Source organism: Balearica regulorum, chromosome 17 (genome assembly GCF_011004875.1).
Source record: "Balearica regulorum gibbericeps isolate bBalReg1 chromosome 17, bBalReg1.pri, whole genome shotgun sequence".
NCBI classification, from domain to species: Eukaryota; Metazoa; Chordata; class Aves; order Gruiformes; family Gruidae; genus Balearica; species Balearica regulorum.
The window spans coordinates 16,323,134-16,386,342 of record NC_046200.1 but is presented as its reverse complement, the minus strand read 5'-3'; the positions used below and the strand labels follow the sequence as shown (position 1 = coordinate 16,386,342).

At 61.7% G+C, this 63,209-nt stretch overlaps 4 protein-coding genes across 5 annotated transcripts in view; all 4 read right to left on the bottom strand.

Annotated features, from left to right (window-relative positions):
- Positions 1-2,985: 2,985 nt before the first annotated feature.
- SLC7A4 (solute carrier family 7 member 4) lies at positions 2,986-9,329 on the bottom strand. Of its 2 annotated transcripts, XM_075769548.1 has the most exons (6): positions 9,273-9,329; positions 9,184-9,242; positions 6,861-7,911; positions 6,085-6,761; positions 5,187-5,295; positions 2,986-4,709 (listed from the first exon to the last, which is right to left on the bottom strand). In XM_075769548.1, the coding sequence occupies exons 3-6, from the start codon at positions 7,840-7,842 to the stop codon at positions 4,516-4,518; spliced, it is 1,962 nt and encodes a 653-aa protein (XP_075625663.1). In that variant the 5' UTR covers positions 7,843-7,911; positions 9,184-9,242; positions 9,273-9,329; the 3' UTR covers positions 2,986-4,515. The 2 variants fall into 2 exon arrangements, with proteins under 2 accessions (XP_075625663.1, XP_075625662.1); XM_075769547.1 differs by lacking the exon at positions 9,273-9,329 and having other exon boundaries at positions 9,184-9,236.
- Positions 9,330-12,807: 3,478 nt separating this feature from the next.
- On the bottom strand, positions 12,808-19,869 carry LOC142604223 (protein DGCR6). Its single transcript, XM_075769430.1, has 5 exons — positions 19,699-19,869; positions 19,453-19,613; positions 19,023-19,123; positions 15,546-15,686; positions 12,808-13,715 (listed from the first exon to the last, which is right to left on the bottom strand). Exons 1-5 carry the CDS (start codon positions 19,827-19,829, stop codon positions 13,632-13,634), a joined length of 618 nt encoding a protein of 205 aa, XP_075625545.1. The 5' UTR covers positions 19,830-19,869; the 3' UTR covers positions 12,808-13,631.
- An 11,761-nt stretch (positions 19,870-31,630) lies between these two features.
- Positions 31,631-53,014, bottom strand: SCARF2 (scavenger receptor class F member 2). The gene is made up of 11 exons (XM_075769275.1): positions 52,804-53,014; positions 46,425-46,483; positions 44,451-44,552; positions 43,620-44,139; positions 43,286-43,504; positions 42,740-42,868; positions 40,224-40,327; positions 39,970-40,087; positions 38,353-38,474; positions 34,018-34,170; positions 31,631-33,629 (listed from the first exon to the last, which is right to left on the bottom strand). Exons 1-11 carry the CDS (start codon positions 52,992-52,994, stop codon positions 32,425-32,427), a joined length of 2,922 nt encoding a protein of 973 aa, XP_075625390.1. The 5' UTR covers positions 52,995-53,014; the 3' UTR covers positions 31,631-32,424.
- A 5,396-nt stretch (positions 53,015-58,410) lies between these two features.
- The window catches only part of PRODH (proline dehydrogenase 1), an 11,846-nt gene continuing 7,047 nt past the window's right edge, over positions 58,411-63,209 (bottom strand). Inside the window, exons 6-14 of the mRNA XM_075769742.1 lie at positions 62,848-62,964; positions 62,634-62,713; positions 62,274-62,355; positions 61,922-62,014; positions 61,656-61,802; positions 61,304-61,479; positions 61,114-61,212; positions 60,630-60,718; positions 58,411-59,459 (exon numbers count right to left, since the gene is read on the bottom strand). Of these exons, the coding sequence (XP_075625857.1) occupies positions 59,272-59,459; positions 60,630-60,718; positions 61,114-61,212; positions 61,304-61,479; positions 61,656-61,802; positions 61,922-62,014; positions 62,274-62,355; positions 62,634-62,713; positions 62,848-62,964 (1,071 nt within the window). The 3' untranslated portion in view covers positions 58,411-59,271. The remainder of the gene's footprint in view (positions 59,460-60,629; positions 60,719-61,113; positions 61,213-61,303; positions 61,480-61,655; positions 61,803-61,921; positions 62,015-62,273; positions 62,356-62,633; positions 62,714-62,847; positions 62,965-63,209) is intronic.

Below are 63,209 nucleotides of genomic sequence, written 5' to 3'. Positions count from 1 at the left end.
GGGATGGGACCACATCGTTCATGCTTATACAACTCGTTAGGAAATATCCGCGCTGCGTGGTGAGATGGGGAAGAGCCGTGGCCCGAAGCAGGGACTGCTGAGACACGGGCTGTGGAAGCCAAGCAGGGGCTCTCCTGTAACGCTTCGGGTACCCCTGCGCCTGGCACGCCAGCTGGTGCTTCGCGGAGGGACGAGGGGACGACAGAACGCAGGGTCTGTGCCGCTTTTTCACGCCCTGCCATTCCCCGGCCGGTGGAAGGAGCAGATACGCTGCTGCTGGCATCTCAGGGATGAAGTGTGGTGCTTACCTCATCCTCTGGCTGTGTCTGCGGCAGGAGGAGGGGAGGATGGCGGGGGATAACGAGAGGATTACTTACAGCCAGCGCCCTGCAGCTTGTCTGTGCTGCTTTCAGAGCTGGGGGGGAGGGCGGGAAGGGGTAATTTAGGCAGTGATTTAATTAGGACATTGAACTGCTCTCTCCTGGGCAATCCACCACCCTCTTCCAGTGCTGGGGGCTCCCTTTTTCCTCCCTCAAACATGGACAGGGCTTAAGTACGTAACTGGGTCAGTGCGTGCTTATTTTGACATAGCATCTGTGACCGAACTGCGCTGGAACAGCGTTGGGAGGCACCTGCGCCTCCCACCCCTGCGCTTCGCCCTGCAAGAGCTCCCGCAGCTCGTGGGGCTGCGCGGGCAGCGGCGAGCCTGGCTCCTGGGGCCTCCGAGCCCATTGCCAGCCGAGTCCCGTTTGGGCATCGCTGGAGCCGGGCTGGGGGCACCCCCCTCCCCGAGCTGCATCTCGGGGCTGGGGCAGGAGGGACGCAGGCTGACCCGGGGTCTCTACTGTCTGAAGGATGGTGGGTTGCAGCCCCAGCGTCGATTTTCTCCCTGGTACAAATCCTGCGTTATCCCCCCTCTGAGTTTGGGGTTCTCCTCGTCCCCTCGCACCCGCTTTGTGGGAACTCTCCTCCCAGGACACAGCAAACCAGCACTGCCCTGGTAGCTCCTCCACCAGTCCTCCCAGCCCAGCAGCGTCCCTGGTGAGGCTCGGCCCACTCCCACGCTGTAAGTGGGGGATTACCATCCAAGGATCACGGTAACCCTCTTAGCCCAGCCCGGCAGCGCGTGTGCTGGAGCTGCTCGTGGCCCCTAAAGCCCTTCCAGGTTCCCCGAGCCCCAGCACCGTCCGTTGCACGGCTGACCTACATACTTCACCGGTGCGTTGGAATTAGATCGGTTGCCATCCAGTCCAGCGAGGCTGATTAGACCATTTCCACAAGTGTCAGAATATAGGTTTTATTTATTTTTTTTTTTAAACTAATTTGGAGAAAGATACTCGTATGGCGAACGGGTGTAACGTCAGCAGCAGGGTGACAGCGAGCTGCTGTCTCCTCGTGCTCTGTGGAACGGGATTTTGTGAGCTGCGCACGGGGGTGGTTTGTTTTTAAATCTGGCAGGATCACGCGTACGAGGGTACAGATGGAGGAACTGGTGCTTTTTCTCCTAGAATTACAGGCTGCCATCTTAAAGCATCGCTGACAGTGTTCGGTTCGGGTTTCTTTTTTTTTTCCTGCTGATAGAGTTTTCAGGAACAAATCATTGAGGAGGGCTCCCTTGGTGGCAATGGCTGCTGACAAGCCCCTTTTTTTGTGTGTGCCTTGACGGGCAGACAATTTAAAAGCAATTAATACACATTCTGCGCCTGCGTAGGGCACGTTACTGCAATGGGATGGTGTATGGCACAGATGACCTGACCAATTTTGTAATCCTATTTAAAAAAAAAAAAAAAAAGTCACAAATGTGCTCGAGAGGCATGCTCGCTTCCCAGGCTGCCGTTAATTACGTTTCAATCCTTTAATTCCCTGCCAGCCACATCCCCATCTCTCCCAGGCCGGTGCTGGGGGTCCCCTGTATCCACGCTTGCTTTTTATGGTGCAGCCTAGCAGTAATTTCTCTACATTTTTACAACTGAACATTTTAAAATAGATTAAATATCAATGGTTATGAGGCTCATTTAACAACTCTTAGCTCTTTCCCAGTTTACAAGGCCGACAGCCCACGCTGGGTGAGCCTAACCCTGGTGACAGCCGAGAGTATTTTGCGATGCGACTTCTATTGGTTTTCCTCCAAAAGAGACCAGAAAAGCGTTTTGAACCTCAGCTCTGTTAAGGATTTTACTTGCCCCTCCCCAGCCCTGCACTGGGCTCCCTGGCTCCCGATACATTGCTGCAGCTCTTGCTACTCGCCTTTACCCTGCTGACAGTGGATTTGTAGCGGAGATGAAAAGCCGCCAGTTGATAAGGCGAGTTAAGTCTATCTATCTGCCTCCCCAGATACCTGTTGAATAGTTTTTTTAATAAAAAATGGCTTGATTATCAGGGGAAGGAAGCTTCCCTACCGAAGGACAGCGGTGAGGACGGGGGTGTCTGTGGGTTCTCTCAAGTGACTCACTTGTTAAGTCGCGTTATTTGCCCTGGTTCACAAGTCTGCCCGTCCATTCAGCCCGTAACCATTGGCAGCTCAGCGAACCTGCCCCGGCGCCGCTCAGCAGCCACCTCGCTGTTGGCAAAGGGGTTCAGGCCCGTCTGGGTGGGTAGTTTTGTGTCTGCAAAGCTGGAGGCCCAGGCTGCCTTCGCACGGCTGCCCCAGCCCCCCGGGGGTCCGGCCGGAGCCCGTCCTCGTGAACGAATCACCTGTGCCAGAGGAGCAAGGCTGCTCTCGGCGGTGCCGGCTCCAGGCGTCACGCAGCTCCCGCATGCCAGCCTGGCTCCAGCAGCACGCGCGGCCGGCTCGCGGCACGGTGACTGGCTGTGCCCGGCTCCTGCCCCGCGGCGCTCGAGAGGAACGTGGCTGCAGGGTGGCAGCGGGTGGCATGACTCCCCCTTTCCCCGAGCTTTCAGGGGGCTCTCCTGAGCAAGGGCTGGGCGAGCAGCTTCCCCACGTGGACTCCTGGGGGACACACACAGCGCACACAAGCAGAGCCATCACAGAACCAGTATTTATGAGGGTGACCGAGTCAGCCCGGTGCTCACAAGCCACTACACAGAGGTGCCAAGCGGGGCCACAGCATGGCAGGGATGTGCCGCTCCGTCGGCAGCAGCAGCAGCGCGGGGGCGAGGCGGGATGTGGAGCAGCGCTGGCAGACAGAGGGGTTCACCAGGGAGCTGGCGCATCATACAGAGACCCCCCCCCACGGCCCCTCGATTCCCCCCCTCCCCCAGGGACTGGCCAGCGAGAAGCAATGGGACCTGCTTGCCCGTGGTCCCCGGCTCCTCGCAGGACGCAGATTCGTTGCACGGCTGCAGGGAGCAGGGTGTCCACGCTGCAAGGCCTGGCAGTTCGGCAACCTCATGCTCGACTGATTGTTTCCTCCATGTCTGTCTTCCAAAACGTGCTAAACTCCCTTCCCTTCCACTTTAGGCTGCCCATGGGCAAAGCAGCCAGGGGTGGCTGTGGCAGTGCTGCTGGGGACCCCCCCCAGGACACCACGGCAGCCAGGGTGAGCCCCGGAGCACGGGGATGCTTGCTGGGGAAGGGACAACACCAAAAAGACCCCCCAGGGCCCATCCTGAGCCACTAAGAGCCCAGGAGGGGCATCACGGGGGGCTGAGTCCCCCATGCCGGGGGGGCGGCAGTGCAGGCTGTGCCCCTGGGGTGCAGGGGAAGAGGGGCCCGCTCCAGGCAGCCCAGCCCAGGGAGGCTACTGGGACGTCCGAGGACAAGGCAACAAATCTGGGGTCCTGAGCGCCTGCACCCAGCACGGGGCTGGGGCAAGCACTGGGCCCTGGCAGGAGCACGGCAGGACCTTCCAGCGCGGCCCCCCAGCCCACCCTGAAGTTGGGCTCCTGCCGTGCCAGCCTGCGCTGGCTTTCCTGGGGTCCCTGCCCAGTTGGGTGACCCCTGGGCCACGTCCTTTCTCCATCTCATGTCCCCAGCTGCTCCTCACCCCCACCTCAGCCCCAGCCTTGTAGGGGAGCGGCCCTGGGGATGGGGATGCCGGTGGGGAAGCACATTTGGCCCCTGCCTCCTCCCGCAGGCGGGCTCAGCAGGAGACGGGGGGCTCCGCAGGGCTGCAGCCAGGATGAGGCCCAGGACGGGCAGTGCTGGGCTGCCTGCCCCGCTCCCTGGGGACCCTCTGCACCCCTCTGCATCCCCGGCTGCGCGGACGGGCCAGCAGAAAGGAGATTTGCTGCGAGGCGCCTGGGTGTGCTCAGGGGAAGGTGGCGAGGACACGGCTCCTCGTGGGCAGGGCAGGCACGGGGCTGGGGGGCTGAGACCCGCTTCCTGAGGGCTGGGGATGGGGACGGAGGGAGCCAGCCCCCCCCACACCCACTCTACGGGGAGCTGGTGGGGAAGGGTGAGCACCCTCGACATCTCCGGATGGAGCCGCAAGCCCCAGGCAGCCCCAGCGGCTCCGCTGCCGAAGGGACCGGGAGGAGGAGAGGGGGTCTCTGGCCTCGCCGTGGGGAGAGATCAGGTGCTCCCATCGCCAGGTGCCCCTGTCCCCCGCAGTGTCATCTCTTGCAGTCTTCGGTGTCGGTGTCCGGCAGGCCGGCAGCGGGCTGGGAGCTGGGCTGGACCGCCTGCACCCTCTCCTCCAGGCTGCCGCTGGGGAACACCACGTAGCGGGCACTGACGCGCTGCGGCCTGGGCTCCCGCAGGTTCTCCTTGCTGTGCCAGATGCCGTAACCGAAGTACACGAGCAGGCCTGCAGCGGGGGGCAGGCAGAGCAGCAGCTTCAGCAGAGGCCGGCGGCTGGCACGGACGCGGCCAGCATCCCGGTGGCACAGCACAAGCCGCGGCACCGGGGCGGGGGCTCAGACCAGCTGGTTGCAGGTGAAAAAGGATCCTGCAGTGGGTGAGGGCAAGGGGGGCCACCCCAGCCCTGGGGAGGGGAAGCCCTCGCTGGGAAGGCTCCCCGGGGAGCCGCCTGGGGAGCAGGGGGTGGGTCTGGCCCAGAGCTTGAAGGGGGATCCAAACCTCAACAGGAACAAACCGTAACGCTCTGGGAACCAGCAAGGTGGGAGACCTCGGCATGCATCTCCGAAGAGGAACCGGAGGCGGAAAGGGGCCCAGTGTGCTTTATAACCCCGTCACTGGGGTAAAAGAGCTGCCGAAGCACCGGCCGGTACCGAGACAAGCCCAGTTCCCCTCTCCCCCGAAACGCCACCACGGGAGCACTCACCTAAGAGCAGCCAGACGGCGAAGCGAAGCCACGTCATGTAGCTGAGCTTCAGCATCAGATAGATATTGAGGACGATACTCAGTGCTGGGGAGAGGGGTACCAGGGGTATCTGCGGGAGAAATGGAGCCGGAGGTGGGGGGGGGTTGTCAGACCATCCTTAAAACCACAGAGACAAAAGCCAGCACTACTAAACACAGGGGACAAAGTGATTTTCCCCCTGGGCTTTCTGAAGATGACTTGGTTTTTCACGGAAAAAGGCAGCCAGAAGGAACAAGGGCCAAGCAGGGAGCCAGGAGCTGGGAGCCAGGCTGCACGCCGGGCTGGGGTGGGCACGGGCTCTGGAACAGCCCCGCGGCTCCGTCACAAGGACCAAACCAGCCCCCAGCGCGATCCAGAGGCGACACGGTCCTCGCTGGAGAAGCTGGGGCAGGGGCACAGCAGGGAGGTGGTGTTACTGTCCACGTGGCTGCACCGCACCGGGGCCACGGATGGGCTGGAAAACGGAGCAGGGGAAGCATGAGAGGAACAGAAGTGATTTGGAGGCTGAAGAAAAGAGCTCCGCCACGTAGCTCAAGGGCAGGCCCAAGGCAGAAGGAGTTGGGACGGGCAGGAGGGGAGTGGGGGGCTGTGGGGATGTGGAGGAGGGAGCTCAGGCCGGGCAGGAGTGATCCCACGGGATGGACACGGAGCTGCTGGGGATGCCCCTTCCCAGAGACCGGTGACTGTGCAGGCATGAACCCCTGCCCACACCCGGCGCTTGCTGACACCCTCTTCCTCCTTCTCCTTCAGCAGCTGCGGTGCTTTCACCAGACCAGGGTGACGGGTGGGTCCATCGGAGCTGCTCCCACCCCGCCGACCCCGGCAGAGGGACTAATCCCGCCTGGGCCCCCCGGCGTACCTGGAAGGTCTGTGTGCCGCGCTGCTGCTCGTGCGCCCAGATGAGGAGGAGGCTGAGCAGGAAGCCCAGGCTGAAGAGGACCAGCAGCAGGGAGTAGCTCCAGGTGGGCAGGTGGAGGTGGGTGCTGCCGAACACCAAGATGGAACAGAGGCAGATGGCGGACACCATCAGGGTCACCACGGCCACCGTGACCACCTCGCCCGGGTAGAAGTCGCTGAGGAACTCCAGGTAGGGCTCGAAAGCTGCCTTCAGCTGCCCCGGCTCCCGGTGCTCTTTGCTCTTGTCCCTGTCCACCAGCTGGAGCTTGTCAGAGAAGGACTCGTACTCCTTCAGCTCGCCGGCGGATGGACCCTCACGGGGCTCAGGGCTGGGCCGGCCACCAGCCGCTGGCGCAGGGGCATCCACCTTCTGCTGCTGGAAGCGCAGGACGATGATGCTCGCGGCCACGAAGGTGTAGGCCAGCAGCGTGCCAATGGACAGGAACTGTACCAGGGCCTCCAGGTCGAAGACGAGGGCCAACAGGGCCATGAGCAGCCCGAAGACCACGATGCCAACGACAGGCACCTGCGTGCGGGGGTGCACTCGGGAGAAGACCTGGAAGAAGAGCCCGTCCTCGGCCATGGCGTAGACGATGCGCGGCAGGGAGAAGAGGTTGCTCAGCAGGACCGTGTTCATCGCTGAGAAGAAAGAGGAGCACGTCAGACCCAAACTGCCCCTGTTCCCCGCCCCCATCACGAGCAGGGCGGGCAGCTCCCACCGCCGCTGCCTGTACTCACCACAGATGGAGCCAGCGGCCACCAGGAACCCTGCCCAGGCATAGCCCCTCCTGTAAAATGCATCTGCCAGGGCGGAGTCGGGGTCCAGCGTGTGCCAGGGCACCATCAGCGTCAGCACCACTGACACCAGGATGTAGGCCCCGGTAGCCAGCCCCAAGGAGAAAGCGATGGCCCTGGGGACAGCCCGCTGCGGGTTCCTGGCCTCTTCGCTGGAGGCCGCGATGACGTCGAAGCCCACGAAGGCGTAGAAGCAGGTGGCCGTGCCGGCCATGATGCCTGACAGCCCGTACGGGGCGAAGCCACCCTCCTGGGCACTCCAGTTCTTGGGCTGCGCGAGGACGAAGCCCATGATGAGAATGAAGAGGATGACACCCATGCTGATGGCCGAGAAGACGTGGTTGAGCCAGGAGGACACTTTGGCCCCGAAGGAGATGAAGGCAGTGGCTACCAGCAGGATGGCAGCTGCCAGAAAGTCAGGGTAGCGGGCCAGGAATGGCACCTGCCAGGTGCCCACATGGGTCTCGGTGAAGTTCTTTATCTTGTGGTTGAAGATGGAGTCCAGGTAGCCGCTCCAGGCCCTGGCCACCGCGGCTCCCCCGATCATGTACTCCAGCAGCACGTTCCAGCCGATGAGGAAAGCCCAGATCTCACCCACGGACACGTAGGTGAACATGTAGGCAGAGCCCGTCTTGGGGACCCGGGCTCCGAACTCGGCATAGCAGAGGGCAGCCAGGAGTGAGGCAAAGCCAGCAATGATGAAGGAGACGATGACAGCGGGGCCGGCGATCTCCTTGGCCACGGTGCCCGTGAGGACGTACAGCCCGGAGCCCACCATGCCCCCGATGCCCAGCAGCGTCAAGTCGATGGTGGAAAGGCATCTGTTGAAGGACGTCTCCATCATGTCGTCCTCCAGGGTCTTCACCCGGTTGAGTTTCTGGCAGAAGCGGGTCAGGTCGGCAGAGCGAGGCAGCCATCTCGCCATCCTGGAGGCAGCGGGCCCTGCCCTCCGGCAGCGTGAGGGGTGCACAGCGGCGAGACCCTGCCCGGAGACCTGGCAGAGGAGCAGGGAGGTGTGAGTATCCCTCGTGGTGGGGATGGAGTGGAAAAGCCACCGGGGCACATTCAAGGTGTCCCTCGCGCCTCAGCCAGCGTGGGGCCCGGCACCAGAGCGTGTCCTCCTCCAGGGTGGTGGCACAGGACAGCCAGCCGCCCTGCACAGGGACCCAAGCTGGTGCGCAGGTGGGAGGGAAACCACAGCACCCCCAGGGCAGCATCTCCCAGGCTTTTCTTTTTGAACCAGAGCTGCGTTAATGCCCAGACCAGGCTGCTCCAGCCCCGCTGAAGGTTTCTTTGCTGCTTCCCCTCCACCCTATTCAACATCTACCTGACCTCCCTGGTGTGCTGGGAGCCCACCGAGGGGGCACGCAGCCTCTCCCCGCTCCCAGCATCTCCCCGCTTCCCCAGGGAAAGCCCAGGCGTGGCGTGGAGGCAGGCAGCAGGAAGTCCAGAGCAGCTCCGGCAAGGACGTGGGTGTCCGCAGCCAGACCAGGAAACACATCCAGCGCCTGGGGACCAGCCCCGGCTGGCAGCTGCCGCCGGAAGAGCGGGAGGACGCAGCTCAGGGGACCTTCAGGTGCCGCTTCATGGCTGCTGCGCAGGGCGGTCTTGGGAATTCGGGGATGCTCTCCCCTCCCAGCCGCCCGGCTCCCTGTGCCAGGATACGTGTCTCCCCGCATCCCCAAACCACGGGTCCTGCTCAGAGGGCTCGTGCCGCTCAGTGCAGCCCTGCTCCCTGCGCCATCTGTCTTGGAGGCCAAAAGGTCCCAGAAAGGCCACCGTGAGCTGTGGGGATGACGCCGGCCCGTGGGGACGACAGGCCTGTCGGCACCGACCGTGCTGGCTGGGACCCCCCCAGCCCCGCTCGCCGCCTGTGCCCGAGCCCCTGCGAACGGAGGGGCTGCGGCGTTGGGGTGCCCGACCCCAAGGCACCCAACGACCGTAGCCGGGCAGGACGTGGAGCTCGACGCCCGCTGGCAAGCGAGCATCCCTCCCCGGCTGGGGGGTGGCCGCGGGGGGGGGACGACCCCGGGACGGGGAGCTGGGGGGGGGGGCGGGGGGGGGGGGGGGGGGGGGTTCAGCCTCCGGATCCAGCCCCGGGCCGGAGAGGGGAAAGTTCCGCCCCTGCTCAGCCCCCCCGCGGTGCCGACCCTGGGGCAGCGCCCAGCCCCGGCCCCGCTCCCCGGAGCCGCAGCGCCCGCGGGCCGCCCCCCACGCCCCGCCGCGGCCCCGGCCCCGGCCCCGGCCCCGCTCGGGTCCCGCTCACCTGCGCGGGCGCGGCCGGGGGCACCGCGCGGCTCCGCCAGCGGCCCCAGCCCCGGCCCCGGCCCCGGCCCCGGCCCCGGCCCCGGCCCCCACCTGCTCCGCGCCGCCGCCGCCCGCCCCGGCTCCGCCTCCCCGGCCCGGCGGAAGGGCGGGGGCCGGCGCGGCGGCTGCGGGGAGCCCCCCGGGGGCGGGGGGGGGGGGGGGGAGCGGCCGCCGGGGCAGGAGTCTGCGGGGATGCTGCAGGGCGGCCCCGGCCCAGGGGTGTCCCCAGCCGAGGCGGGGGGGTACCGGAGAGGGGGGCACCCCCGAGCCCCACGGGCAGGCCGACACGTTGCTGGCGGCGCACCGAGCGCATCGCGTTGGGTGCCCGCGGCCTTACCGCACTGTGGGGTGCGTGTGCCGGCGTGAGCGTCTGCGGCCTGAGCCACGGGCGGAGGGGACGGCGGAGTCAGCCCCATCCCCGCCACTGGACGCGGTTCTGGATGGAGCGAAGGGCCGAGACCCTGCTCCTCTCCTCCTTGGCTGCTCCAAGGAGGAATCTGCCTCTACCCCCCCTTTGGTCTCTCTGGAGCCGCTGCCCGGAGGACGGGGACCTGCTCGGCGCTCAGGTATTTGTCGTGAAGCAGCAGAGGCGTAGGGGGGAGCGGCCGGAGGGGCAGCAGGGCAAGGTGAGCTCTTGAACTGGCCCGGGAGTTCAGAAAGCCGGTGCCTGGGCAAGAACACAAAACCTGAGCAAAAGTGTGTGGTGCTTCCACCTGGCTCCAAGTATCTGCAGCTCACAGAAGGGGAGTCACCTCTCTCCATCTCTAAATCAAAATGCGTTGCTTTTCTAGAAGTGCCTCACCTTCCCAAGCAGTCACCTGCTCCACGTGCTCCTGCCTTCTGCAGGCTCCATCTAACACCCCAGCTCTTGTACTTGAGGAGCAAAGTCCCTCTCCACGTCACCTGCAGGTTTTATCTCTACTGTGTCCCCTCTTGGGCACCCCCTTTTCAGACAGAGGAGTCCAGCCTGGCTGGTGGGTGGTCCAGACCTCTGGTGCCCCCAGGGCCTTTCGCCTGGTCCAGGTCTCCTGCACCCTTCTTGGGATGAAGGGACCTGTGTTTGGGTGCTGGTGCACCAGCAACTTCACAGCACCAAAATGTTTTTCAGTATCCTTTCTGCTCACTTCCCAGTATCTTATTTGGTTTTCTGATGGCTACTGAGCACTAAAACTGATGTTTCCATGGACCTGTCAGTCATCACCCTAAATGTCACTCCTGAGTGGCAGTGGTCACCTTGGAGCCCACCGTGCCTCACTAAGGGCTCCCACGTGCAGAAATTCACCCTCATCCACGCTGAAGTGACCTCCTTCGGTGGAGGGGACCTCGCCATCCTCCTCATCAGCCCAAAGTATAGGAAATGGAAGCAGGAAACAGGACTCGTCCCTTTCTCCTACCCATCATTCACCTTCCTCCAGCTGATGTTAGAAAGAAATTCTTTACTGTTAGAGTGCTGAGGCCCTGGCACAGGTTGCCCAGAGAAGCTGTGGCTGCCCCTGGCTCCCTGGCAGTGTTCAAGGCCAGGTTGGATGGGGCTTTGGGCAATGTGGTCTAGTGGAGGGTGTCCCTGCCCATGGCAGGGGTGGGACTGGGTGATCTTTGAGGTCCCTTCCAACCCAAACCATTCTGTGATTCTGTGATGGGTGACCATGGGGCTGGAACAGAGCCATAGCTCTGCTGCCGGTCACCTCGCACCAGAACGGGCACCTTGATCCCCTCGGGCATCCCCTCTCCACACGTCTTCTGGTGCACAAGGAGCCTTGGGCAGGAACTTGAGGTCCAGCTCCGTGGGTGGCTGAAGCCACCTGAGCTGCCACCAAAGGGCTCCCCAACCATGTGGTCCCCGAGAGCTCAGGGGCTGCATGGGTGGTTGAACCAATGACCGAAATCCAGCAGTCCTTCCAGCACTTCCAGCTCCTTGGATCGCTCTCACCAGGTCCGACCCCAGCTGGCACCGGCAGTAACAACCGCAGTAGCTCGGGCACAGCCGGGCTGCAGGAAGGCGTCACCCTCCAGTGACACAAAGGCACTTGCTTGGACAAATATCTGTGTATCCTTGGTGTCGTACCGCCCAGCAATGCTTCGGGGGGGGCTGAGCAAGCTTTCCTCCACTAAAATGGTGCTGACCAAACACGCCCCGATCATGAGCTATCCCAGGCGCTTTACTCCCTTCAGATAACCTTTTCCACCAATTAACCGCGACTGGCCGCCCTCCATCTCGCACGGAAAGCCTTTCCGAACCACAACCTGACTGCAGGCATGGAAAATTTCAGCTTGGATCGGCTGCCTGGCAGAGCCATCCGCAACCAGATGGTGGGAGCGGGAAGCCCGAGAGCTGCCGTTGTCATGGCAGTGCCGGAGCAGCCCGCCGCGGTCCCCGGCACCAGCCGCCCCCGGGAGAAACGGCAGCGGAGACGGCAGCGACCAGCTCTCCTGGCCAGAGGTGGGCTCCGCTCTGCAGCTGAACCCTTGGCAGCAACCCTGAGCTCGGCGTTAGCCGCCCGCGGGGTCCTGGGCTCCTCCAGCGGGGTCCTGGGCTCCTCCAGCCACGCCGTGGGCTCTGCTGCTGCTCCAACACGAGAGCGCTCGTGTGCAAGAAGGGGGCTCCTTCTGGGAGGGAGCACTACCCCCTGGCATCCAGGCAGTCTCCTTTCCTGGAGGAGGGCCCATCGTTCATCCCTGCCTTCCTCATCCTCGCCTCGGGAAACAATCTCCTCGGCTCTGGCAACACGCAGAGGGACGTGGATCCTTTCTCCACGTGGTCAGCACAGACCGGGGTGCCTGCACGCGTCCCCACAGGCAGGTGTGGGTGTCTCCAGAGGGGAACGTCGCCCACTCCTTGCCATTTTTTAGCAGTCGGGTGCAGGACTCCCAGCTGAGCATCAAGTGGCAGCACGACTCGAGGTGGTTTGTGGGGGTCCTGCAGTGGTGCGGGGTCCTCATCAGCCCACTTCCCAGCTGGGGAGTTTCCTGCAGGAGGTGGAGACCCCAAAGGCTGCTGAACCACAGCAGCACGTTCCCATGGGGAGGAAAACCCACCCGCGTTGGAAATGGGGGGTGTCTCAGCCCTCAATTTGCAAAAGCCTCGTCGGTCCTTGTAGCTGCTGATCTTCAGTGTTTGTGTATGGCAGTGGGCAACTCCACCCCACCTCTCCCTACCACCCACAAGCTCTTCTACCACCGTTGCAGGTTCCCGTACTTCAGCTGGTTCCCCAGCTGGCCCTCGCTCTAGCTTCAGTGACAGCTTTCGTGTAAACTTCAGTGTTCACAATACCTTGGGCAATGGGTCCCAGCCCACTTTCAGCCTACTGAACCTTCTCACGCTGCCTTCTGCTGACCAGAGATTGCGGCAGGAAAAGCAGAGGGTGCAGGTGAGAGCAAACCGTAACCCTTAAAAACAGAAAACCCTTAAAGAGCGACCTGGGCATAACCGAAGCCCTTCAACACACGATGGCCTGAGTCTCTGAGCCACCCCCAACAGCTTCTCTTGAACTTCATTCCTTCAGCGCACCCCAAACCCCACACTCAGCGAGCAGGGGTTGGACAAACGTTATCGCAATCTTGACGTTTAGAAAGCTGCAGACCCGGGAGGCAGGACAGAGTATTTTATTTCTTTCCATTTGGAAACTGGTTTAACGTAACAAAGCAAAAGCTCTCAAGCCTTCTCCGCTATCCGAGTTGGGTGGGAACCCTGCGAACGTCACAGTCAGTACCGCCAGGCAGACGTCTGAAATCCTCCTTCCGTAAAGCCGATGCTGGTGTCTGCCCAGAGGTCTCTCTGGGAAGGGCCTGTCGGTTTAAGAGGCTGTTTCTGCCTCAACACACACAGAAGCATCTTGTAGATAAACTTTGGACTTTCTTCCCCAGCTGCCAACCATCTGCCATGGCGAGGCGGCACCGAGTCCACTCTGCTTCCCTGTCCCATACGGCAGCTACTCACCTCCCCCACTCCCCACCAGAGACACCTGCTCCTCCTCCTTGAATCCAAAGAGGAAATTGCAATTTGGAGATCACATTGCTCACCCGTTCAGCGTGATTCACCTCAACGCAGGGGTCACCCACATACAGCCAGGCTAGGTTTGCTGCCTCGGTCTCCCTCGGCTTAGCGAGCGGCCTCCGGGACGCCGCAGGCTGCACGTGGCAGATCGACGCCCTCCAGCATCTCTCGTCTTAGCGAGACGTGCAGCAGTGAGACATGCAGCACACGTCTTGCTCCGAGAACCGGAGGGGCAGCCTGATGCTCCCCGACCAGCCAGACCCGGCTCTAAGGCTATCTAAGGGCCTTGGCTATTTCTTCTACAGCCAGTAGCCTCTTCCTGACAGAATATAAAGCAAATGCATTATTAACAGTCTATTCTTTAGAGGGAAGTCAGAAGAAAACTCTGGAAAGTAAACAGTGGATTTGCTCGTTCAGGAAAAAGCCTTCTCAGACTCGGATTCCTTCTGCTGTAACTTCCGAATCAGCTCCAGTAAATTCATCTGTAAAGTCAGCTCCTGCAAAGCGAGAGAGATGCTTTTGCAAGAAGAAGATGATCCCATTCCCTGCTGAGGAAGCAGAAAGGACTAGCTTGTGCCACCCACTCAAAAACTACGCATCTTCAGGGAACAAAAGAAAAACCACGCAAATACAAAAGAAAGCCTTTCACCTGTTTAAGCATTTCTATAACATACAGGGCAGTAATATCTTAAGAGATCTGCTGCAAACTTCAGCTGTCTTAGGAATCCCAGGGCTTTACGATTCATTAAGGATTCAGAAAGGTTCTTTCTTCTCGACCATGATGTAGTGATAAATGCAGCGAGGACCGACCAGTTCTGCAGGTTTCCCCTCCTGGAGCAGCCACGTCCCCCTGCACACGCAGAGCCGCGCTCCACCCGGGTTGGCACAGCCCTCCCCTCATCCTTCAGCAGCATCTTCAACGATCCTTTTCCAGCCCAGAAGGGCAGGAAGCAGGAGGGATCGCTTTGGGTACTCTCCAAGTGGAGTTTAAGTCACGTGCAACACACTGCTGTGCCGGTGCATCAAATTCCCTCAAGGTATTTCATTCCCCTTCCAAAACTCCCTTTTCCATGACCGTAATCAAGTGGGGACCACTGTCTCCTGTAGTTACCAACATCACCTTATGGTCTCCTTGCCATCTGCTTGTTCTTTAGTTACATTTAGCTCACAAGCCACTAGCAGAGAGACTACACGGTGGAGTAGCTAATTTGGTGAACCCTGTTCTGTGACTCAGGCTTGCAGACATTACATTATGGAAATAAAAATCTATTTTTGTAAAAAAAAAAAAATTATCAACTGCATAAGCAGGCATTTTATACAACAGAGCGGGAGGAAACACATCAGCTGATGGGAAACACGTGGAGAGCAGATTCCAGCAGGGATTTCTTAGACGCTGGTGGCATTCACAGGTACAAGCCAAGGTCTGGGTTTGCCAGCGATAGTAAAGGCAAACATAAACCCCAGCAAAAAGGAACCCTGTCAGGAGTTATTACTTACAAAAGCAACGTAAAAGGCAGGGGCAGGAGGGGAGAGAAAGAGCTGCTTGCATTATCCAGATGAGGAATAGCAGCACAGGAAAAACAAGAGCCTTGTTCAAGGCTACACAACCAGGAACCGTGTGGGTTTTCGAAAATGCCTGTTTAAGTCAGTCTAAGCTGTCTTTTCTCACTAGTAGGTCTTTATCAAAGTGAAATTTAATCAGCTGAAAAAACAAGAGTTAAGAACAGCCTGTTTCTGCGTTCCCTGCAAACTTCCGTGGCATTACAATGAGACTGTGGAAGTTTTATTTTTTCATTCCTGCGGTGGCGTTAAGACAACAGAGAAAAACACGGGTGATTGCTCACAAGCTTTAAGAGCAGATGCATTGGGGGAACTGAGAACAATTTTCTAATCACAGTCTGAAGTCATCATCTCCAGCAAATCACATGCAAGAATTAACAAGATGCCTAGTAAAAAAACAACTTCTCAAAGGCAATTTGTACAGGTGATAAACCTACGCAGCCACTTAGTTTAGTATTATTCAGAGCCACTCAAGAGTCATAGGGCTGCAGGCTGTTGGCACAGCGTCTCTTCCCTCCACACTGGGAGAAATACTGCAGAAAGCTGGGGATGTCGTCCTGTCTAACGGGTTTCTGCTCCTTCGTCACAAACCCGGTCCTAGGTCTGCCCAGGGCACGTTGCCCACCAGCTGATGGGGCAAAGGACGGATCATTCTTTCCGACCCAGCTATTCAGAATTCATTAAGAGCAAGATTATTTTTTTTTTTTAAATAAAGATATTAACGCAAGAGTCCTGACAGATCGCACACTCCCTGCGTAAACACCAACCTGTGGGTTGGTGGTGATGTAGAAGCCAGACACCCCAGCCTTCTCCAGAGTGCTCTGCTGGTCTATCACTTTTTGGTCCAGTTCCAAGACGATCTTCTCATCCATCATTCGCTGTTCCTCTCGAATTCGTTGCTCCACAGCCTGAAAAAAGTAACAGTCCACAAAAAAAAAAAAAAAAAAAAAAAGGGAAAAAAAAGTGGCTTATCTGCCTTCCTCCTGTCTTCTTCTCACCTCCAAGTCTTGCACCGAAACCAAGGAGCGACTCGACCCTGAAGCGCTCTTGCTCTGCTGGGTCCCAAGGACAGCAGAGGGCAGCAAGCACAGCCCCAGGTCTCGCCGCCACCACGTGCCATGTCTCACAGCAAAACTACCGCTCAAGAAAACGCAGGGCAGACACTGGGACCAGCCTGCTTTCTGCTTGTTTGGAGGCCAGGAAAGACCACGAGTGACAGATGGGTATCTGAACGGCTTGTCTTGGTGAGCCAACCATCTGAGCAGCAGGCTGTAGCTGGGCACTCCAGCAGCATGGGCTCAAAAGACAGACTTGGAGGAGGAACATAAGCCACTGTAGCTCATCGAGGTGCCCGCTCAGAGACCTCCCCAAGCCCCTGTGTTCCCTGGACGCTAACAGAGCTGGAGCTGTAAATCACACCCAGATCCCATTTATTCACTAAACAAGCTGAATTCCCCAAAAACCTAACTTTGCAACTGGAAAGCCAGGGACTACAGCGTGCTGGGGCAGGCTGAGAACATTACCAAACGAGGACGTTGGAAAATAGCCCCAACCAGGAGAACGCAGCCCCTCCTGCCTCGCCGACACCTACCTAAACCTCAGCAGAGAAGCCTCTGCATTGCCTCTGAAGAAGAAACGGAGCACAGCGACCACGTGCTGTATCAAAGGCACGCCGGGAATCAGGAGCGGTGGGCACGCTCCAGGAGCACTCTGTGCTCTGGCAGCTGCGGAAAGCAGCTCTGGAGGAAACCTCAATCTACCAGAAACTCTGCCGGAGAGGGGAGGAGAGAGCGGAAGGATTGCAGGGGACGAGGAGAGCCCAGCTCAAATAAAGCCACGTGTTTGCAGAGGCGAGGCAATACAACGTTACTGGGCTGCACTGAGCAACAGACTTCTTTTGCAAGCCACAGGGAAAGTCAGGAGGCATCAAATCCCATCTAAACACCAAGGCAGGCTCCTTCCATTGCATGAAGTAAATGGTACAAGTTTCAACATTTTTCTCGCGCGACGCCTCCCCTTTGTAAGACAGAAAACAGAGGCAGGTGTTTAGCTGGAAACGTTCACGGGGTAAGTTATCCTCACTGCACAGGGAGAAGTCCCCAAGTCTGGGATTTCCTACGCCAGCAGCCGGTGGTTTAAGAGACCCATCCCAGAGGGGAGCCGGAAGCCTGTGCGCTGCCACAGGTCCTGGGGAACATCCAGAATTTTAATGACAGAGGTCTCAGTCCTGAGCAGTCCGGAAAAGAGCCGAGGTTTTTCTAGAGCACAGACGTTGTAAGCGACTGTCTGCAAAAGGCCTGACCCAAAGAGCAATTATTACTTACATGGGAGCAGGAGCTACCTCATGGAACCCTTCTTGGACATACGGCAGTCAACTAGCATCTTACATTTTTAATTATGTCCACTGGTTTGGGAAAGCTTTGCAGGAGGAGGACACAAGACCGTGATCCACCATAAGATTACCGTGCATCAGCTGCTCCAGAGAAAACACTTGGGGCAGGACCTTATTAGAATAAATGTGAAGAAATTCAAGACAACTTAAGCCTCAATAAGAGGCAAGGTAGAGGGGCTAATTGCCTACTTCACGATGGGATGCTAATGAACCTAAGCAAGCTCTGTCCTTACACGTTCTTCAGTCTAGAGGTTCACAGCCCTCGTGGAAGATAGGAAGGATTCAAATCCCTCGTTCCCCAAAGACTTTCCTTCCTCCCAGCTGCCCCAGGGGAAGGAGGAGGCACCACACCATCGCCTCCTCCACTTGCTGTGCTGGAGGACTGACTTTCCTTGGGTTTGGAAAACAAAAAAAAAGGACAGATTTAAGTGTCTACATACTGTTTGGGGTTGGCACCTGATTCTGGGCTACAGAAAAGTGCCAAAATCTTGGAGAAAAATAAGGCTTAAACACAAGCTTTTGCTTCAGTTCTGGTGGCTGGCAACCCTATACGATAGGCGAAGCTTTTAAAAATGCTTTTTAAAGTGTTCCACTAGGAAGGCAGACATCTAAAACCCACATCTTGTATTACCCCTCCTGGGAGCCCAATCCCAAGCTAGCTCACGGGAGCTGGTCTTCAAAACCTTTAACCACAGAGGGCAGCTCCGATTACACCCGTACTAATTGTCACTGCGATGATTGATCTATTCCCAAAATGCTCCACAGCAGAAATATCAGAGGATAAATAAAGGGAAGAAGTAACTCTAATAACAGCTGGCAGAGAAAAACAGAAGAGAAAGGCAGGGGGAAGGTGGGAGGAAGGAGGAAGAAGTTGCACGTGACGTTAAGACAAGAAGCGACACAGATATGGTTACTTAATGAGCAAAGGCAGCCCCGGAAACGCTTTAAAACAGGCAGCATAGCTTATTACTTGCTGCAAGTATAAGTTACAGAGAGACAGAAGTAACAGGGACAGCTAATGGGGCCCAGCCTGGCTTTGGTCACCTCGATGGGAAACAAGGGACGTGGAAAACAAAAGATCCAACAGCGAGCGCTTTCGTGGTGCTTGTTGTGGGCAGAGGTCGGGAAAGAGCGTGTATTTAAATAGTTATCTGTTTGCCTTACGTGGGGTAAAGTAACTTCCCCTCTACGTTTAAACTCCATCGATTAAGATAACTAGCTTCTTGCAATGTCCTTATAAAACTGCCTCTATCTTATTGCTAATAGACAGATAAGTCCTTTGGGACTGAACAGGCCGCTCGCACCTTTCTCCAAATGCCTCGGGATGCTCGAAGAAACTATTCCTATGCTTACATATCTCAAGGCAGTTCCTCCTTACCAGTGCTGCTAAGTAAAACGTGATTTTTTGAGTATTCTCTGCTTTCTACTTGCTACAACACAGCAGCGGATTTCACACCCCTTCTCCGTGTGTTCTATCACCTTGCTCTCTAACCCCATCCAGGCTCCAGCCCGTCTTGTAACGCAGGCTCATTATTGTGGAAAGCATCGCTCTCTTGGAGCGGGCTCCTGAGCTTCTGCGATTCCCAGATCACGCCTGGACCGTGGCGATCCCGGATGGCAAGAGCCCGGCCCCCCCCCGCTCCTGGGGGGACAGAGGGCAGAGCAAGAGGGGGGCACCCCCAGGCCGGGGCGGGGGAACCCGGGGCTGAGCTAGCAAGACCAGGCAGGATGGCTGGTGGGTCCCAAGGCTGCGGGGGGGACACACACAACTCGTTCAACCCTCTGGAGATGCTGCTGCGATGCAGGAGGGGTCCCGCAGCCCCCCGGGAAGGGGCCCGCCCCCCCCCCTTACCTCCATCTCCCGCTGCTGGGCGGCGCGGAGGAGCGGCAGGTTGTGGGGCCTGCAGCACTGCTGGGCCTCCTTGTGCCGGTGGAACAGCTCCTGCTTCAGCCCTGCCACGGGGACGGGCTGCGGCTCAGGGAACGCCGCCGCCACGGCCCCCCGCCCCGTGGGTCCCCCCCCCCCCCGCCCCGCGGTGTCCCCCCGCCCCTAAGCGCCCCGCGCCTGCCCCCCGGTGCCCCGGGCCCACCTCCCGCCGTGCCGCCCGCAAGCCCCGGGCCTGCCCGCGCCCGCCGCCCCCCTCCGCCCTGCAGCCCCGGTGGTCCTCCCCCCCCCCCCCCCCCCGGTGCCGCCCGCCTCTCCCCGGTGCCTCGGGCCTGCTCCCGCCCTCAGCCCCCCCGGGGGCCTGCCCACCCCCGGCCCCCCGGCCCCCCCGGCCCACCGCGGTGCTCGCTGTGCAGCTGCAGCCGCTGGCTGTAGAGGTTCTTCTCGGTGAGGTGCTGGATCTCCAGCAGGCCCTGCACGATCTCGAAGACGGTCCCGTCCAGCAGCGCCAGCGCCAGGTCACTCAGCGTCGTGTAGGAAAGGCGCTGCTGGCAGGGGCTACCGGGAACGGCCCCGGGCACGGCACCGGCTCAGTTCCGGCACCGGCCCCGCCGCCGCCGCACCCCCACCACCCTCCGCTCACCTGGGCAGCGCCTTCACCAGCGCCTGCAGCTCCGACAACAGCCGGTAGTGCCGCTCCTGCTGCCGGGACAGCTGCTGCTCCGCCGCCGCCTCGTACCCCCCCGCGCCGCCACCGGCACCGAACCGCTCCATCGCCGGGCCGGGCGCCACCCGCCGTGCGCATGCGCGTACGCTCCGCTCCTCCCGCCACCGCCCGGCTCAATAGCCCCGCCCCCGGGGCTCGCCCCGCCCTATCCCCTCGCCCCAACCCCGCCGGACTGGCCCCGCCCCTCCCTATCGCCCCGCCCCCGATCTGCCCCTGGCCCCGCCCCTTGCGGTCCCCTCCCGCCCGGCTCCATCCCGCTGCTGCAGCTCGATGCTCGGTCCGAGCATCCTCCGTAGGAGCCGGTACCGGAGGGGCGGCAGCGGGGGGGAGCAGCAGTAACCGGCACTCCCACCTTCCCCTGGGACACGTGTGTGTGCGCGCAGCGGTGCCTCGACGGCTCGAGGTGCTCGGAGAGCACCTCGAGCCGTCGAGGCACCGCTGCGCGCACACGGGATGCCGGTGGTAGAGTTTTCCTGGATGCATAGGGAGAGCATCTGCAGGGTCTCCCGCTGCTCGGGCTTGAAAGCAGCTAAAAAAGTTCCAAATGACTTTATCAGAAACGTTTCAGATGGAGTTTGGTAGCTTTTGAGTTACTGTACGGGGGGGGGGTGTGTGTGGGTGTGGGTGTGACTTTGCCACAGCTGAAAATGCGGTGATCCTTGGCATCACCGGCATCGGAGGAATTTCACTCTCTGGGTACTTGGCTTCACAGTTTCATTTTAGCCCATGAGCTGGGGACCATTCCTCGCGGAGCAAAGCCGAGCAATGTCTGTGGGTTCAACTGGGGAGCCCCGAGAAGGGCAAGACCACTCGGCTGCAAGGATCCCTTCAAATCTCTCAAAACACACGGAGTTTATTAAGTTTTGACTTCAAACACACCGCTGCGATGGCAACGGTTTGTTTTCGTGAGCGCTCGGGTGCAGGTAATGAGATCAATGTTCAGTGCAGGCCTATTCGCAAATTCACGTCAGTGGCAAGCATAAAAAGGTTCCTGGCTTGAATTAGCAAAATGAAAGGTCCACTGAAATGTATTAAAATGCCTTAAAAGTATCGGTTTTAATATGACTTCAAAGCCTACAAAAGCTGCGCTGCCTGCTCAAGGGGAGTAGAAACAGCCATGTTAGAGAAAAGCATGGAGAATCCCCAGGGAAACAGGGCATCCCTAAAATATCCCTGAATATAAATTGCCCCTTTTTTCCCCCCCGGTCGGTTGCCTCGGATTTCCATCCAAGGATTCCCAAATCCCAAGTGCTGGAGAGGCTTTGGGTGGGCTGCTTGCAGATCCCTCTGCCTCTGGCTGCTTACACCGCTGCCTTGTAGAGTTAACCCTGCCATGTCTGTCTGTCCTGCCCATCCCCTGCCTGCTCTTCCCCCAGCTGGGCAGCAATGTCCCCAGGAAATGGCTGCCCCGTATTTTGAACGGAAAAGTCACCCCAACACCATCCTCTGCAACCGCCAAGAGGTTTTTGCGGCGCTGGAGGCAGAGCCGTGGCATAGAGCCCGGGTGGCTGCAGCCTGCTGCGCTGCTGGGGAATGGAAAAAAGGGTCTTTTAATTAAAAGCTATTAACCGTGCTGCTTCGCTCTGGCTGGAGCGATATGGAAGACCAGGATAAAAAAATCCCTGACACTTTGCTATCCTCTGCCATGAAGATCTGATGGCAGCTTTTGCTAAATATCCTTCTCCGGGTGTCACCTGAAGTCAGGGTTTTGCTGCCGCAGGGTTTCGCTGTCCCAGGGTATTCCCCTGGTGATACAACCCAAAACCTCTTCGGCAGCCGTGGATGCTCAAGTGTGGTGGCCAAGACTTCACCTCTTCACCTGGTACCAGCACAGGACCAGGCAAGCTGCCTGCCCCCAGCATGGCTGCCTGCACTGGCGAGGACCTGAATGCAACCTGCCTTGTCCCCTCCAAGCATCACGTCCTCATCATCACGGCACAGAGCACCCTGCCTGGATCCTGCCACCTTCACCGCCTCGCTGGGGCTTCTGCTCTCTTCCCAAGGCTGTTTTGAGGGGGAGGTGGCTGGTGGTGCTTGACGGTTCGAGCTCGGTGGTGTCTGGGCTTGGGGAGGGTTGTCTTGACCCTGAGCAGCACCAGACTGGAGGGGAGAGACCACGCACGAGGCTCAGAGAGCCGGCATGGCCACAAGAGCCATGCACAGCGGCCGTGGGGTGCCCGTGCACCCCTGTGAACGGAAAGGGGGTCAGCCAGGCAGAGGGGGGGGCTCAGCCCAGGGGAGAGGGGAAGCACGTTCCCCAGGACAAGCTCCAGCGGTGCCAGCAAAGGAGCCAGGCGCAATCCGGTGCCTTTGCACCCTAGCGAAGGCGTCGTGGCTGAGCCGGCGGAGGGAGGGGGGACGCCGGGGCCTCTGTTCCTCTGCGGACATTCCTCTCCCTTCCTTTGTGCTGCAGGAAATCTGCGCTTCCTCCCTTCCCAGCGCTGCTCCCCGCTCAATCGCTACCAGATGTGGATCCCATGTGCTTCTCATTAGCCCGGCAGGCTCTGGGCACTGCCTGCTGCAGGCTGGCGGGCTGGGGTCTGTGAAGGCTGCGCTTTGGGGGACCCGGTGCAGCTATCTGAGCTGGCGTGCATGCCACGAGGCAGCCGGCCCCGGTCTGCGTAGGGCTCATGCTGCCTTTGTGCTGGGCCGGGATGCTGGCGGTGACGCAGGGCGAGCTCGCTGCAGCGCTAGAGCTGGAGCTGGGACCTGCATGAGCGCCACGGGGACAGAGGGACAAGGGGCACGCGGGCGCTTTGAGTTGAGGGAAGAAGCTCAGCGAGCTGAACTGCAGCTGGGTCACCCGTTAGGGACAATCTGCAGCCCCAGGCTGGGTCTGGGAGTGTGGGAGAGGCGGGTGGGTGGCATGCATGGGGACCGGGCTGCAGAGCACCTGGGGGTGTCCCGTGTCCCAGGGGATCCAGACAGGGAGCACATCACGATGTGTCAGGATGTGCAAAGGGCTCCCAGGGTGTGGGCTCAAGTTGGGGTGCGGGAGTCCCTGACCAGGTGACGGTGTCTGGCAGTGGTGCCACAAGCATCTCAGGTGGCACAGCATGGGCCCTTCCCATGCTCCCCAGGACCTGCTAGCACCCAGGAGGAGATCACAGCAGCTGGACCTGGGGGCTTGAGAGCAGAAACAACCCTGCAGTTGGCTTATGATGTCCAGGAAAAGCATTAACCTGGCCTGGATGGAGCTACAGAGGGACAAATGGAGCGAGAAAGCTCCTTCTGTTCTTCCTCGCCCTGCCACCCCACCACGGAGGGGCTGGGGAAGAGCCCAATGGGACCTGCACATGGTCCCACCACATCATCCTGCTCCAGCTGCCGCCAGCCCGTGTGCACGGAGCAATGTGCCCTACCAAGCAGGATGAGGCCACATTCAGGTGCTCATGGCCACGGGGCTCTGCACCAGGAGAGTGGGATGCTCCTCGCCTCGGCACAGAGGAAGCCAGGGGCTGATCCTGGCCCGATGCTTCTTCTGGAGCCCCCAAGCCAACCGCAGGACTTTCCTCACGCTGCTGGCGTAGAGGGGGGGTCGTGAGAAGCTGGGGACAAGCACACGTCATGGGATGGAGCCCACGCCCTGGCACGGGATGTGCAGGGACATCCAGAGGGCCAAAGGACTGTTTCCCACCAGAGCCGCTCGCCTCGCCCCCGAGCAAAGGGTCCCCTGTGAGGTTCAGGCTTCTTGCACTCACCTGCAGCGAAAATATCTCCCAGGATGGAGACATCTGCAAAGGTGTCCACTGCCTGTTTAGGGGAGGCATGCCTGGATGTTACCTTCCCCCCAAAGGGCGGGTTTGCACACTCAGAAATGCTGGAAAACAGCATTTTTTATGGCCTTGCTGGACCCCGAGTGGAGCAGAGATGGCAGCGGGAGCGTGGTGTCCAGGTGCACGCAGCAGGACAGCTCGTTTTTGCAACCGGAGCACATTGCAGTTAGGAATAATCCTCCAGAGAAACCCGAGCGCAAACCCGTCCGCAGGAGACGGCTGCCGGAGCCCGGCGTCCCCGTGGGAGAGCAGCCACGTCACCACGGCTCTGAGTCACCACTCCGGAGCTGGGGGCTCCCCCTGCGGCCGCTCAGCCTTCGGTGAGCGTGGTTCCACCGGGCGGCCAGCCACCGCTGAAAGAGGCCGATGCGCAGAGGCTTTTGCTTCTACCGCGTGGCGCGGGACGAAGCGGCATCATCTGGGGCTCGGGCCAGGAGTTGGTGAGCATCTTGCCAGTGGCTCTGCTCAACGCAGCATGGCTACGGGTTGGGTCGGCAGTGCCGGCGCCGGTGATTCGACAGCAGCTCTGCCCCAGCCACGGGGCACTCGGCTCGTCCCCCGCTGTTTCCTGAGCTGGGGATGGAGCCAGGGTGCTCCCAGAGCAGCAAACCCCCGCAGGGCCAGGTCTCGGGGTGGCTCCTCTCCGCGGGGCCGGATCCTGCCCTCCTCACTCGGCTTGGTTTGGATGGTTTCCCCGAGTCTCCTCCAGCTCATCCTCGGACCCTCCAAGAGCTGCCCCCCTGGGGAAGGGGTTCCAGCACCAGACCCCTGACCCCATTCTGCACTGGGCGCATCGTCACCCACCATGGTGGCTTTGCAGCCCATCCCCAGCCTCCTCCCCTCCTTTTTCGGGCCAGTTTAACCTTGTGTCTACCTCAGCCCCATGCACGCTCGTCTCCTGGGTGAGGGGAGCATGTGGCTGGGACCACTGGAGCCCCACAGCTACAGGCTCACCGGATTTATTCCAATTTAAACACTGTGTAGTAAATGTGTTTCCCCTGCTCTGGCCTCTGGAGCTGAAATATCTGAACGGGAATTTCACCCCCGAGCTGCAGCTAAAATAAGATCTGGATTGAGGTGGTCGCTGGCTCTCGGCGGTGCTGGGTGAAACCTCCGTGCTCCCTTCCTGACCGGCTGCTGACATAGCCGGCAGAGCAAGGGCTACCGAGCTGGAAACGCTGGGTTTGACCTGCCAGGAGGAGCATGCACAGTCAGAAATGTGTTGGAAAACATGGCCAGGCTTCAGTTGTTTGAGCTGAGCAGCTGAGCGTTTGTTGGGACTTGGAGGAGATGCTGCACACACCCGTCCTGACTGCACACCCTTCCCTTGGAGAAGACACGGATGCTCAGCCAGGGTGAATTCATGCCAGTTGTGGCCCAGCGGCCCAGGAGCTCCGTGTCTCCACACCCCGCAGGGCAGAGGGGTTGTCAGAAGGTCCGTTTGGTGATGGGTCTATACCACCCCACGGATGACCCGGTCCTGCCTGCGCAGCCCTGCCTGGCGAGCCTGGGCTTGCTCTGAGCAAGGGACGGGAGCTGCTTCCCCTGCACGCTGCTGCAGGGGGGACGGGAGCTGCTTCCCCTGCACCCTGCTGCAGGGGCTCCCAACCGGCCGGCGCGGGTGCGCTCGGGTCACTGCACGGCGCTGCATACCTGGGAGTGAGACAGGGTGAGAGAGAGGAGGAGTGGGTGGGCTTGGCTGGGAGCTATGCACAGGGGCCATGGGCTGCAAGGGGTGAAAGGATGCAACGGATGCAGCAGGCTGGAAAGGATGTAAAGGATGCAAGGGGTACAATGGGCTGCAAGGGATGCAAAGGCTGCAGCAGGCTGCAAGGGCCGCAGGGGTGCAAGGCGTGCAGAAGGGTGCAAGGGGCAGTGAGCTGCGTGGGTCTCATCTTCTGGGCTAAGGGCTGCTCCAGCCTTGCTGTGCCCCCGCAGCCACCACGCTAGCAGGGGACAGTTTCAGGTCACACTCCCATCCCCTAAGGATATTTTCAGGGTCTTCAAACAGGGGGACCAAACCCCCGTCCCACCGAGGCGGCTGCTGCTCCCCACCTGCAGACAAGGCGCCTATTCAGCCCTGCGCCCCGACCCGTCGCCCCTGCATCCTGTGCAGCTCTGCGGGGGGAGCGCGGCCAGCCCCCAGCAGCAGCCGAGGCTGCTCATGTGGCTCCTAATGAAATCCAGACCCTGGCAGAGCGATGACATTGCGCCGTGATTTGTGCTCCCATACAGACTAAACAAGGCCGGGCGCGTTACGGCGCGCGGCCGGGCCAGCACAGGCGCAGAGATAAATCAGGCAGCGGCAGTGTGGATGCCTCTGCCTATCTTCTGCCTAATTATTCTTCCTCTCCTGCTCAAAGTCCTTGGATGCAAATGCACTCGTGCTTTCCATAATGCAAAAATAGGTTTTTTTCCAAAATTATGCCGGACAGAGCTTCCAGAGGCTGGAATAAAGGCTCAGGCTCTTGGATCTGCTCAGAGATGGCTCCCTGTGCTAGAAATGCTTTTGCAGCCCCAAAACTGCTGCAGCTTCTGAGCTTTGTCCCTTTGCTCTGTGCAGTTCATTATGGCCAGGGATTAACTGGTGCCCTGGATCACACGCGAACGCTTCCACTACTCTGTTGGGTGAGGGAGAGTCTTAAAATGGAGCCAAAGTGGGTTTGCTCAGCGGGCTGCCCAGGGAGGTGTTGCATGCACATCCAATGCCTGCCGAGCAGGGGGTTCCGGGTGCAGCCCCCCCTGAGCTGCCCCGGGCTGCTCAGGGCACAGCACCATCCCCCCAAAACAGCACATTCACGTGCACCCCATCCTTCAGCCTGGAGCATCCCCTCGATATGCCGACGAGCCGAGGGCACGTCTCCAGGTCGGAGCTCACCCTTCAGCCCAGCCCACGCCACACGCTGCAGCAGAGGATGGGGCAGAGCACCACGACCATGGTGGCCTTTTGCCCAGCCCTGGGTGCCTGTCACCAGCAACTGGATGGCCAGGGCCCGCTCGCAGCACCTGGAGCCGCTGCTGAGATGGTGCAGGGGGGGTAAAGTCCCCGCCGGACGCCCCGCTGCCCTGCTCCCCACCAGCCCCATGCTGGGGCACCCCCACACCTGCGGCTCCCTGGCCCCCAGGTCTTCCAGGAGATGCCCAGCACGGCGCTTGTTGGATTCCACGTCGCAAAGAGGCGGTTGTGGCACGGTGTCGGGACGTGCCTGGGAGGCATGGCTGGCGGTGACGGGGTTGCCCTGGGACGCTGCGGGCTGGCGGCAGGCTCAGCCCCCCAGCCATCCCCACCCTCAGCTCCTGGAGTTTATAGAAGTGTGTATATATGTACACACACACACACACACATATATATGCATATATGTATATAAAAATAAATAGAAATATATGAAAATATGCGAGTGTATATATTAAAAATATATAATATATACCTATACTTATATAAGTATTTTACTATATACTCCACGAGTACATAGGAGAGAGTGTGTGTGTATATATGTGTGTGTATATATATAAAAAATAAGCATATATATATATACACACATATAAAAAAATTTACTTCTGGAATGTATATATATTTTTATATATATAAATTTATTTGTATGTGTTTTTGTGTGTGTGTGTATATATATATATAAAAATATATACTCCTGGAGTATATATTTATATCGATGCCTGTGTCTCGTTGCACCTCAGCACAGGGAAAGGTGACAAAGCTGCCCCCCCAGCAGCCCTCCAAGGGGAGAAGGCTGTGAACCACCACCAAAAGGCTCCGGCACCCCAAGGGAAAGCTGCAGGTGCTGGCCCAAGGTGTTCGTGCCACTCTACAGGGTCCTGGGGTGGCAGCGCACGCTGCTGGGGACACCTGGCACCCTGGAGCTCCGGTCACAGCTTTCTCCTTCCCGCTGGGGGCTGATGCCGGGGCCGGGCATCCCGGGGACCGCAGCGCCCGCGCTTGTGGCACCGCCGGCTCCTTCATGCCTGGGGCCGGTGCTGAGCCCCGCTGCCGGAGCAGAGCCGGTGGGCAGAGGGCGGATGCACAAGCAGGAGATGATGCCTGCAAAAGGGCCGCTGTTTATTGCGACTCCGCTGCCACCGGAGTCCTCCAGGTCACCGACGGCTGCAGTGAGGAACGTGAAAGGATTTTGGGGGTGTTGCGGTGGCTGCTCCTCTTCGGGGTCCCAGTCTGTGGGGCGATCTGCTCAGCCCGGCTACGGGGAGCCCCGTGCCAGCTGGATGCCGGCAGCACGAGGACGTCACCCACGCGGCTGGGGGACACGCCAGTGCCCCCCGCCTGGCCATCCCTGGAGCCGCGTGTCCCCGGGGAAGGCAGCCAGGGACCATTACATCCACTTGTGGGGGTAAAGGAGGAAAGGGCCATTTCCCCGCATGTAACGTACCCGCATGAAGCCACTACATGAAGGCTCAGCTGAATATATATTTATACCCCTATAACCCTGGCTCGTGCTGTAGTGCTGGTGGAGCTGCTGGAGCTCCCCAAGCCTCTCACAAGCCCCTCTCCGGCATGAAATACCCCTGGCTCCATCATCCCCCATCCCACCGAGCGTTGAGAGAGAAATTTCCCGTATAATTTCAGGAGCCTGTTGTCTCATGCATGTTTCATTCTCATTGGAGTTTCCTTTCCGAGTTTATTTTTGGTAGGGCCTGAAATAGGAAATGAACTGTTGGCAATGAGCTCGCTTTTGTCGCTGCTCGCCGGCCAAGCCAAAACAAATGTGCTGTTGTCCAACCCAATGTCTCCTTCTTCGGTTTGGGAAATTGGGACAAAATGGGAAGACGACCGGTGTTACAGCGTTGGCGGAGAAGATGATGGGCCACAAGTGCCTCCGTGCGCCGCTGCTTCCCCTGGCCAAGGTCCCGGTGGAGAGGAGGGATGGTGACCACCAAGCAGGGTCCTGCTCCATCACAGCGTCTCCCGCCAGCCTCATCCACTGCTTCTCCTCAGCCACGGGAGGCCATGCAACGTGCTTAGTCAAGCTGTTACGTTGTCAGCAAAAGCCTGACCTGTTTGTTGGGGAAGGTGGCTTCAGGGACAGTGGCTCCTGAAGGTTGCTTCAGGAGAAAGTGGCTTCTGCTCCATATCAGGTGAGCAGACGACCTGGATTTGCTCCACATTATGACTTTCTCCTGTGATTGGGTTCAGATGTTTTTTCCCTGAGGTCAAAGGTTTCTGCATGTCCAAGAGAGCGGTGGAAAGCGGCTACAAAAAGCTACATATGATCCTTCTGGTGAGACTGACAGCTGCAAGGGAAACCGTTTTACGGTTTTCAGCCTCTGCTGATTTGTGGACCCCTAAACAAAGTCCCCTCACCGGTGTCTATCACAGGGTGCTGTCAGTCAGAGATAATCTAAGTGTGGTGGTGGGAGGAAAGCCGGCACGCCCTGGCAGGATGCTTAGAAAAGAGATTCATGGTCACATTCTGCAGATAAATCAGCCCTTCCTGATGCTGAGGTGTGGCAGTGCCTCATCCATTGCGATGGTGATGGCCTGTGGCATCACAGAACATTTCTTGGAGAAGCACCTGACCCATCTGAGCTGGAAGGACCCTGCTGAAAAGAACCTGGAGGCTACGGTGGACCTCAGGTTGAACATCAGCTTGTCATCGCTCTCCTTCCAGAGTCAGCCAAAGCCCACAGTGGAGGACACTGGGAAAGGCATGAAGGAACCCCAAAGGGTCCTGATGTGGGCTTCCCAGTTCAAGAAGGATGCAAAGAAACTGGAGAGGCCTGGAGGTGGGCTACCAACATGGTCACGGAGCTGGTGCACATTGCACCAGGAGAGGTGGAGGGGGCTGGGCTGGGTTAGCCTGGCCACCAGGAGGTGAAGGGGTTCTGAGAGCAGCCAACTGAGATGATGGAGTTCAATCCTTCTTGGTGGTGCCACATGATACGATGGCGGACAGCCACCACAGACTGCAGTTTGGGAGGTTCAGGTTTGACACCAGAAGAAAATTCTTCCCCAGGACAGTGACGCAACCCTGGAAAAGTCATCGGGAGCTGGGGGATCGCCATCGTTGGAGGTTCTCAAGGCTTAGCCAGACAATGCCACGGCCACCCTGATGTGATGTATTACAGCCTGGCTCGGCTGGAGCCTCCAGTGACCTGCCAGGACACGTGTCAGAGTCTGTGACGTGGGATTTTTGCATTTACCTGTACGCTACTCTCCTCTGGCTCGCTGGGGCTGTGGTTGGAGCCTGTGGACGAGCTCCTGCCTGGGTGAAGCTCTGCTGTCCCAGGACAGCCTGGGGACCGGGGCAAGCTCACAGTGCCCAACCTTCCTGGGCACCAGCCCCAGCTTTGCTGCCGGCTGAGAAGGTGCCCCGGGAGGAGGCTGGGGCTATTCCCAAATTCACCTTGCTGGGTCACCATCATGAGCATCATCATGGCTTGTTCTCCCCAAATGCTCTTCAGTGCTGATGTGAAGAGATTTGTATAGGACCGCACGATGTCTGTGACAACTTCTTTCCTCTTTATTTATTTTTGCACTTTTATTGCCTGAATTTGACTCCTTTCCTTCTCCCAGACCTATCTGAGCCTCCTGGAAGCCTCTTCTGTTTCTCCTGTGGCCTCTGTGGTAGAGGGAGAGGGACTTCGATGCCATTTCATAGGGTCAGTGTGCCCATTTTTCTGTTGTGACTTTGGTGACATTGAGCTGATTCATCACCTCCTGTTACTGCACTGTGAGATGCGTTGCGTGATGTCCCAGGAGTAGTTTCAGCCGTTGTCCTTCATCTTCCCAAGTAAAACCTGAAGGAAAGGGAAGGCAGATGAAGGAACTCTGAAAGGTGACCAGGAGTCTGGTAAGCAACACCAACAAGTTGCGTGATGTCCAATTCCTTTTATTCTTCAGCTTTTTGCTATGAGATGATGCTTCTCCAGCCAGTGCTGGCTCCAGCTCCAGCTTCATGATGCTGAGTGATGCCAGGGAGCGTGCCGGAGTGCCGTCCCCTCCCGAGTGCTGTGCTGTGCTGGCTGCAGTCCTGGTTCCAGGTGGTCTCATCCCATCCTGGTGTCCACGAGCTGCCTCCATCACCTGGTATTGCCTTGTGGATGGACTTTTGGTCTGGTGGTCTTCTCCTAGGCCATCGTCCCCCACTGTGGGCAGAGCTCAGGATGGCTCAACGGTGGGCACTAGCGCAGAGTGGTGGGTGCTGTGGCCCCACGGGCTGGCGGAGGCTCTGGCTGAGGCTGAAGGAGCCTGGCAGAGGCAAAGCTGCTGCCCCAAAGGACCCAGCATCTACAGCCCCGCAGGCAGCAGGCCCTGGGCAAGCGCTGGCAGCAGCAGGGCAGGCAGGGCTTTGCTGCCCTCAGTCCACTGCGCCAGGCTGCAGAGCACGAGCAAAGCGCAGGCAGAGCAGGCAGAGCACAGGCAGCAGGCAGAGAGCTTGCAAAATGCACGCAGAGATTAGCTACTGTGCAGGCAGCGCACAGGCAAATTGCAGGCAGGACTGCTCCGGAACTGCGGGCAGAAGCCATGTGGGAGAAAGCCCATCTCTGCTGGCCTCTGGCCTTGCCCCGGATTTGCCGCGTGGCAGCACCGTGCCCGGGGCTCTGTGGAGAGCCCAAATGCTGCCCCGGCTGGCAGCCCCTTGGCAGGGGGGTTAGAAAGCTGGGGTCAGAGCCCTGCACCTCACTGCCAGCCCCCCCGTGTCCCCACACATTTGTGTCCCAGCACCCAGCCAGGGGTGGCCTCTGTGCCCAGCAGCCAGAGCTCTCTTGAGCCCCAGGGTTCAATTCTGGCTACGCTGGGGAGGGTCTGACCACAAGACCGGTCCCTCTCCCGGGGCTCTTGCTGGGCTAGGGAAGGACGCTGGATACTGGGGGATGAGGGGCTCCGAATCTTGCCCCCAGGGCTGGTCTCTGCTGCCAGGCGAGCACATAGCAGCAGCCACAGCAGGACCTGCCTCCTCACCCTGCCTACCTGCCTGTACCTACCATCTCCCCACTGCATCCTGCTCAAGACCGCGCTGAGCACCCGAGCGAGACCAGGTGACGCTTGGCACATCGCCCGCCCGCAGGGAGCCTGGGGCACGGAGAGACGGCACCTGGCTATGGAAGAAATACATTTTTATTACGAAAGCGCTCTGCAGAGGTGCCAGGCTCTGTCGTACCAAACTAATCCCTCCAACTCCGCTGGATGGGACACGGGACCCCGAAGGCTGTCCAGCTCCGGCCATAAATAGTGCTTTCCTCCTGGCCAGAAGCAACCCCAGGGGCAGAGGGGAGGGTGGCATCGGTCGAAACCAGCTCGACCCCACGCCAGGCACAGTGCAGCTGCAGCGGGACCAGCAATGGAGAGCTGCACCTGGAGCCCAGGGCCCCGGGGCATGGGGTTTGCTGCCAACGATGGACGCGGGGCACGTCCCCGGCAATGCCCTGGGCACCGAGCGGCAGCACCCTCCCTCTCCCATGCACCGTGAGCCCGACAGACCGGAGTGGGGTGCGGGAAGCGAGCGGCTCCGTTACTGCAGAATATACCGTGGGTACGTCTAGTACAACAAGCGCTGCTTATGCGATCGATAATACTGCTATAAAAAAGTGGGGGGGATATGCCACACACAGACCCCCCTGGGTCGGTGGCCGAGCTGGCTCCCTGCGGTCCTGCCCTGTGCGGGGAGGGTGAGCTGCCAGACCCGGGCAGGGAGCAGGCAGCAGGGCATGGATAGGGAGGACCAGGTCCTGGGGCAGGGGAGACTAAAGGACAAAAAGGGAACAGAGAGATGGGGGGGGGGGGAAATGGAGGCTCAAGGCTCTTCCAGTGCCCCCTGCCCGGTCCAGGCTTCCACGTCCGCTGGCCATGCCGGCAAACGTCCTTCCTCCCAGCACGGGGCCAGTGCCCGGCTCCCGGTCACTGCACTGCCTGAGCGGGCACGGTGGCTGCTCTGGGTTGCTCCAGGCTGGCTTCCCGGCTCTTCTTCCTGGGAGGCTTTTTAATGGGGGTTTTCTTGGCCACTTGCTCGTTGGGGAGAGCCTGGTCCTGGCCACTGCTGGCGCTTGGCTTCTCCACCCGCTTGGGCTCCCCGGCCACTGGCTCGGCTGCCCCGGGGATCAGTTTTTGCAGGTGGGGAGAGGTGGGCAGCAGGGGCTTGCTGGTCTTCTGGCCGCCGGCGGCCGCGGAGCGCTTGGCTTTCTGTGGAGGGGTGGGCTTCTCCCGCTGGGCGCCCACCCCGTTTGCCCGGGTGCTTCCGTCCGCCTTGTTGAGGCTCTGAGTCTTTTCCTTCAGCTGGGCGGCCAGCTCGGAGGCCAGGTGGGGATGGAGGGGCTCGGAGCGGGGTTTGCTGGCACTGGGGCTGCGAGGCACATCCCTGTTGTCCCCGACCCGCCGCTCCGGCTGGAAGGCGCCCATCTTTCGGAAGGCATTCTGCACCGCCCCATTGATGCTCTCTGTTGGCTCTGAGCCTGCTTTGCTCCTCTGCTTGGGCTTGGAGGGCGACTGGGGCTCCCCGGTGAGGCTGGCTTTGCCCTCGGGGACGCCAGGCTCCTTCGGTTGCTTCTGTGCTTTCTCCTTGCTCCGTGTGCCGCCCTTCTCCTCCACTCTGCCCTGCACGCTGGCTGACGTCTCGCTCGGGCTCCTCTTCCTCTTGGCCAAGCCCTGGCCTTGCTCGGGGCTGCTGGACCGGGCGGCTGCTCGCTCCGGGGACCGGCTGGGTGCCGGCAGCGAGTTGGACTGGCTGGAGTTGTACCTGCTGTGGATCCAGGAGACTTTGGGCTTCGTGGCTGGGTCCGGGGGACGGGGCTTGGTCCTCTCTGGGGATGGCGGCTTCCCGGGGCTGCGGGGTTCCGTGACGGCATCCTCCTCCTCCTTGGACTGTTTGGAGAGACGGGCGACCCGGGCGTAGAGCGCGGCGCTGGCCGAGCCCGAGCCGCAGGAGGAACGCTCGCTGTCCGAGGACTTGAGCAGGGGCGTTTCACTGCTGTCGGCCGGGAAGGCTCTGACGGAGCCTGTCTCCTTCAGGAAGGTGTATTCGCCTGCTTCCTCCCCACCGGCTGGGGCCACCAGCTTGTCCCCGGGGGTGGCGGGTGTCCCCCTGTCCCTGCTGTCGCCCACGCTCTCTGTGGGAGGAGAGCACGGGGGTGTCAGGCAGGGACGTGCCCAGGGAGGGGAGGGACCGAGATGCTCCCACAGCACGGTGGGACAGCATCCCACCCAGTTTCCCCCCCGGTGTGTCCCCAGGCTCCCCCTGTCCCCTCCTCCCGGTCAGGGATCCCAGCACAAGAGGGCTCTTAAAACAACCCCAGAGCAGCAAGCGCCAGAGGACAGAGCTCTGAAACCCTGCGGGAGGCAACACCAGCACCTGCACCCCTTCCCAGGGCACAAGGAGCCAGGGCGACACGGTCCCCACTGCGCGAGGGTGACATCTCTCCACCGAGCAGGAGGTGACACCTCTCCACCGACAATGGCCCCAAAGTGCCCTGGGAAGTGCCCTGTGCCCCTGCTCACCTTCATGGGGGACGCAGTACACCGGCCCCTCGTCCATGGTGTCGAAGGAGGAGAAGGAGCCGCGGGACGACCAGGACGGGGAAGGCTGCTCCACCACGGAGGGCGGCTCGATGAAGCTGCAGTTCAGGGTGTTCTCCAGGTCGTGGTGGGCCACTGCGAGGGGGAGGAACCGCTGTCAGCACCCGCCCTGCCGGACCCCCTCGCCCCCGTGCTGGCCGGGAGGATGGGATGCTGCACAGCTGCCCCTGCCCAACTTGCTGGTGGGTCTTGGGGACGGGGGCAGTGTCCCATGGACGAGGACAGCTCTCGCTGCGCATCCCCCCCCACATCCCCCAGCCAAGCGCCTGCATGCAGAGGCCGTGAACCGGCATCCCCCATGCTTGGGGACAAGTGGCTGCGGACAGCAGAGCCTGTGCAAGCCTTACACCTCCCATCTATCCCCCTCTCCAAGGCAGGTCTCCAGCTGCCCAAATCCAGGACTGTCCCCTTCCTGGGAAAAGAAATGCTGGCTTTAATTGCACTAATTTCCACTTTGGCATCACTGGTCGCATTTTCCTTCTCCTTCTGCTTCTGCCAAAGGAGGTAGAAGGAGTGATGCCCTCAGCAGGGGGATGCACAGTGCTGTTTTTTCCCTATTCTGTCACTTCATAATCCCTCTGACAGCTTTCCCATCCTGGAGCTGAGGAGGACCATCCACCCTCACCCTGACACTGCCCTTTCCGCCGTGGGGTCCACCCACAGAGAAGCCAAGTGGAAGAGGAAAACCACCAGAAAGGAAAAACTTGGTGTTAAAAATAAAAAAGCTGAGCAGTGACAGTTGTCTGGACTGTTTTTTCTGTTTGATCATTTTTAAGGCTTTTTACTGGATAAGCTCATGTCCCAACGCACCCCACGGTCCTTTTCTGGGTGCCTGCAGCTTTGGCATTGTCCTCGGGGTACCCACAGGACGGTGGCAGCACCCAGCTGGGTGGAGGGGACCGACGCTCCCAGAGAGCCAGGCAGCATCAGATGCTCTTGTCCCCGTCCCGCTCCCGGGGTGGTGGCAAGGGCTGGAGCCCAGGCAGAGCCCTGCTTTGCAGCAAGGACTGCAACAACCCAGCGCGCAGGGCAGGTTCTCCCCGCACAGCCGCTGTACATAGATATTTCCAGGTGTTTGTACCCTCTGCCTGCACATCCCAACCAGCTAAGTCGCGTTGCAATTTCCTGCTCAGGCTGTTTGATTCTCGCATCACCTCCCTGTTTTACAATAAAATAACTCTGAGTGTTATTGGGATGCCCACTGGAACACTTATTCTTTATTAGGGAACCTGGCTTTAGAGATGCAGGGTGATTAAACTGATGGCAGCGATGCACGCTCATCCCTGCATAGTTTGGCTTCTTCGAGAAAGTAAAAAAAAAAAAAAAAAAGCAAGCAGCGGTATTTAAAGAGCAAACGGCCTGGCAAGGGGGAAGCGGCAGTTTCAACATGGCTTTCCTTGTAATAAAAACCAAAAAGGGAAAATTAAAAGCAGCCGGCTGGAAGCGGATGAAGGGAGATGCTTCCTGAGAGGGGGCGTGACAAGTGGCTGGGACTCACGGCCACGAGGCGTCTCGGGGACTCGGAGGAGAGCCGGGATACAGCCAAAGCATAAAAAGAGGATGTTCAGTGCACCCGGAGAAGGGCTCGGGGGCTCCTGTGTTGTCCCCTGGGATTTATCCTTCCCCGGCTGATATATCACAGGCTGATGGGGCTGGGAGAAATGTGGGTGCTTCCCATGGGTCCCCTCCTGCTGCTTCTCCCTGAAACCTGCTGGAGCCACAGCACCATGGTGCTGACCCCAGCCCTATGCGCACGGCGACCGATCGGTGTCAAGACCAGGACGAAGCGGTGAGGAGCGGCAGCGGGGCTGTGGGAGGGTGACCCCGCAGCCCTCCTGACCACCTCCTCCCGCTCACCCCGAGCTCCCCACGGTCGGCGTCACCCTCGAGGCTGACGAGAGGGATGCGGTGCTGGGCTGCAGGAGTGGGCACCCCGCGGTGCAGGGCTTGGGTTAGCCCTGGCATCCACGAGGCAACACACAAGACCCACACTGGTACCGCTGACATCCCGGGCAAGCAAACCCCGTGAAACCCAGGCACACAGGGATGCCCAAACCCTGGCACCGCGGGCTGCCAGCTCAGGGGTAACCCCCTGCGAGATGCTGCGGATAAGAAGCCGGTGCTGAGGCTGGGGAGCAGCTTTCGAGGGGGGCACCCGGGGCTCCAGGCACCCGGTGAGCTTCGGTGGGGCTTCAAAACCTGCTGCACCACTTGGGGAAGCTCTACCACGCGTGGGCTTGTGCTCGCCAGTGGTGACTATGATCATGTTTGAGCCCAGAAGGGAAAACCCACCCGGTGCCAGGACCGGCACGGCCGCGGTGGGGGCTCTGCAAGGATGCGAGCAAACCCGGAGTGACCATCTACTGGGTGTCCTCAGCTCTGCCCAGCACCGGTTTCACCCTGACATCCCCACAGGGTCCTGAGCACCTCCAGCACTGACCTGGCGCTTGCAACGAGGTGTTTCAGCAACCCCTGGACCCTCCTGCCAGGGCGGGACCAACACGGGGAACAGGCGGCCTGTGCCACCACTACCGGCCACCACGGCTTCAGGTGGAGCCACACGCTGAGGTGGCCCTGCTGCCCCCGGGCATCACAGGGTGCAGCTGCCACAGGCACCCCGGGGGTCCCCAGGCCCAGCGGGGGCTGGGGGCATCTCCGGATCATGCACTGGAGGGACCAGGAGCTGCCGAAGCCCCCACCGGCTCCGCTGTGCCGCATGGGCTAACACGATGAACATGAGGCAAGCTCTGATCAGAGCATCCCCCCCCCGGAGAAATAACAACCCCAACCCCAGGAAAAGGCTCCGGGAACAACCCCAGCCTGCCAGGACCCGAGACCATCCTCAGCATCCCTCCAGCACCAGCACCATCCCGAGCATCCCTCTGACACCAGCACCTTCCTGAGCATCCCTCAAGCACCATCCTGAGCATCCCTCCGGCACCAGCACCATCCTGAGCATCTCTCCGACACTAGCACCATTCTCAGCATCCCTCCGACACCAGCACCATCCTCATCATCCCTCCAGCACCAGCACCATCCCGAGCACCCCTCTGGCACCAGTGCTATCCTGAGCATCCCGCTGGCACCGGCACCACATCCTCAGCCTTTCCCGGGGCTGCTGCCGCCCTGTTTACACAGAGCAGCTGGGTGGGAGCCAGCTGCCTCCAGGCCAACGTGGGGAAGGCGCAGGCAGCCCACTTGAGCCCCCCCCGCCCTCGTCGCACACAGGCACCCTCTGTCCTCCCCAAGCCCTGCCCGGCCCCTTCCACAAACACGGCCTCTGTTATCCTTGCAGCAGGAATGTTTCTCCGGCCAGGGCGCATCCTGCTCCAGGGCAGGGCTCTGCTGTGCCCCACGCAGCAAGGAGTCGTGCCCCCTCGCCCCTTGAAGCTGGAGCTTGGGCATGGCGTGCCGGGACAGGGGCCACCGCCGTGTTCCCCCCAGGATGGGGGATTTGGCCTCACGCTGAGCTGCTGCGTGCCGGGACACGGTCGTCTGGGGCACCCGCCAGCACTGCCCGCCCCGGGAGGCGCTGGGCTCGGGGAAGGGGGCACAGGGCTGAGCCCCATTGCCAGCGCAGGGTGAGGTGGGCTGCCTTTGCCACCCGGTTTATTCAGCACATCCCCAGCTCCTTGCACTGGGGTGAGCGCAGGGAAGTTTCAGCGTGTGCGGGGTACAGCGTTCCCCAGCTGCCTGGGTGCACGAGGTCCCTGACATTCCTGGGCCAGGCGCTTTGCCAGGTGCGAGCAGCCCCCTACGAGCCCAGCTTGTGCCCGGGCAGCATGGGGAGGTGACGCAGAGTCCCTGCCCCTCTGTCCTCATCATGTCCACTGCTCATGGCAGCAGGGCGGGCTCTGGCATGGGTGCTCTGGCCCCACGCAAAGCCGGGGCAGGACTGGGACCAAAAGGGCAAACGAGGCGTTTTGCTGCCACAACGGGGACCGTTCCTCTACCGAAAAACCTCACAAAACAGCCAGCAGAGCTCCAGGCACCAGGCACCCCCTCGCAAAGCAAAACGATGTGCTTTGAGCCCCAGAAGCTGCAGACTGAGAAAGGACTGAGCCCCTGCAAGCCAGGCAGCTCGCACCAAGCATCGCGACGGTCCCAGGGACCCACGCGTCCCCGTCACGGCTCTGCCGTGCTCACCGCCCTGCGCTCAGGGCTGGAAAGGACGCTGTGAGTCACGCGCGCTGCCCTGCCAGGAGTAAAGCCCCTGGGGTCTGGCTCTTTCCCCCTGCCCCAACCCCAGCACCTTACCCACGACCTTGGGCAACTTCTGGCGGCGCAGGGGGATGCGCGGGAGCTTCATGCCGATCCGACTGAAACGCCCGCACAAGCGTCTCGGCGGCTTCTTGGCTGCTGCCGGGTCCTGGCTGGAGCTGCGAGAGAAAGCCCCATCAGAGAGGCACCGGCACCCGCCCCGCGGCGGGGACGGCCTGCGCGGGGGCAGACAGCAAGTCAGGAGCTCAGGGGTGCTGCCAGTGCAAAGGGGTTTCGGGGGAAGAGCCCGGGGTGGCTCAGGGCAGGGGGTGCCCGGGGCACAGGGACCTGCTGGGGCTGCTGCCAGCCCCAGGCACCGGTGCACACATCGCACCGGGATGCAGGGCCAGGGGACGACGGCCGGGCCGGATTCAGCTGTGGCCGTCGGTAGCCCGGCCCCAAAACACTCGCGATGCCGTGCCAAGACCCTGAATCGTTCAAAAAAATAAAAATCATCCCAACCCAAAAACAAACACGTGGCTTCTCTCTATTTGCTCTCTGGTTTTGAAGCCTCCTGGGGCCGACGTTTCAAGCAATTATCTGCAGCCGCAGGGGCGAACGGCTTCGCGTGTCGATGCAAGGCAACCTGCGACGTGCCCGCCGCCGCGGCAGTCCCTTGGGATGCTCCGGCAAGGGACCGCCGCTGGCACAGCACCACGGGTGACCCTGCTGTCTGGGGACATTGCGGGGGTCCGGGCACACCGGGAGAGAGGAATCAATTTCGAGCCGTTTCCCCTCTTCCTGTGCGATACTTCACCGCGCGGGGCCGTGTTTGTGCTTTTATCTGCGGGATAATTACACGCAGCCCCCAGGCTCCCCAAGCCAGATGTGCTGGGCTGGGATGGAGCTGGCAGGGCTGCAAGGGGAGGCTTCTGGAAAATTCCCATGCAGTGGCCGGCGGCACAAGGAGAGGTTTTCTCTGCAGCCGGAGGAGCTCCTGTGGCCCGCCCATCCCTTGCTGAGCAGCACAAGCCTTCTTGCCCTGGAATGGGGCTGTCCCCATCCCTGTCCCCATGGTGGGATGTCACCCAGTGCTGCCGAAATGCAGCCGGCATCCCGACCTCGCTCCCTGCCCCGAACGTCCCTGTGCGGGACAGCTGGCAGTGCCGCAGCCCGTCACCCCCCCAGGTCTTGCTCCACGGCCCAGGGGTTTGTTTGGGGGTCTCGGTCACGTCTCGATGCCCTCGCTGTATTTTAGGGTTCCCTTTGCAGATCAGCTCCAGCCCCCCGCAGAATGGCAGGGACCTGGTGGGTCTCCAGGAAGTGATGGCCCAGGGGAGGGAAACAAAGTCAGGGAGAAGGGAAAGGGGGTCCCCAGGCAGGGCTCACCCCGAGCCCCTCCATCGGCCCCCCAGCTGGGTGCTGCCCTGAGGATGCGGCGGGACCTGCTCAGACCCCAGGGATGTGCAGGGCACACGGTGCCAGGCAGGCAGCGCTGCCCTGCCTCAGTTTCCCCACAGCGCCGCTGTCCCAGCGTGATCCCCACATCCCCCCACTGTTCCCAGCCCTGCAGCGCTCACTGACGTCCCCAGCTGTCCCCAGACCCTTAGCTCCCCCCCTTGCTCAGGCTTTGCAGCAGAGCCCGGCGAGAGCACCCCCGGCCCCGGCACTCACCCACGGGCTTCGTCCTTCTTGCGGCAGACGCAGCAGCAGCAGAGCAGGGAGAGCAGGAGGATGAGCAGCAGCGCCAGGAGGGCTCCCGCCCCGATCACCCCCATCCGTTGGTTGGCCTCTGCAAGGCAAAACCGGCCAGCTCAGCGCCAGGGCCAGCTCAGCGCCAGGGCCAGCTCCGTGCCGGGGCCAGCTCCACGCCGGGGCCAGCTCCGCGACACAGCCCGGCAGCCCGACCCGTGCCCGCCGGCACTCACCCATGTGGCAGGCGCCCGTCAGCGGGTCGCAGGCGCCGTCGTGGCAGCCGCAGGCTTCGGCACAGTTGGCTCCGTAGCGGCCGGGTGGGCAAGTCAGGTTACAGCTGGAGGGCAGGGGCTGGATGAGAGCGGTGCATCCCCGCCCCCCTCCCGGTACAGCGAGCTGGGGGCCCTTGGGCTGCTTCCTCCAGCCAAACCCTCCGTGCTCCAGGGAAAAGGGGGGGCACATCTCCGGCCTGCTCCGACACAGCCCCCCCCGCACCCTGCAGGGAGCAGGAGCCCATCGCCCACCCCCCCGCTTCGCCCATCGCTCAGGGGATTTGGCCCGGCTGGAGCTCAGACGGTGCTCCTTGCGCGGGGCTTCGCAATTAGACACAGTAATTACGAAAAGTCGTTAAGCCAGTGGTGACATCTAAAGACACCCTGGTGTCACACGCGGGGTTTCCAGCTCAGCCCAGCGGCAAGCCGGGCAGGGCCACGGTGGCCACGAGCTGGGAAGGTGCCTGGATTGATTTTATTTTTATTTTTTTGGCCTCCAAGAAGGAAAAACAACTGAGCGGCCCTGAGGCATCCACTGTGTCAAGGCAGACTCTCCCGGTTCAGCTAAGCCCAGCATCAAATTTCACCACGGGTAAGATGACCTCCCCGGCGGTGTCACCGAGGAGATGGGGACACACGTGAACGGGCACCCACCCGCGAGCATCAGGGGCTCGAACACGGAAAACACGTGCCAGGCACACGCCAAAGCAACCAGGGCTCTCGGTGTTGGCATGACTGACCCAACCTGCCACCCCCGCCGTGGGACAGGCACCACGGTGCAGGACCCAGATGGATTTGGGGGACGCCAGCGGTGCTGCTGGGCACCGAACCCTCTGCCGGCAGCAGCATCCCGGCCGGAGCAGCTGCAGCCGTAAGGAGCCAGTGGGCTCCACTCCCCCACCCCGGGATGCAGCTGCCCCCCAGCCCTCGGCGCCGTGCCCGGAGGCGGCTCAGCCCATTTCACACTCCGCTGACATGCAAAGTGCCGCCCCGGCCGAGCCTCATGCCCGCCAGGCGCCGTGTGCCCGCCGGGACAGGCGCTGAGCCCCCGCGGCCGCTCCGAGCAGCTGCGCCGGGGCAGCAAACGTGGCAGGACGAGAGCAGGGAAATTCCCCCGGCAATGCAAAAGCCCTCACCCCACCGCTTGGACCCACATCTCTGCCCCAAACTGAGATTTTGGGAGAGCAGAGGGGGCAGGTTTTTTTCCAAGAGGATCTCGACACCTCTGCGAATGATGCAGAGGAGAAAAACTGCTTTGTGCACACCATAAATATTTTAGCAGCCTTTCCTTTAGCATCGTCCTGATGTAAAGCTGCGAGGACATCCCTTCTGCCTTCCTCGCAGAAATTGTCCCCTTTTCAACAAAATTACATGCTGCTGACAAAAACATTAGTTTGCACAGTCCCAGGGATCCACCCAAGCACCAAGAAAGTCCCCGAGCCTGCCTGGCGTGCATCTGTATGGCACAGCTCAGCCCGCGGCTGCAGCTCCGGGATGCTGCTGGGACCAGGGCTGCATCCCGAGCATCCCCAGCGCCGCACCGGGACCTCGCGACAATTTAATTCACGCGCTGCCATCCGGTGCCGTGCCGAAATCGCCGCCGCACACCCCCGGTGAGCACCAGGACCCCCTTCGCTACCGAAGGTGGTAACGATGCCCAGCACGGGCATCCTGAGCGGGTGCCGGTGCCCAGCTGGCTCTTCCGGCAGCACGAGCAGTTGGCGAAGCCCCAAAACCCCCCACCTGAAATGCGAACGCTCCCTCTTTATAGGCCCCGAGTGAAACGCTGGCACGGGCAGCATGCGAGCTCCAAGTGCCTCTTGCTGCCATCACCCTTGTTAATTAACCAGCCAGTTAATTGCTGGGAAAATCTGAGCAACACCCGGCAGGACCTGGGGGAGTTGTTTGCATGCCCCGGCCGGGTGGGAATCATTTTCCTCGCCTTTTCAAACAGCATTTCAGTTCCATGCTGGAAAAAACCACCAGGGGATGCGAGCAGGACGGCGACGTCCCTTGTGCCCCTTCCTTGGGCAGGGGGAGGACTGGGGGGCTCTTCCCTGGGGTGCGGCAGACTCTGGCCAGAGCCGCAGCTCGCAGCAGGGGCACCCCACGGATGCCATGCCCGTGAAGCTATTTGCTATTCTGGGATGTGGTTTTCTCTCTCTTCTCAGCTAGAAATTCTACCCTGGACTTAAAAAAATACCCAACAAACCAACCCCAAACCACCGTTTTGTCGACAGCATTTGTTTTTGCCAAATAGCCATTTCCTAAAGCAGAATCCCTCTCTCGCGGCGTTACCTTGCTGCTACCGGCTCCACGAGCACGGCCGTTCGCTCCAAAAGCATCTGAATTATTGCCCACGAGTGCTTCCACTGCAGGAAACCCCTCGGCTGGGAACTGCGTAGGACCCACGGGGGCAGGACATGCCCGAGCATCACCCGTGCCCCGGGGCGCACCCCGAAGCGTGGCTCACTTACTAGGTGCCGTGGGAGCCAGGGTGGCAGAGGCACCGGCCCGTCTCGAAGTGGCACTGGCCGTTGACGCAGTCGCTGCAGACGAAGGCGCAGTTCTCCCCGTACGTCCCGTTCCGGCACTTGGTTTCACACCTGGGGAGGGATGAGGGCAGGCGGCTGGAGCACCCGCAGCTCCCGGGCACCCTGCCGTCTCCCCCCAGCCCTCCCGCCCACCCTCCTGCCTGCAGGCAGGGAGCTGGGGCTGCGCGTTGTCAGCCCCGTTTGGATGCTGCAAAGCCCTGGACCCGATCCTGGGCAGAAGAGCCTGCAGGGAAGCACCCCGGCTTCAGCGCTGAGCCCTACCACGAGCGCCCAACGTTACCTGGGGGCATGGGGCGGGGGTCCCACAGGCTCCCTCCTGTCCCACGGCCGTGCCAGCGGGCTCGGTCCACCCCTCCCTCCTCTCCTGGCTGCGGAGACCCACAGCTGCCCCCGGACCCCGGGCAGGGAGCAGCAGGGAGGGTGGGCATCGCTCCACGGGGGCCCAGCCCCGCACCCACCCACACTCACCGGTCTCCGATCCAGCCCGGGTTGCAATGGGAGCACTTGCCGTTGATGTGGTTGCAGGTGTGGCCATCCTTGCAGGGAGGACAGAGCTTCTCGCAGCCCTCTCCGTAGAAGCCGGGCGAGCAGGGCTGGTCGCACTTGGTGCCGTTCCAGCCCGCCTCGCAGGTCAGGCAGCGCCCGTCCGCCACGGTGCACGGCTGTTGGCTCTTGCATTGCCCACACCTACGATGGCCGAGGGGGGACCCATCACCTGGCGTAGCACCCCCGAAACCTCCTGCCGCCACCTCCCACTGAGCCCACGGTGCCGGGTCAGGCCCAGCGGGGTCTGGCCACTCACCGCCTCCTGCAGCCTTGGCCGTAGAAGCCAGCTGGGCACGCCTCGCGGCAATACTTCCCCCGGTAGCCCGGCTCGCACGTGCAGGTCCCATCCACCTGATTGCACTTGCCCTTGTAGCACTGGCAGTACCGCTCGCAGTGGAGCCCGAACGTCCGCTCCCGGCACTGGCAGCGCCCCGTGAACTGCTCGCAGGGCGAGTTGTTGCAGGAGCACTGGTTGGTGCAGCCGCGGCCCCACCAGCCGGGCTGGCACAGGCAGTTGCCCGTCTGCTGGTCGCACTGGGAGTTGTGGCTGCAGTAGCAGGAGCTGGAGCATTGGGGTCCCCACCAGTTGGGCTCGCAGGTGCATTTGCCCGTCTTCTGGTCGCACTTGCCGTGCTTGCAGAGGCAGATGTTCTCACATTTGGGACCCCAGCGGTTGGGGTTGCAGGTGCACTGGCCCGTCACGTCCTCGCATTGCCCGTTGGGGTGGCAGCTGCACATCTCCTTGCAGTCGGGACCCCAGAACTGCCGGGGACACTCTGTGGGCAGAGCCATCAGCCCTGGCACTGCCCGTGGGACAACCCCACCACCGGGCACCAGTGGACACCCCCACTCCCAACAGGACGTCTCGGCCGCAGTCCCTCCTCCTCCCCGCGCACTGGGTCTCAGAGGAGACCCCTCCAAAGGGACAATGCCGGGGGACAAAGCCCGGGGAGGGGACGACAGGCAAGGGCAGAGCAAGAGCGTCTGCAGCCCCATCCCTCATGCTCTTGCTCTGGAAAGTCACCCCGGGACGAGCGAGCACCCCAGGGCCACCCCGGCGAACACGTGGGCACCCGCCGGTACTCACTGGTGTCGCAGTTGGCACCGAAGTAGCCATGTCGGCAGCGGCACTCGCCGGGCCTGACGCACACCTCGTTCTCCTTGCAGGTGAAGTTCCCCTCGCACACGGCTGGACGGACGGACAGACGGCAGGCGTGAGCGTGAGTGCTGCCAGGCTCATCCCCGCTCCCCCAACCCCCCCAGCCCCGTGGCGCAGGGGAAGAGGTGCCTGGTGGCACTCTGCGTGCTGCTGAGCCACGGCACCGTCACCGTCCTGGCAAGCAGACGGGCAGGCTGGACGGGACCCTCGCCAGAACAATGCCACCAGCATCCTGCCCCCAGCTCAGCCCTGTGCCTGTCCTCAGCCTCCTGCCACCCAGCTCAGCTCCATCCCGGCCACCGGCCTCCTGCCCGCAGCCCAGCCTGGCCCTGCGCCCAGCGGCAGCGTCCCTCGCTCAGCGCCGGGCAGGGGCTGCCGGCAGGCGCGGGGGGAGAACGGGGACGTGGGGTGCGGGGGGGTGTGCGGGCAGCCACGAGCACGGTCCGCCCGTCCCCCCTCCCCGCACTCCTTACGGACCAGAGCGGTGTCACTGCCACCCCTGCCACCGCCTCTCCCGCGCGGGCCACCAGCCCCCAAAGGCCACTGGCCCCTCCCCGGCCGCGGGGACCTTGCGCTGGGGCCGATGCCCAGAGCGGGGCAGGCGCAGGACAGGGAACGGGCAGCACCGCGGTGCAGGCAGGTGCAGGCAGATCCCGCGTGGCCCTGGACAAGTCTCCTCAGCCACTGGGAGAGGGAGAGCAGACCACCCATCCCATCCACCTTACCTGGGAGTTCTTAGACCTACGGTGATGGATACTATAGAAACCCCTAAAATAGACAGATCACACAGGTTAGGAGCAGTGAGTCTAACGGTTAGAGCAGGTTGGGGGGGGCAAGGAGATGGGGACAGCTCGCTCGTGGGACCGTCCTCCCCCCGCTGTCCTGGCAGACCCTGTCCTTCTCCCTTCCTGCCGGCACGCCGAAGGGACCGCGTCCTGTTCCCGGCACGCGGACACCCCACTCATGCAGCGAGCGGTTACGAGGGCTCATGCACGGTGGGTTAGTTGGTTACGTGGTCTTGGCTGCCGGCTGCAGACTGCTGACGCCCCGGGCCGGTGCGCAGAGCCCTCCTGGCTCTCCTGGGGCGAGGCGAGCCCCGCGGCCGCCCGAGACTGCGGGGAGTAGCACAGGAACCCCAAACCAGCCACCTGCATCGTGGCGGCGGTGCAGGGGGTGAGAGCTCCCGAGGCTTCCTGCTGAGCATCCGTGCCGGGCTCGCTGTGGCCCCCGGTAAGAGCTGTAACGCCTGGCGTGGCCCCAGCTGGGGCTGCCCTGCCTGCAGGCTCGGTGGCCCCTGCCTGCCAGCCTGCCTGCCCCGGCAGCCTCTCCCCAGCGGGGCCGCGAAGGACACGTGCCTGGTCCTGGCGGCTTCTCCTCCGCCGGCGGCTCTGGCTGGGCTCCCCATGCTGCTGCAGCACCCGTGGGAACTCTCTGGGTCCAATCCCTGCAGCTGCACCTTCCCTGTCCCCACGCTCCACCCCGGGGGACACCTCGCTGTCCCTTGGGTCCCAGAGCAGCACCCCCAGATCCTTAGACCCAAAGCTGGCCGGCACAGAGAGAAACCCCGCAGCCTGGCAGCGGGGGTGATGCTCCCCGCAGAGGAGCCCAGAGGGGGCTGGGGCACCCCAGGGCATCGCTGTGGGGGCAGGGGGTACCCCACGCTGGGCTCTGCGGCCAGCACCCATTCCCTCCATGCGCTGCTGGCTTCGAGCACCGCAGGGAGGTAGGACGGGCTCCAGCATCCCCCCGGGGGGACCGGCTGCAGGCAGAGGTCCCCGGCACAGGGGCGTCCCACCGCGGGGCACATCAGGGTGGCCCCTGACAGCAGTGCTGAGGCCAGGAGGGCTCAGCAAAGGATGGGCAGATGAGCAGCGTCCAATGAAGCAAAATGCCGGTACTTACCTATTAAACACTCGCTTCCCTGTTGCCTCCATCCTGGGCAGCACACGAGCACCGAGGAGCTGCAGGGGAAAAAAACCCACCACAAATGGTTATGACTCTCAGAAAGTCCTGGTCCTTCCCAAAATCCCACCGGGAGCACCGATGCTGTGATGGTGAGAGGTCCCGCTCCTGGTCAGCTGAACCCTGGCTGGGGGCTGCTGCACCCCATGGGGCAAGGAGAGCTGTCGGCTCTTCCTCTGCCGTGCAGGGAGCACAGGTCTGCGGGGGCGCTCCCGTGGGCACTGGGAGTGAGGACAGGACCAGTTCCTCCCATTAATCAGGAGCGACAAAACAACGAAAGTCACGTTTGCAACCATTATTGTTCAAAAAAAAATCCCAAAGACCCCCAAAAGCTGGGAAAAAAGGGGAAGGCTCTAAATGTCCCAGGGGAAAACCAACTGCTCTGCCCCTGAGGTTCCGACAAAGCTGCCTGCTCCCGGGATGGGATGGGATGGTGCCTGCAGCCAGGCCCCCGGCTTGTCTCCTCTGGGTGCTGGACCTCCCCGCTCAGGAGGGTGCTGCGGTGAGCGGTGGCTGCACCCGCACGCCAACATCCCCATGCTGCTCTGCTCTGCCTGCACCCTGCTGCTGCCTTCTGCCTGCCTGCACCCTGCTGCCTGCCTGTACCCTGCTGCCTGCCTGTACCCTGCTGCTCTCCTCTGCCTGCCTGCACCCTGCTGCCTGCCTGTACCCTGCTGCCTGCCTGTACCCTGCTGCTCTCCTCTGCCTGCCTGCACCCTGCTGCCTGCCTGTACCCTGCTGCCTGCCTGCACCCTGCTGCCTGCCTGCACCCTGCTGCCTGCCTGCACCCTGCTGCTCTCCGCTGCCTGCCTGCACCCCGCTGCCTGCACAGACCCTCCATGCGAGGTGCCAGCAGGAGCCAGGAGCGGACCGGGAAGGAGCCCATGGGTGCCGGCAGCACCTGTAACCCCCCCACGGGTGCCGGGGCAGCAAGTGCCCCCTGGGCTCAGCCCTGTCCTGCCAGCGCTGGGCAGCGCAGCTCAAGGGACCCGCGTGTCCACTCGCAGCTGGCTGGCTGCCGCAGAGAGACCGAACACGACCTAAACCCCAGGTTCGCTGGTGAGGGCACCCCAAAGGCAGGCTGGAACCGCCCTGCCGGGGCGGCTGGAGCACAGCCCAGGGACATCCCTCACGCAGGAGCTGGACGATGCCAACTGCAAGCGGCTGGGATGTCCCTGAGCCCTCGGGTGTCCTGGAGTGCCACCACCTCCAGGGAGCAGCGTGCACGGGATCATCAGACAAAGCATTTTTGGCACAAGCTTGACCCCGGCCAACACCAGGATGGGGGCTCGGACCCCCTCAGCCAGAGACGCTCAGCTCCCCGCTGGGATGGGACATGGGGGCACTAAGCAGGGACACCTCACCCACGCCTGGTCAGTGACCGCCCCCCCAAGCGAGCGGCTGGGGGCTCGTGATGCGGCAACCCAGGCGCGGGGAAAACGCTCCCCGTGCCGTGCCACCGCAGGAACCCCCGGGCGGGGGACCCCTGCTCATCCCCAGGGAGATCCCTGGGGCGACCCACACCGCCTGGTCCCTGCCGGCGACCGAAGCAATGCTGGAGGGTTATAAACGGTCTGAGCGGACGCTGCAGTCGAGGAAAACTTTACCCGGGCTGGTCCGGCGTCACAGCCTGGAATGCGTTTTTCTTTTTTTTGTTGTTTTTTTTTTTTCTTTTCCTTTTTATATGTAACAAATGCAGAAGAGGAGGAGGAGACAGAGAGGAAGTATTCGCTCAAAACCCAGCGCAGTCACAGGACCACGTCTGGCTGCCAGACCGCCTTGTCCTGGGGCCGGGGAGGGAGCTGCCAGCAGCCCCCCGGCCAAACGCGGGTACCGGGGAGGCTGGACGCAGCTCCCACCGCCGGCCCCTCGGCGGGCAGCACCCGCACAACCGAGCCGGGAGCATCGCATCCCCCTTTTCGTGGCGGATGGTGAAAAATTGGAAAGGAGGCAGAAAAGAACCACAAAAATGATTCAAGGCCTGGAAAAAATGCCTTGCAGCCGGAGCCCAAAATAGCTCCATCTATTCAGCCCGTCGAAGCGGTCGCGAGAGGCTGCGACGGCAGCCGGCGTGTACACCCCACACAGGGACCCCGGCGCTCACGTGGGGGGCTCTGCTCTGGCCGAGCACGCGAGGGGATGCACGGCGTTAATGGCAAAGCGGGGGTCAACCACCAAACCACCTCCCTGAGGATCGGGGGGGCTGGAGACGTTCTCTGCAAGATGCTTCAGGCCGCCCTCCCCGCGAAGCCCCGCGAGCTGTGTCGGGATGCTCTGGCGCAGGCAGGAAGGGTCTGTGGTGCCCGGACCCTCCTACGGCACGGCCAAAGCACCCGTTGTCCCACCTGGGGTTGCTTTCACCACTCCGACCTTTAGAAATTCAGTGTTTGGTGGTTTTTATTAGATGAAACCGTCGCAGGTTTGCAAGGGGAAACTCCTCCGCTTGGGAAACCTCCTCCCTCGAACAGCTCGGCCTGGCCACCAAAACGGGCATCACAGATGACGCCCCAAAAAGCATCACCTGCGATGAGAGCCCCCAGCCGACAGCGGGGAGCTGGGACCTGCTGCAACACGGCGGCAGGAAGGAAAATCCTTCCCCTGCTGTGAGCTCGGAGGCGGCGAGTGGGACCGTGACCACCCCCAGCCGGGACCCCAGCCCACCCACCACCTCTCCGGACGCAGGATACGTCCTTATCCTTTCACCGACAGCTAACCTCTCCTTCACCATGCCCAACAGCATCCCGCACCCCTCCGCTCATCCCCTGCCTCGCTGCTCAGCGGCTCTGGCAGCAAACAAACTCGCTCCCGTTGCAAGGAGAGGCAGCCGGGATGCAGCACTGGGTAACTGGTGCTCCCAGTGCGGTGCGGGGACTGGTCCCCGAGCACAGCCAGCCCCAGGTAGGGTCGGTGCTGGCTGCAGAGGTGCCCAGCACCCGTCAGGTCTGAAACATCTCCCATGGTCTCAGCTCCTCCCAAGAGGGCTCACTCCATAGCCCTGCGACCACTGCAACTGGGATAACTGGGAGATGTGTTTAAAGGCTCGCTCCTGACCCACACGGACATGCCACCGCAGATGTGCCTGGTGTAAACAAGTTTTCTGTTTCTTTTTCTTTTCTTCAAAGCACTACAAATGCTGGGAAAAAGACAAAATAAAAGCTGCTTCGAAGCTGTGGCCGGGGCTTGGGAGCTTTGCTGATGTGGAGGAAAAGGCGCGGGGACGTGGGCAGAGCCGGAGCGGTGACCGGCAGGGACGGGTGCCCAACGCCAGCGTTGCCCTCGGCACATGGCCGCATCCTGCTCACGCCGAGCTTCAGCGGGACATAGGTCCTCTGCAAATGCTCCGGGGGTTTCTACGGAGGCAGAATATTTTTCTTGTGGATTAATAACCCGCGTTGCCCCCAGAAGGACATCTTTACCTACAGCTACGGAGGGGACTCCCGAGGCAGGAGGGACAGCCCCTCACCCGGACCAAAGCAGCCCCCTCCTAGTTAATGAGGAGCAGGCTCACAGCCCCAAAAGCAGGAGCGAGACCCCAGGGCTGGGGTGGGAGCTGCTGCCCGTGGTCCCAGGCAAGACCTCCCGCTCTCAGCCCGCCGGACGGAGCTGCAGAGGAGCCCTGCGGGCGTGCAGCGTGTCCCCAAGGCCAGAGCAGCACCGTCACCTCCCCCAGCCACGCGGCTGTCCCCAGGGCTCCCCACCCCAGCTCCTCCCGAGCATCACCCCGGCGCCGAGCTCCTTCTTTCTCCATGTCACCCATCCCTGGGTGCCACCGGGGCTCTTGGGACCACTGGGCCCCAGCCAGCGGCATCTCCCCCCAGCCGATGCCAGTCGCAGCTCCCCAACCCAAACCCAGCCTCGAGGTGCAGGTAAAGACAGAGATCCCCTGGTGCAGGCAGGCGCAGGATCACGTATGCAAAAGGAAACCCTTCAGACAGAGAAAGAAAAGAAAAATAAGTTAAACTCCCAAAGATTGCCAAAGGAGAGCATTAGTGAGAGCAGGACAGGGACAAAGCAACGCTCACGCGCGCAGGGCTCTCATCAGCCTGCACCTCAAACAGCAGCTTTGGAGAGGGTCACGCCGGCTTGTAACTGATTATAAAAGAGTTTCAAATTGAGCAGCAAGTTGCGTTTAGTGCACAAAACTTTAACACCAAATAGCCCCCAAATATGCCCTTTTCTCCTGCCCTAAACAGTTCCTTGAATTGCTACCCGCTAGCCGGGTCTCAGGAGGACACAGGAGAGGCTGAGGCAGAATCCTCGTCTCAGGTCCTCCAAAACCCATGGCCGACATCGCCGAGGGATGCCTTGATGCGCTCGGCAGAGCCCAGCGCTCACACAACCACCGGGCCAAGAATCCAACCAGCAGCTTTACTGGGCTCGGGGGAAACACGCTGGGATGTCCTCCCCAAGCCACGTCCAGCCCGGCTGCCCCCAGCCCCCAGCCCAGGGCAGGACCCCCAGCACCTGCCCCAGGCGCCTGGGGCCACCGAGGTGGGTTTGGGTGGTGACACACGGGGTGTCCTCCATGCCGAGGGGAGCAGCACAGTACGGATGGGGGTGGGCGGGGAGGGCAGAAGGGTTTGCATGGTGAGAGAGAGGTGGAAAATGATGCAAATGTCATCTCAGCTTCCTAGGGACCGTCCCCTTCCCACCTTGTCCGGCTCCTAGGCTGCCTTCAGGCCCCGCTCGCCATGGGAGGATGGGCACCACCACCTGCCCATCCCGTACACCCTGTCCTGCTGGCCAGCGAGTGCCTCACGGCACCCACGGTGGGGGCACAGGGAGCGAGTCCGAGCCCTGCGGCGCTGGGTGCAGCATCTCCTCCACCTCCATCCAGCGGGGATGGGGGGGGGGGGGTCCCTGTGCAAGGGGGAGCACCCAGGCACCCCATCCTCAGCACCCAGGGCAGGATACCAGGAATAGGGAGGGACGCTGCTCATGTCCCCTCTGCCACCCCAGGGCGCGGTGGCAGTTTTGCTGGGAAGCAGCTCGGCAGAGCACGGCCAGCCGAGGAGGGACCGCTCCCCGCATCGTCCCCTGGCGAGGAACGGCACGGGGCCGGGAGCTGCGGCCGCTCTGGCTCCTGAAATGCCTCCTTAGGAAACTCAGCCTGTAATTTGAGGAGGGGGCACCAGCGCCCCGCAGCCCTGCTGAATGGAGCCATTATGCGGGCCCCTCTGGCTCGCAGCACATGTTTTCCTTGTGGACTCCTCTGACCTCACAGGCGAGATGTAAAGGTGCATTTATGGCCTGGGCCCCCCATAAAGCGCAGGGGATCCCGCTCTCCTAGCCGGGGGGGCAGCGGCTGTGGGTGATTTGCTGGGGCCAGCCTGGCCAAAGAGCCTGGCCAGCACCAAGCCCGAGTGCTGTGGAGAAGCTTGGCCCCAGGTGATGCTCTGCAAAGCGACCCGTGGTACACGGAGCGTACTGGGAACGGGGACAAGGCAGTGCCAGCGCCCAGGGCCCTCCCCCCAGCCGGGCAGGCAGGATGTGACTCCCTGGGACAGCCGAGCACTGCCAGCACCCACTTTCTGAAGCCAAACCCGAGGGTCCTGGAGCTGTCAACTCTGCTATCCCAAGCAGCCCGGGGCAGCTCCGCCAGGATACCCAGAGCATCCTGCATCCTGCCAGCCCAGACTCGGCAGTGGGACTGGCCCTGGGGGGCGCAGGACAGGCCCCGGGGATGCAGGAGGGGGCCCCCACGGTGCGACCCAATCCCCGGAGGCACCAAGGACCGGCTCCCCACGGCAGAACCGGCCCCAGGGATGCAGGATTGGCCCCCCACAGCACGACTCGATCCCCGAAGGCACTCAAGACCTGCTCCCCACAGCAGAACCGGCCCTGGGAGGGAGCAGGCCCGGCCCCGGAGGCATCCAGGACCGGCTTCCCGGAACACGTCCGGCCCCTGCGGGGTGTGGGACCGGCCCCGGGGCACTCAGCACCGGCTCCCCGCCGCAGGACTGGCCCAAGGGGGCGCAGGACCGGCCCCAGCGTACCCAGGACCGGCTCCCCTCAGCACGCCCGGGGATCAGGACCGGCCCCCCAGCTCCCGGCCCCGCTCGCACTCAGCTCCTCGCCCCTTCCCCGGCTCCCCCCGCCGCAGCCCCGCACAAGCCGGACTTTGTCTTGGAAGGCGCCCAGCGCCGCAGCTGGCCCGGGGGAGGGGAGCGGCGGGTCCCGTTATCCACCTCCCCCCTCCACCACCACCCCCCCCCCCCCCCCCCCAGCCCCGCCGCACCCCACCGCGCCCCGGCCCCCGCACCGCGGCTCGGGGGGTGCCGTCCCGCCCGGGCACACCTGCCCGCCCCGCCGCTCCTACCCGCCGGCCCTGCAGACGTTCCTGCCGCGGGGGCTCAGCTCCTGCGCGGCTCCGCGGCTCAGCAGCAGCAGCACCAGCAGCAGCAGCAGCGGCGGCAGCACCGCGGCTCCGGCCCGGGCGCGCCGGGGTGGTCGCAACCCACGGGCCGCCATGACCGTCGGAGCGGCGGGGCCCGGCTTGACCCGGCCCATCCCATACGGGGCCGGGCGATCTCCCCCCCCCCCACCACCCCTCCCCGCTTCCCGGCTCCGCCGTGCCCGGTGCCCGCCCTGCCCCGGCTGCTGCTCGGCGGGCGGAAGCCGCAGTGCGAGCGCTCCGCCGCCGCCTCCCCCGCGCCCCTCTCGGCAGCGGCGAGAGGGGCCCCGCCGCCAGCCAGGAAATTCCGCATTGGTTCCCCTGACGGCGGGCCAGGCTCCGGGGGCCGCCGGCCGCCGCCTCCCCAGCCGCGGGGCAGCGCCGCCCCGACGGTCCCGACGGTCCCGGGGGTCTCTACCGGGTAAGGCAGCCCCGCGGAACCGGCGGAGGGTTTCCCAGGGAGGGAAAGGCTGCCGAGCCCTGGCTTCCAGTTCAGCCCGGGGGTCCAGTAGCTCCCGGGTGCCCGGGAGTCCTGGGAGTCCGGCAGCCCCGGGATCTGGCTGGCCGGGGGATTCAGCAGCTCCGGGGGCCCGACAGCCCCGGGGGCCGGCGGTCCCGGGGGTCTGGCAGCTCCGGGTGCCTGGGGTCCCTGGCAGCCCCAGATGTGCAACAGTCCTGGGACCTGTCTGACCTGGGGATCTGGCAGCTCCAGGAGTCCCGCAGCCCTGGGTGCCTGGCAGCCCCAGTATCCGGCTGACCCAGGGATCCAGCAACTCCAGATGCCCGACAGCCCTGGGTGCCCGACAGCCCTGGGATCTGGTTGTCCTGGAATCCAGCAGCTCCAGGTGTGTGACAGCCCCAGGGTCCAGCTGTCCTGGGGGTCTGGCATCTCCACACGTCTGGCAGTCCTGGGTATCCAACAGCCCCTGGACCAACGTGTTGGGAGCCACATGGGGACCCATGGGAGCCAAGCGGTGCCTGCAGTGACAGGGCCAAGGGAGCACGACCCTGAACAGTGGCAGCCACTGGTTAACCCACCGTAAGCACACAGCTGGGAATCGGGGGGACACACTGGCCACCCGCAGCGGTCCCACACCCCTAGCCCAGCGGGGCAACCTGGGCAATAAGCCTCCTCAGCCTGACAGCACAGCAAGGGACCAGGGCTCCCTTGACCATCACCCCGTGCCAGCTGGCTTTTCAGCTTAATGGTCACTGCAAGAGGTGGCACGAGCTTGTCTGAGCTCCAGGGACATCCGATAGCTGTATGGTGAAAGCACGGATGGGGGACACCCCAACCATCTCCCATGCGGTAGCACAGATGCAGCTAAATAGCTGCATCAATCTCCTGCCGAGTGCTGGCTGCATCCAAGGAGCTGTGGAAGGGTGTAAGGACAGTGTGCTTCTCCTGTGGAGCTGGGTCTGAGGGCCACACACCTCCGGGGGTTCGCTGTGGATGTGGAGCCTCCATCACACTAGGCACGAGTTGGGCAGCATCCTTTGGGCGAGGATTAGGGAGTCTGGGCTGGTGCCCCGAGCACCTTCCTAGCCCTGGGATCCCTCCACCGAGGAAAGAGTAAATGAGTTTGATGAGTTCTCACTGCCAACATCCTTCAGCGTTTGCAGTACGTGAGGCTGATGTACAGCGATTTCTTTCCTGCTCAGATAAGAGGTTCCCAATGGGGAAGTCTCTGGTGGTCTTACTGGTGGAAATTATTCTTTTTTGGAGTTACATCCCAATAAATGTGCCTGCAAGAGTCTCGCTGACCTCCCAGTGCCCAGCCATGGGCAGTGGCTTGTGCAAAGTGCCCAGGAGGTTTCAAATCTACAGGACTGCACCCTGGAAGCACGTGTTTTTTGCAGTGGCTCTCAGACACCGCCCCAGAAGCCACCGACAACCTGCAGTTTTGACAGTCCCAGTTTGCACCATCCTGGTCCAACACCTTGTCTAGCAGGGTGCAGCAAGCCCAGGTGCCCCGTGGCCTTTGCATGTGTGACGCCACAGCAGGGAGCAGCCAGGACGCTCCGTGACGTGAAGCTGGGAAGGCAAAGCCAAGCACATTCCTCCTTCCCGCTGAGCGGCGTTGGCATTGGGCCCCCGCAGGGCTCAGATGGCACTTGACCACGCCTGAGGCCGCCTTTTCCCCACTCCCTGTGCCACGGGTATATTGGCAGGTTGTGACCAGCATCCCACTGGCAGCATCCTTGGTGCAGAGGAAAGGTCTGGTGGTTTACCCCGTATAACCCACCAACTTTCCTTTGCAAACACGAGCGTTCAAATGGACTTGTGACCACTGCGTAGCCCCCCCTTTCCCCCTCTGCAGCCCTGCCACCTTCCACATGCCCTCAGTCCCCTTCCACATGTTTGGCAGCAGCACTGGGAAGCAGCATCCCTTGCCCGGCTTCCCCTGCCTCCACATCCCTGTCCCCCAGTTCAGGCTGTGCTGCTCGCAGGACCTGTCTGGAAAACAGGGCTGCCAGGGAGTCCTGCAGAAGAGAGCAGCGACCTGCCAGAGGTAGCCAGCTGCAGGGACTAAATCTGTCCCACACTCCCTAAGTGCTTTGCTAGTCAAAGGACCTAAAAGAGACTAAAAAAAAAAAAAAAGTAAAAATCACGTTCATCAAACTCTTTCTGTCCTCTCCTGGACATCTCCTGTATTTCAGTTCCTCTGTTGAACAAAAAGTCTTAATTATCCCAGCAACAGTCTCAAAAAAGTAAGGCACAAGTTTCACTTCTAGGCTGAGCCTTTGCAGCTCCCCACAGTCCGGGCAGGCTTAGTAACATCAGCTTGCTGCAGACCCACACCACACCTCCAGGTGGGAAAAACCCACCCAGACAACTCCTGTGGCTAACCAACCCTGCCAGGTACTGTCCTCTCTGGCAGCAATTTCCATTAACCACAAAATAGAAGGAAAAACCAAACAAACCAACAATCAAAGTGCATTTCTCACAGCCATCACTCCAAAAGAATTGCTAACGCAGGCCCAGAAACACGCGGGTGGCCCCCATGGCTGGGCCAGCAATACCAGGACCGTGGTGGCCCGGCTATGCTGACGCATGGGGAGTTCCCTCGGGACAGCTCTCAGCCCTGGGTTGAGCTCAGCATCCCTTTCTGTCCAGGAAAGCGGGCTGGGGAGGTGGTTAACTCCAAAGCCAGGCGTGGTGGTTGCACCCCCATGCCTCCCCTGGCAGCTGTGCCCACCTGGAGCTGCGGCCTCACCCTGGCTGTTTCCATCCCCGGGATTCCCTTCCTATCTGCTCTCTCCATCACCTCCCCGCTGTGCTGAGCGTGCCTGGTGCTCCTCTGCCCCGCTCCCGATCAGCCAGGGCAGGCTCGCACCGCCACACCTTTCCCATGCTGTTGTTTTGTGCAAGGATGCGTTTGATTTGTGGCTGTTTTCTGCCTTCAGTAAACAGCTCTTCTCCTTCTTTCTCCTTCTCCTCTCCTCTCTTCCTGCAGGCAGGCAGCATATCCCATGCTGCTCTGTTTTTACCAGGTCTAACCCACGCCAGGACAGGGGTTGTACCGTAGCCAGGGAGATAAGCCGATCCCTCAGAAGATGCTGCTGGCCAGAGGCTGGAGCAGCTGCTGAGGATGCTGTGGGGAGGAGGCGGAGGAGGGAGGATTTATGGTGCCCAGGGACGGTGGCACGGTCTGGGCTGGCTGGTGCTGCCAGGGCTGGGGGGTTGCACGTCCCATGGGGATCAGCCACCCATCCTGCCTCTCCCTCTGGTCCCTGCGAGGCTGTTTGTGCAGAGCGGGCCGTACCAGCACCCTGCGAGCATGGCTTGACGCTTTCCACTACAACACCGCTTGCAGTTTCTTTTTCAGACTTCAGGCTGGAAATGCGCTGCCAGGTGCTCGGCTCCCATTGAATCGTGTTTTGGAAAATATCAGAGGGGAAAAAAAAAAAAAAAAAAAAGAAACCTCAGCACTATAGTATTTCCGAACACAAAACTAAGGAAAAATATGTTGCTTTGTCAACACTTCAAAAATCTCTGCAGCTGTTTCAGCGGGCGGGACTGCACTGTGGGGCATTGAGGAGTCATACCATACGAAGCGCTCGTCACTGTTCCTGCTTCCTTGGAAGAAGTCCCCACTCACGGGTGCGCCAGGCCTGCTCCCAGCATTTGAGTGCCAGGCTTGCCGAGATGGATGCTGCGAGGACGCGGGCCCTCTCCCCTCGCAACTCCCCCTGCTGCTGTAGCCAGCATCCTTGCAAGCAAGCGCGCTGCAGCACGGGCTACCGGCATAGCCGGCACCATTTCATGCCTCCTCTTCCTTCGGGACAAGCAGAAAGCAGCTTCCAGCAGCAAGAGCTAACACTGAGCACGGTGGGGAAAGCCTGAGATATAGGGAGGGCTTGGTTGGGTCAATGCATCTGGAAATAAAAGGAGCGGTCGCTGTTTTCTTGGCTGAGCGTGGATAAAGGTTGCTGGGAACATGGGGATTTGGGGGGGTTTCAAGGGAAGCCAGTGTCATGGGTAGACAGGAGGCAGCACTCTGCACCCTGCACCCACACACAGCCCCTGCGAACAGCAGCACACACGGCAGAGGCATGCTGCAGAGCTGCCTGGAGGTGCACAAGTCCCTTCTGTCCTGGAAAGAGGGCTGGGGAGGGGGTTAACTCCAAAAAAGAGGAGTCAGGAGAGGCTGCGTACAGATGCATGAAGCTGCGGTCATGCAGGCTGCAACATCTGCTCCTGCAATAGCTAACGCAGGTGCCCGGGGGTCTTTGCAGAAGCCTGCAGCGAGTGACGGCTGCTCATGCATCCAGCCAGCCCCAGGACCAGCCCCACCAGTAGAGCCCAGGTTGTTGGGCAGCAGCGTGCTCCATGCCACTGCATCTCCTCTCCTCCCCAAAACACCAGGAGCCCAGCTGCTGCCTGCTCCGGCACCAGCAGCCTCGGCCCCGTGCTCCAGCCAATGCTCCCTGTTCCTCCAGGTGTTTTTAAGGCTTGGGAGTCTCACCTAGAGAAAAAGGCAGTAGGCAAACATCTCTGGAAAGCCTAAACCTCACCCCTTTGGCTTGGGTGGCTTGCCAGAAGCGGAGGGAACAACCCAGGGAAAAAGGAGATGCCGCCTCAGCTGCCAGGCAGGGAAGCCCAGAGGTGCTCCCAGTCCTGCAGAGCCCAAAACAAGCCCAGAAGAAACTGCTCCTCATTTCAGGCAGTGAAAACCTGCAGGATGCATATTCCCCCAAAACCAGATCCCAGGGTGGGGAGAGGCTCTCCCACAGCTGCCATCCCCTCCCTGCAGGCAGCAGGGTGCTGGCAGCAGCTGAGGATGCTCCAGGGCTCCCAGCTCCCCCCAAGCCCATCCCAGAGAGCTCCACAGCTTCCCCATTCCCAGGCTTGGGGAAGTTCGGCCTCACTCAGTGCAGCCTGTCTCTGGCTCCTTTCCCCAAGCCCTGCCTCGGGCCAAACCGTGCAGCTGGAGGGGGCTGAGAAGGCACTAACCCCCCCCTTCGAGACCAGGGCAGTGAAGCAGAGCTCAGGGACGGACAGCTGTCCAGTGACTCCAAGAGACAGGAGCAAGAACAGTTATGATTTAATCACCACCATTCTCTGCAAATCCAGTGTATGGCAGAGCCGAGCTGTGGTGCGGCTCCTGGTGCTCCCATGTGGCCGCCAGCCCTGCCCACAGCACAGACCTGGTCCGGTGGCAGAGCCGGGACTGCGGGCAGGGCAGGGGGCTGGGCAGCTCCCTGTGCCCCTCCCGGGTTGTGCCTGAGGATGGACAACCCCAGGCAGCTTTGGCTCTGCTCAGCCCGGTGGGACGGCAGGAGAGCCTGGTGCTGCCCAGGACCTGCCCGACTCCAGGTTGTGGCTGCCCTGGGACGGGCAGCGGAGACTCACCCCCCCCGGCCCAGCGACCCTTCACAGGTCAGTGTGACCTCCACCTCGGCATCTGCCTCCACAGAGCTGGAAGAGACCAAGCCCCAGCCCTGGCAGAGGCTGGAGGAGCTTCTGGCAGAGGCCAGCTTGTCCCTGAGGCACCCAGCCCATCCTGGACCCGAGCCCGTGGCACGAAGCAGGCGGCCAAATCTCCCTGTGCAGTCCCACAAGGGGAAAACCCCGGGACAGCGTTCACCGAGGGGAGCGGGGGGCTGGCAGGGGAACCCGGCATCTCCCCTGAGACAGCCGAGGGCAAGCACAGCTCAGGAGCCCCTGGGAGGGCAGAGGGACATCCCTCGGGGCAGAGCCAGCTGGGACAACCCTACACCCTCCAAAAGGTGTGCGTGGTTCAAACAGCAACAAGAACGCTCCCCCTCCCAGGGCAAAGCGTGCCGGGGGTGGGGGGGGGGGAACTGCAGCAGAACTGGGATGGGGAACGGCAATAGTGGTCACAGGTGAAGGCACAGGAGCCCCCGGGCTGGATGCCGCGGCTGGGGTTAGTGGTTGGGGGCGAAGAGGCTGCCAGCGAGGAGCCGCCTCTTGACTTCCTTCCAGAGAAGGTCCCGCTCCCGGTTCGCCCTCTGCACGAAGCCCCTGTTCTCCTGCGCCCTCCGGGACAGGTAGGGCAGCACCTCGTTCACCGGGCCGTAGGGCACGTACTTGTAGACGGGGAAGCCGGCCTGACCTGGGGGGAGAGAGGCTGGTCAGGGAAGTACCAAGAAAAAGGGAAAAAAGGGGGAAAAAGGAAAATAGGGGGGGAAAAAGGAAAATAGGGGGGAAAAAAAAGGAAAATAGGGGGGAAAAAAAAAGGAAAATAGGGGGTAAAGCCTCCCTGATGCCCAGCTCTCCCGTGCGCCTCGGGCCGTGCCGATGGAGGGAGGGATGCGGGCGGGAGGGTTGCAGTGGCCGGAGGCTGCGGCTGAGCACCAGGGAGCGGCAGCCTGGGAGCAGCTCCGGGCAGAGGCAGCTGAGCCTGCCCGGGCGGGGGAATGGCGGGGCATCCCTCCTCCGGCTCAGCACGGGGAGCTTGGGAACGCGCCGGGGGGAGCGGGCCGAGGTCACCGGGAGCCCTGGGAATGTCGGCAGCCAGGGCCGGGCCAATTCAAGAAGTATTCAAGCAGAAACATCAAGTTAACACATTTTTCCAGCATGAGCAGAGGAGGTTGCGGACAGGCAGCCAAACCCCGCTTGTGAGGGGAAGTCCAGGACAGAGCACATCCACGCTGGACAACTGCCCGGTCTGCCTCCCGCTGCTCTCCTGGCCTTGGGTCTCCGCTCTGGACACCAGTGTGGGCAGGGGGATCAGTCCCTGACCTGAGCTGGGCTACCTGGACCCTTGCGTGTCCCTCTGTCTGGGCCCCTGGGAGCTCTGCTCCGCCGCCTGGGCCGGCAGCAGAGGAGAGGACAAGGTCATGCAAGAGCCTGTTTTCTACCCGCTAACGGAGAGCCCAGGACTCAGTGTGCACCTCCAGCCGAGCACGGCAGCACTCCTGGACCAAGGAGGTATGAGAGGGCTTTGCTGGCTGCCAGGACCCATCTCTGCCCCATCTGGGAGTACCCAGATCTCTGCTCGTAGTCCAAAGCAGGAATCTCCCTGCCCAGCCATCATGAGCTCATGGGGCCTCCAAGAGACAGATGTGATTCTCCATCTACCCCCCCATGCAGGGGACACAGCACTCCCAACATCTAGGGAAGAGGCAACAAGGCACCGTCCTCAGCCAGTCCTGCTGTCTGTCAGACCCACAGCCTGGCTCCATCTACCCGTCAGACCCCACAACAGCTCCTCAGGGAGACCTCAGGGGTCAAGGTGGGGCAGGAGCACGTCTGCCAAGTTCCTCCTGCTCCCAGCACTCACCCAGGGGGAAGGTGATCTGGTCGCACATGCCCAGCAGCTGCCCAAAGCACACCTTCTTCTCTGAGGGATGGATCCCAAGCTCCATCATCCTGCAAGCCAAGCCTTGGCGTTAGAGAGGAGACAGCAGAGCATGCAGGGGCAGTGCATCCCACCAGAGGAGTGGGGGTCATCTCCAAGTACGAGAGCAGGGCACTGACCATGTCCCAGATGGAAGCTGGGATGCAAGGACTTGAGGGCTTTCTTTCTAAAACAGCCCCTGGGCTGGGCCATGGGGCCAGCTCTGCAGCTGCTGTGGGCTACTGTGCTGTGGCCCAGCTCCAAGCCCCGACCGAAGCCCTGAGCACCAGATGGGAGCTAGGATCCCCAGGTGAGCGCAGAGGAGACCTGACAAGCCACAGCACATCTCACTGCAGCTCTGCTGAACCCCCACATCCCTCGAGCCCTGAGTCCCTGCCACACCATGCTGCCCCCCCCCAGCACCCACCTGCGCAGGGTGAACTTCACCGTGTCCTCATTATGAGATGCCACCATCACGCTGGCTTTCCGGCTGTGCTTGATCTCCTCCAGGATATAGTCCAGGCACCTGTAGGACAGTGCAAGGCTGTGTGGTGAGGCCGCCTGAGCCCATGCCCAGAGGGGCAGGAGGGAGGAGTGTGACTGGGGCTGTACCCTACCTGTGGTACATCTCGTTGGTCTTCTCATAGGTGGGGTTGATGGGATCCTCATAGCCAATCTGGGCCGCCCTCTCCCGCTCCTGCTCCATGTAGGCACCACGGACCAGCTTGGTGCCGAAGTGCCAGCCCTCCCGGCGTGACAGCTCCACGTCCACCGTCACATTGTCGTAAGCCTCCTGGGACCAGACAGAAGAGATGGCACAAGGTCATCATACCAGTGCTACATCTCCCCTGAGCCTTCAGGCAGCCAGCCCTGGAGTTGCACCATCGCATCGCCATGGCTTCAGGAGCTGAGGTCTCCATCCAGCTGCCCCAGCAGGTCCTTCCTCCCCAGCCTCCTGCCGGACCTCACCTTAAGGTAGCACTGGTAGGTGTTGAAGATGATCGCCCGATCCCTGTTGAAGCGGCGCTGCATCTCCAGGGTGAGGCGGCTGATGGCTGGCTGGAAGTAGCTCTGCTCCGCGTCCACCATCAGCCTCACGCCCTTCTCTGTGGCTCTCTGTGGGGGCGAACGACGTGCAGGTTTGGTCTGATGGGGCCACCTGTCACACATCCTCCTCTGCATCTGCCTCTGCAGTGGCACCTGCGCCCACTCCCCTGGCCCCAGCACCCCGTCACCTTGGCAAGGATGTCCATCCGCTGCAGCATCCTCTTCATCTGCAGATCCTCCTCCTCGGTGAAGCGTGAGAGCAGAGGCTCAAGCTGCCCTGTCTGAAACGAGAACAGCCCGTGGCACCCTGCCTGCCTGCCGCCAGCCCTGCCCACAGCAGGCAGAAACCTGCACCAGGGAGGCACACGTTGGCAGCCAAAGGCAGGGAGGAGGCCAGCTCCCTAGAGGGATGAGTCCTTGTGGCACCCCGACCTTGGAGCAGCAGGAGGGGACCAGATCCGGGGACAGGGATGAGGGGCCCTGTGCTGGCAGTGCCCTCCCAGCAGGGCCGCTCCAGGGGTGGTAGAGATGGGTACCCACCTGCATGTTGGGGATGAGCAGCAGCTTGGAGAGCTTGGTGCGGCTGTCGATCAGGCTATTCCAGTCCAACAGGTCCACGGTGCTGGGAGCAGAAAGCCAGGTCTATACTGGTGTCTTGCAGGGGCAGGGGGTTCTCTACCAGCTCCCAATGCCCACCAGCAAGTAGGGTGCACAGCATGTGTCACCCTGACCCGTCCTCTCACCTCTACCCAAACCTCCTCTATGCTTGGTTGCCATGCATGAGCCAGCGCTGGCCTTTGGAGACCTCCCCGTGCTGCTGCCCCACTGCCCCAGGAACGGGAACGAGGTCCCCCAGCATGTGTCCACATCCCACAGCACCCCAGGTCGCAGGCAGCTTACCCGCTCACGCCCAGGTTCTCCCCCGTGAACCAGTGCTGGCTCTCCGCCTTGGTCGCGATGCCGAGGTTGGCCAGAGCCTCCTGCCACCAAGAGGAGCATCAGTGCTGAGGGGCTACGGGGTCTTACTGCTCCAGGCTCAGAGGACCCCTACGGCCACCTCCAGCGGCGCATCCCTGGCCGCACAGGTTCCTCCCTCGGACATCACCGGCCTCACCTGCAGCTTCTCCGCCTCCAGCTTCATCTCCAGCACTGTCCGCCCAGCCTGGCCCTGCTCCGCGGCCATTTGGTGGAAGAACCTCCGCCACTTCACCAGCACCTCCGAGAAGAGCAGCTGCAGGGAAAGACTTGGAGTGAGACCCGGGCTGGAGCCCAGCTGGCTCAGAACCTCCTGCAGTGGAGGTTTTGCAGGATCGTGCCCTGCCCGAGGCAGACCCTGGCCATGTAGCAGGGGACCTTGGCCAAGCAGGGGCCAAGCCTAGCAGTACAGAGTCCCCACCTCCCCATGTTGGGACCTCTAAACTTCTGAGCCCTTCATGTGTCCCCAAAAGTTGAGGCAGGGTCTCCAGGGTGGTCTCG

Bases quoted from the DNA above. Each gene is read 5' to 3' on its own strand.
- LOC142604223 (XM_075769430.1), bottom strand. From the start codon at position 19,829: ATGGAGCGGTTCGGTGCCGGTGGCGGCGCGGGGGGGTACGAGGCGGCG. The intron at 19,614-19,698 runs GTGAGCGGAGGG...CGTTCCCGGTAG, and splicing joins CTGGTGAAGGCGCTGCCCAG to CCCCTGCCAGCAGCGCCTTT. The intron at 13,716-15,545 runs GTTGGTGTTTAC...CTCGCTTTGCAG, and splicing joins ACATCACCACCAACCCACAG to GAGCTGACTTTACAGATGAA.
- SLC7A4 (XM_075769548.1), bottom strand. From the start codon at position 7,842: ATGGCGAGATGGCTGCCTCGCTCTGCCGACCTGACCCGCTTCTGCCAG. The intron at 6,762-6,860 runs GTGAGTACAGGC...CTTTCTTCTCAG, and splicing joins GGCCGCTGGCTCCATCTGTG to CGATGAACACGGTCCTGCTG. The intron at 4,710-5,186 runs GTGAGTGCTCCC...CCCCCGCTGCAG, and splicing joins CGCCGTCTGGCTGCTCTTAG to GCCTGCTCGTGTACTTCGGT.
- SCARF2 (XM_075769275.1), bottom strand. From the start codon at position 52,994: ATGGGCCGGGTCAAGCCGGGCCCCGCCGCTCCGACGGTCATGGCGGCC. The intron at 44,553-46,424 runs GTAAGTACCGGC...CCGTCCGTCCAG, and splicing joins GGGAAGCGAGTGTTTAATAG to CCGTGTGCGAGGGGAACTTC. The intron at 42,869-43,285 runs GTGAGTGTGGGT...ATCCCTCCCCAG, and splicing joins CCGGGCTGGATCGGAGACCG to GTGTGAAACCAAGTGCCGGA.